The following is a 70,521-nucleotide window of genomic DNA, read 5'->3' as shown; positions in this document are numbered from 1 at the left end:
CCACCAGCCAGCAGACTGAAGCCTGCTCCCGCAGGAATGAGCCTCAGACAAAGAGCCCCCGAGGGCATTGATTCCTGCCAGCAGCAAACCTCCTCTGTCCATAAGCTACACACACACACACACACACACACAGACACATACACACCATAAATAACCACCAAGCTAGCCTTTCGTTTCGGTTATATGTCTCTGGCCACATTGCCTTAACAACAAGCCTAACAAAAAGACCAAAAGGGGGTGTTTTTAACGGCAAGCAAAACAAAAGCTGAGGGAGAAAATGATTAAAGAAGTCCAACACGTGGAGGCTAAATCAACGTCAGTGTAATGGTCCAGTAATTGGTCCTGCCTGCCACACTTTGGCCCTGGATTGAATAGGTGACATATTGTGAGAATTAACAGGCTGTTCAAATCTAACCTTCAAAGCAGAATTCTTTCCTAACCACCTCAAAGGTCAGGCTACAACTCTGATTGTTTTATAACACTATGTTCTTCTAGATCCAGTACTTTGATTGGACAGGCTCTCGATGTGAACGTCAGTTGAAAGGAGACGTTAACATTTACTTTTGTAATTGTAGTCTCTGCATAGTTGTTTCTTTAGCTACACTGATGTTTCTTTTTATTCTGATGACACCACTACAGCATGGCTATCTTACTGCATTTGATGTTTAGGCAGTTCAATAAGATCTACAATTGAACAAAACTGACTAATGTATTTTTTTTTCACTTCGCCATAGGAGCTTTATGTTGTTTTCTTCAGTGTCGTCAAGCCGATTGGTTCTTTACCCCCACACACCACCCTCCGTGACAGGAAAACCAAAGCTAAAGCCGAGCTACAGTCCACAGCTCTTCAGATAAAAGTCCTTTGCTGAGCTAAATTTTATGATCGTGGTCATGGTGGAGTAAATGCTCTGGGAGAGTGCTGGGCAGCGTTCAGCAGGAAAATGTTGTGGAACATTGCAGATAGAAATGTCATGAATAAATCTGACAATGTGATACCTTATTCTACATGTCAGAGAGGCATGTTTATTCTACATAATACATTTCTCTCTGAACATTCCACAAAGTTGTGCCCTGGCCCTACTGAATGCGGCCCTGGAGTGTATTCATTAAGTCTTGCAACGTAAACCGTTTACTGCTTATGAACCAAATGGAAGCGAACGGAACAAAACTGGGAGGGATCTACCTGAATTTGTCCGATAGAAACTCAAGTTTTAGTTGCAAAACTGTTTCCGTTTGGAGTTAACGGTTTCGTTGCTAAATGTTTTGCAACAGAATCGGCGTAATGAATACATCCCTGGTGTGAGGATGGGGACGTAGGGACTGGCTGGCTGGCTGAAGGGGCCTACTGCCTGCTGTGAGTGCGTCTGCAGACCTGAGGCCGAGTAGAGTGGAGAGAGCAGGGGAGAGGGGAACCCACCATTGCAGGTGCAGCCCCTTGGAAGTGCAGCAAGGCCCATGAATGGCAGCAATTCAGGGCCGGCCCCATTGGGCCTGTTCTCCAGGCCCCAGCGCTAATCCCAGGCCCTAATCGGATTATGTAAATTCCTACTCCACACAGAGAGACTTTTATGGAAGGCTGCGTCTTTGAAACAACACTTGAAGGGTGTAAAAAAGAACATTAACAATTGGTTAAACTAGACGTCGTTTTTAAAAATCTGAAACGGAGGTTGAAAGTGGGAGGCGGAGAGAGAGGGTGTAGGAGAGGTGGGCCGAGGAGGAGGGGTTGTAGAGAGATGGTTTGACTTGCGCTCATGCTTGTGGCTCAGGGAAGGACCAGCCTGCTCGCTCCCCATGCTCCCCCTGTAATTTATGTGTGGCCCCTGGAATGGCTCAACAAGATTACCATAGTCATAACAAAACACGCATTGTTAAACTGTCAATCTGGATATGGTATTTTTACCTTTTGTGGCCCAATCAGGGTGAATTCAGTGGTAGCAGGACTGGTGATATCAAAGTTTTACTGAATGGGTTACCCATGGTTGATGTTTGCGCATAGAAAGGAACAAATGTCCGGAATTGTAAGGGAAGGATCAGGAATGGAAACGTCTCAGTTTCAGCTCAATAGGAATTTATTTGTAAGCGTAATGTTAGCTTTTAAAAGTCACATCGTTGCGTATTAAAATTCATGAATCATTTAGTGAAATGACTCAACAAAAAGGAGTGGATGATACGAAAGTAAAAGTTTTCCAATGTTCTCTGAAATTGTTAAACGTATGATATTACATCAGTGTTCATATGTTTACCGCTAACCTATTGGTCATTTCTTTGTTTACAGACAGAATGGAACACCCAACGGGAAACACAGTGGTCTGCGGCTGGAAACATCACTCTTGAGTTGAACACCACAATGCAGCAGACTGGAGGAGAGGCTCAACGACCGCACACGTCACACAATAGGGGCTCGCCCAGCTATAAAAATGTGAGATGTATGCGCCAGCCTTCCCTCTCTCCATCCCTCCCTCTCACACACAGTCATCAGAGTATGAGAAGGCTGTGACTGACTGGACCTACTACACACAGGACTGGACTACTACATTGGGCTACTGCAGCAGCCAACACTGATGACCTGAGGTACACACTTCTGCTACCTGATACCTCTGTCTGCACGCTACAGCACTTACCAGGTGAGATCAGGGACAATAAAGTGGATTTTTTTTGTTTTTTTCCTCTGAGGTTTTCCTTTATTGAATTGCAGAATTGTTGGAGTAAAAAATTGTTGGAATGAAAATGTTAAGGAATCTCATGAAAGATGGAACACATTTTCCGCTTTTATTCTTTTGTGTACCATTCAGAAATAAATAGTTCAACACAACAGAAGTGTATTTATTTGTATGTACGCTAATCGTGACGAACACACTAGCATCCTCTGTATGCATTGACTGAAGGTCAGACCTTTTCCATAAACATGTATTTTCATGATGGTATTTCTCCTCTTCTGAAGGTGAAACTGAATTCCAATATCAAATGCATTACATTAGTCATACTTAAACTATATTTTACATCTATTTCTTACCATTACGGTGTTAATGCACCATATTTCAGTCATCGTGGAGATTTCGGTGCAATTCAAATGTTATGTGACACCACCATACTGCATTTCTGCCTGGGGTCTGCGCCAGAAATGGCACCCTATTCCCTATACAGTGCACTACTTCTGATTAGACAAAAGTTGTGCACTATAGTGCCGTTTCAGACTAAACTCCAGAGAAAAACATGTCACATAACATTCAAAGAACATTTACTTTTACCATGGGCTAAGTAGTGCACTATATAGGGAATAGGGTGTAATTCCAGTAGAACAACACCGTGGTAGTTTTGATTCTGTGTAGATTTCTCTCTAAAACACTTCCCTCTCCTCCCCCCTCCAGGAGAGCAGCACGATGACCAAGAAGGTGTTCACCAACACACGGGAGCGTTGGCGGCAGCACAACGTCAACACTGCCTTCACTGAGCTCCGCAAGCTCATCCCCACCCACCCGCCAGAGAAGAAGCTGAGCAAGAACGAGATCCTGCGGCTGGCCATGCGCTACATCAACTTCCTGGTGCAGTTGCTGGAGAGCCAGAGTGGTCAGCCGGCCTCGCACTCCCCAACCGCCCTGCTCACCTTCCTCAGGGGCAACGTGGAACGTCTCCACTCCTCCTCCAGGACCTGGGGCCTGGCCAGCGACACTGACGCCCCCTCCCCTGGATCAAGCTGTGACAGTACCGAGGCCTGGTAGTGTGCCTGCTGCAGTTTCCTCTGATGGGTGATCATCATCTACCACTCCCTGGGGTAAAACTGTCTGTCACCATACCCCCACCCATAAACTCCATTTTAGCTCTGCAACACTTGAGGGGGACAGTGTTGGTGGTGATGGCAAGCAGAGGATGTTTGTGTGGTGTTTGTGGGTGATGCTGTCCCTGCTGAAATAAAGAGATGGAGATGGATGTATTTAGCTACACTTGTATGTTTGAAATTATGACGGGATGATGGGAGCCTTGTGAAATGTAATCTGTTATCTGCATGGATGTACCGGTAGCTTGGATGTATTCCCATCTTCATGTCTGACATGTATGTTCATCCTGTCAGTGGTGAAAGATGTCTGCATCAAAAATGTTTCGTTTTGAAATGAGAAATAAGGATGCATTAAGGCCATGAAGGACAATTTAAAGGATTAAGAAATAGAAAATGTCAAGGATTTTTTTTTTTGGGGGGGGGGGGAGTAATTTCAGGAAAGATAAAGTGGGGGGGGGGGGAGTAATTTCAGGAAAGATAAAGTCTTGTCCAATTCACCAAGGACTGCAATCCAATTACAAAAGTCTATGGAGATTTGTTTTTTGTGTGCTGAATCTCTGATTCTGACCTTGCTTATTTGCAAAGCACTATTTATTATCAAATCCTGCAATATGACCACATTCCTTGAGTGACACATTGATCTTATATGTATTGATTACGTACAGAATTGATTGATTATTTATTTGGACGACAGGGAATGAGCTGAAGGATAACACAACTGACAATCCTCTTTGAAATATGTTTCAACTGTAGGACTGTTTTGTATGAACACATAACAGGAATAGTTTTTGTTGTCTGTCCATTCAAGTATTTATCCATCTTGCTCTTTTTGTACAATAGGCATGTCATGTAGCCAAAGATTTTTATTTTACCATCTTTTCTCAAGGCTATTGTGATTAATATGCTTTTTGTAAAATGTTGGTTAATATTGTTATGTTATTTATTGGAACTATTTATTTAATAAATTATTTGTAAATTAATAAAAAAATACTTTGTTTGAATTTATCAAAAGTAATTAAGTGCCGTCCTCTTATCGTTAAAAGAGGATTCCATTGACACCATGCAACCATTTTTACTGATGTAACAGAAAGTGCCGATCCAGTAAGTCAAGAGTACAGCTGCTCCCTGTGTGTTTGTACTGGTCCATTCTGGATCCCCTAGTCTAGTAAAGCCCTTGTTCCCTCTCAATGGGCCAGTAATGGCCATCCCTCTGATTGTCCACTACAAACACCCTGACCACCGTGTGGACACAGCAACCACCCCTGACCTCTGAACCCTTATCTAGTGTCCGAGGACAGAGGGAAGGGAAGAGTAAAAGGACAGCTTAACTTGTGCCCTGCAGTCACACAGGTCACCATGCAGTCAAACCCTGACCACTGACCCAACAAGCAGATGTAGTACTGCTCATCCTGAGGGTCTCCCATGGGCTCTTGGTGTGTTTTTCAAATCACAAATCTTTGTAAACAAAGTGAAACAGTGAAATGCTTACTTACGGCCCTTCCAAACAATGCAGAGAGAAAAATATATATAAATAACACGAGGAATAAATACACAATGAGTACCGAGTCGATATGCTGGGGTACGAGGTTATTGACGTAGATGCACTACATGACCAAAATTAATATGGAGTTGGTCCCCCCTTTGCTGCTATAATAGCCTCCACTCTTCTAGGAAGGCTTTCCACTAGATGTAGGAATATTGCTGCGGGAACAATGTTTCAGCATTGTCATGCTGAAACAGGAAAGGGCCTTCCCCAAACTGTTACCAAAGTTGGAAGCACAGAATTGTCTAGAATGTCATTGTATGCTGTAGCATTTAGATTTCCCTTCACTTGAGCTAAAGGTCCTAGCCCGAAATATGAAAACAGCCCAAGACTATTATTCCTCCTCCACCAAACTTTACAGTTGGCACTATGCATTTGGGCAGGTAGGATGCGGTCTCCTGGCATCTGTCACATGGTGATCTTAGGCTTGTGTGCTGCTGCTTGGCCATGGAAACCCCTTTCATGAATCTCCTGAAGAACAGTTTTTGTGCTGACATTGCTTCCAGAGGCAGTTTGAAACCTTGGGAGTGAGAATAGCAACCGAGGACAGACAATTCTTTACACGCTACGCACTTCAGAACTCCGCGATCCCGTTCTGTCAGCTTGTGTAGCTTACCACTTCAGTAAAGCCATTCTACTGACAATGTTTGTCTATGGAGATAGCATGGCTGTGTGCTCGATTTTATACACCTGTCAGCAACGGGTTTCGCTGAAATAGCCGAATCCACTAATTTGAAAGGGTGTCCACATACTTTTGTATATATTGTGTATGTACAGTGCCTTCAGAAAGTATTCACACCTCTTGACTTTTATTGTCCCCAACACAAGGTGCACCTGTGTAATGATCATGCTGTTTAATCAGCTTCTTAATATGCCACACATGTCAGGTGGATGGATTATCTTGGCAAAGGAGAAATGCTCAATAGCAAGGATGTAAACAAATTTGTGCACAAAATTGGAGAGAAATATGCTTTTTGTGTATATGGAACATTTCTGGGATTTTTTTTTGCTCATGAAACATGGGACCAACACTTTAAATGTTGCGTTTAGATTTTTGTTCAGTGTGGCTTGCTAATTCTCTGTACAGACAATGATTATGACAGCAATTCAGTTCTAACCATAAATTCATATTTTGTGGCACTGGCCTTAGACGATTGAAGTTCAATATGTAGCCTAGATGTAGGCCTTGTAGGCTCACGTTAACTAACTAGCTAACTTAGCTTGTTCATTGTTGCCCATGTTAGGAAGTTAGGCTAGCAAGCATTTTAGCTAGGTAGCCTATGACAACAAAAACTAAAAGTGTATTTACTGTATGACAGAGCCATAGACCGTTTAGCCAACATGAAAGAGAGGAGGATGACATTGGCATTCAACTAGTCTACAGGTAGGTCACATTGTTTTTTATTTTACTTGTGTGCACACACGCACGCACGCACGCACACACACACACACACACATACACACACAGATCAGTACCATGGACAGCAACATGATATTTAGCAGCATTGATTGATCTAAATCGTTTTTTGATATCTAAGTTTGTTTTCGGTGTATTAAACTAATGTATGTAGACTTGTTGATGTGTAAATGTTTAAGTTGAAATGTTGCTGGAAAGCGGAGGCAGTGCTCATGTTGTCAAAAATAAACTATTTAACTAACTATTTAGCAGTCTTATGGCTTTGTGTTAGAAGCTATTCTGGGTCCTGTTGGTTCCAGACTTGGTGCATTGGTACCACTTGCCTTGTGGCAGCAGACAGAACAGTCTATGACTTGGGTGGCTGGAGTCTTTGACAATTTTTAGGTCCTTCCTCTGACACTGCCTGGCATAGAGGTCCTGGATAGCAGGGAGCTTGGTTCCAGTGATGTAAGCACAACCCTCTGTAGTGCCTTGCAGTCGGAGGCCAAGCAGTTGCCATACTAAGCGGTGATGCAGCCAGTCAAGATGATCTCAATGGTGCAGCTGTTGAACTTTATGAGGATCTGAGGGCCCATGCAACATATTCTGAGGGGGAAGAGGCGTTGTCGTGCCCTCTTCACAATTGTGTTGGTGTGTGGACCATGATAATTCCTTAGTGATGTGGACACCGAGGAACTTGAAGCTCTCAACCCTCTCCACTACAGCCCCGTTGATATGGATGGGGCATGATCGGCCCTCTGTTTCCTGTAGTCCACGATCAGCTCCATTGCCTTGCTGACGTTGAGGGAGAGATTGTTGTCCTGGCACCTCACTGTCAGGTCAGTGACCTCCTCCCTATAGGCACTCTTATTGTCGTCTGTGATCAGGCCAACCACCATTGTGTCGTCACCAAACTTAATATTGGTGTTAGATTTGTGTGCGGCCGCACAGTCGTGGGTGAACAGGGATTACAGGAGGGGACTAAGCACTCACCCCTGAGGGGCTGGTCAGCGCATGCTCTAAGTACAAATCCTGATAATCTGTCTGTGAATGTTGACCTGTTTAAAGGTCTTACTCACATTGGCTACGGAGAGCGAGATCACACAGTCATCTGGAACAGCTGGTGCTCTCATGCATGGTTCAGTGTTGCTTTCCTTGAAGCGAGCGTAGAAGGAATTTACCTTGTCTGGTAGGCTCGTGTCACTTGGCAGCTCGCAGCTGGGTTTCCCTTTGTTGTCCGTGATAGTTTGCAAGCCCTGCCACGTCCGACGAGCATCAGAGCCGTCGTAGTAGGATTCGATCTTAGTCCTGGTTGACGTTTTCTCTATTCGATGACTCGTCGGAGGTCATAGTGGAATTTTCCGCTTACTGAGGCAAAATGTCACTGAAGTCAGATGCCAGTGTAGGTTACACAGGCTTTGCCATTTCTCTGTCCAATGGTATAATTTTGATATTTTCCCTTGATATAGATACGCACATCTTAGATTTAATAGACTTGAATTATTGAATTTCCCTGTAGGCTCTCCATCATGGATTACTATATAAGAACTGTGAAATTTGATTTAGAAAAATACATAAACTTACAGCAAAATAAATGTATTGAGAACAAAGGCCTATTTTGTCAAGTAAGTACCAAAAAGTACCCATTGTTACCCCCACTTAATAAGGGCTCCCGAGTGGCGCAGCAGTTTAAAGCACTGCATCTCAGTGCATGAGGCATCACTACAGTCCCTGGTTTGAATCCAGGCTTAATCACATCTGGCCATGATTGGTTCCATAGGGTGGTGCACAATTGGCCCAGCTTTGTCTGGGTTTGGCTGTCATTGTAAATAAGAATTTGAAATAAAAAGCTAGTTTAAAAAAATTTAATAATGTTCTATTAAATACAAAGAAAATACCAGTGGAAACAGTCATGTTAAATAAAGTTCTACTGATTGGTGAACAAACAGAAACAGAACAAACAGAAAGAAAAGTTTCCTTGGTCCACCATTGTGTTGGCCGAGACGTCATCAGCTAAGAAGACGATTACACCCCAAGGTCACAAGTCTACAGCTCTAATCACCTAGCCTGGTTAAACCAGCCTAAATGCGGAGCTCACCATTGTTAAACATTTAACCAGGCTACTAATCACCCATTGTCACTGTTTAAAATCTGCCCCGTGTCCTGACTGTGCCAACAGGCTGCAACTACTGAGCTGAAGAGTCAACTGTGAGTTGGTATAAGGCTTTAGGCCTTTTCTCCACCGCCATTAAACCTGCTAGTGGTGTGTAAACGGAGCAATGTGCAGCTGCTGGACGCAGGCATACAGCCTGTGGGAATGGACAGACGACTGCTCTTAATCCATTGATACACTAGACTAGAATCCTACTTCATTAGGATGACAGTACTACAGTGCCAACAGGTTTTCTATGCAGTTATACCCCCCTTAATCCATCCTCAGTTACAAAGCATTCCGGTTGTTTACAATGTATATGTATGTTACAATGTATATATGTCTGTGTCTTTTTGCTGTGCTAGTATTGATATATGGTAGAGAAATTGCACACATGATGCAGTACATGGATGTGTTGTTGCTCAGCAAACTATAGAACTCTTTTAAGGCCAAACAAATGTGACGTTTTCAACACAACACATAGGCCTTCAGTGTAATCATATTAAATCGAAGTATCATTTACTGTGTCATTTATGCACGTGATTCGCAGAAAACATCCAAACACTGTAGACGTTTCTCTGACATTTCTTTCTTCTTCAATGCTAACTCACTAGCTACTGAAAATCAAATCTGTATTCTGCTCATCTTATTCAAGTATATTTGCCTGATTGACTATTCTCTCCCAAGTACAGGGGTAATGGTCTATTGACAGCACATTTCCTTATCTGCGTCTAGCACACTGTCTGAATCTGTTATCACAATGGACCAGATCAGTGCAGGCAAGCCCTCTCACTCCCGGCTGAGGCGCCATGAAAAATAATTTCTGGAGCTGGGTGCCAACCGATAGGCCCTGAGCTCTTTATCCCCTTAAACCAATTCACACTCTGCATGTTTAAATATTTCAGCACCCCGCTTCTTCCCTATCCCCTCCTTTCCTCCCCCTCTTTTCTTCCTACCCATTGCTCTGGTCTTTCCCCAGCAGCGTCGGCAGGGAGAGGAGGGCAGCCCAATGAAGGATGGATGCAGGTGCAGGCTCATCGAGGGAAGGGGGACCCCATTGTTGGCTGGACAGCACCCTCTCCTCTGGAGCACTTTCTTACAGGGCCTGACACAGACAAACCCACATTCTAATCAGATTATGCAAATGTATACTTCAAAAAGCAACACGCTGTAACCCACACCCAGGCGCTGAGAGGGAGGGAGAGAGAGAGAGAGGTTGGTGGGAGGGAGAGAGAGAGGGGTGAGAGAGAGAGAGAGAGAGGTTGGTGGGAGAGAGAGAGAGAGAGAGAGAGAGAGAGAGAGGTGGGAGGGAGGGAGGGAGGGAGGGAGGGAGGGAGGGAGGGAGGGAGGGAGGGAGGGAGGGAGGGAGGGAGGGAGGGAGGGAGGGAGGGAGGGAGGGGAAAGAGGGGGGGGGGTGGTAGGGAGAGAGAGAGAGAGAGAGAGAGAGAGAGAGAGGTGGGTGGGTGGGTGGGTGGGTGGGTGGGTGGGTGGGAGGGACGGACGGACGGACGGACGGACGGAGAGAGAGAGAGGGAGGGGTGGTAGGGACAGAGAGAGAGAGAGCGATAGAGAGAGAGAGAGAGAGAGAGAGAGAGAGAGAGGGTTGGAAGGGAGAGAGAGAGAGGAGTGGGAGGGAGGGAGAGAGAGAGGAAGAGATTACTAAGGATGGTTAGAAAGAGGAAGGAGAGCAGAGGCAGCCGTTTAGAGAAGAACAACTTATAGTGTATACTGAACGCTCCACGCTAAAAGTTCACTAGACCTTATTAATATAATACCCACGTTCTTCATCATAAAAGTAGCATAGAACCATAAAAAGGAAGGCTGACTTTCTTACAGCCAGGCAAATTAACCATTCAAATCCTTATTGTTTTCACAGACACTCCTGGATCCAATGTCAATAGGAATCTACAATGATAATGTGGGAGGGGGGGGGGGGCAGAGTGCCGTGTAGGAGATGACATTATTTGCCAGAGAAAAACTGTCAGTTACAACACCACAGCTTCCTAAAGGACCCTGACCCTGGAAGGACTCGGTGGCCCCAGACTCAAACCAGCTGCCTCATTCACCTGATCACTATACTAGTGCTACATTTCACATTAAAAACAGAGATTAGGTCATCTACAATAAACTATACTATACTGAGTGAGAAAGTTGACTTAGTTTAGAAGTGTCTATTCCCAATTATAATAATTGTTTGTCACACACACATAATAGTAACACAAACATTTACAATGATGACTTCCATTCACCTTTACATTCGTTCTACTCTGTTGACTTCCTCTGTTGTTGTTTTTTAACCCTGTTCAGATTTACAATGTCGGCTTTTACTTTTCACCCCCAAAAGACCAGCTGTTGCCTCTTTAATCTGGTGACGTGCGATACACTGAGGGCAACTATGATTCAGAGTTAAAGTTGTTCTGTGGATGTTTGCTTCACTTGAACGACTAGTTTAAAAGGGATTGATTACAGCTGTTAATCATACAGTTATGTATTATAAGGCACATAGACTGTGGAAGCATATTAGTTTGGCCCACTGAAGCCAGTCACTGGATCAACTTCTAGCATCATATTGGACACTGATAGACAGAGGGCACAACGTTACCGTGCTGGTGCACGGTGCTTCTCTATACCTGGACCCCACGGAATGCTATTGTTTCAGCTACGAACCCTTTCATTTCTCGGTTTCTGTGGAATCCTTGGAGGATTTCCTTGAGTTCATACACTTCTCCGTGAACGAGATGGACTACCTGTACTACTAGCAGATCCACTTGAGACTTCATGAATTTATACAAAAATAAATTCAGTTTAACATGCAGATGTTTAACTTTTTGGACTGTTATGGGGAGACTGAAAGAGGTTAGCTGATTCATTTTGCCCGGCGGTGAGCTGATGGCTGAGATTCTGGCCATTCCTCTCATGTAGAACCTGTGTTTCTCTATCGCCCACACCTGGGAGAGGCTCTGTGAGCAGCTTCCCACCCCACCGTCCTGCGTCCCCGGTGCCATGGTGAAATGAAAGGGCAAAATAAGCTTCCTGTTCTGAATTGTCTGCTCTATGTGTCCCAGGACATGACAATACAGTCTGTGGCCATGATATGGATGACTACTACAGTGAGGCTATGGATGAGCTCATTTACAATATCATTAGATGAGGTCAATTTGATGATCACACCATAAAACAACCGAGTACAGTGTATTTAAAAAAAAAAGTTTAAATGGATGTTCCTAATGCAAATACTACTTATATTCTACCGATTTGTAGTAATTTGTCATGTCTAATTTGATTGGAGAAACTACTTTTTTACTAAGCCAGAGCATAGTGTAACAGGTAGGCAACTGCAGCTGCACTCAATGTGTGTATGGGGTGCATTCCAATACCCTAGCAATGATACCAATAGGTACTCAAGTGCTACGCCCACTGGTGGCGTGTATGTGTATTACGGTCAATAACACATTCCTCCCCTCTTAAATAAGTCCTTTGTTAGGACATACAACATAACACATTCCCTATGCTCTCCTATTGCATTAATGAACTCATTATGAAATGTGAAGTTCCTTTAACTGAAACATTCTTTAAAACGTGTTATGTACTCTACTGATCCAAACAAGTCAGTGTAAACAATAAACATGACATTTCACAATGTTCACAATAATTGAATTTTCTTTTCACATGCTTGGGTAACTGTTATGCATTTCATTCTTGAGTCTCATTTACTGTGAGGCTTTTAGTTGTCTTTTAAAAAACAATTTATATCAATGTACATCAGTTCTTGTTCAGAGTTAAAGGTTTTTTAAGTAGCTTGAAAGCTCTGCATGCCTCTGTGAACGATGAACACTAGGGGTAGTATTTATTCTCAACGGCGTAAAGGCCACCGAAAAGCCACAAATACTCTGAGCCAGGCTCAGAGTATTTGACTGAAACTGTGTTTCTCTCTTGGTGAACTGTTTTCCCTGTTACAGTCTCTGTCTGTGGCACGTGCACCACAGAAGCACTTGGATAGCTAGAGAACAGCCTGTCCTCTGCCACCACAACTGGTAACTCACTTGTTGTTCCTTCCATCTGGAAATAATCGGATCAACATGTCTGCAAACCACTTTACCATCTCCCAACATTCCCTTGTAAGAGACAGGACCCGTCACTGAGTCTATGAGGTATCAGGTATCCATTTTGACCTGACTGAAATTTATGGTAAGGACAGGGTCCCCCTCTCCAAAACTGCGGCCATTGGTGAATTTGTCATGGTTCTCTTTCTGTCTGTTTTGTTTGCGTTTCAACTTTCCTTTTCAGGTCTGGATAGACTAGGTCCAGTGTGGAGCGTAGTCGACAACCTGGTAACATCTCAGCAGGAGAACGTCCTGTTGTGGGTTGAGGTGTTAAGTCTGCAGCTGAATAGAACACGTGACACTTTGCTGCTACGCTCCCTTCTGCTCGTTACTTCCTCGCTTCTTTGAATGTCTGCACTGCGCATTCCGCTGGGCCATTTGAAGATGGGTGAAGTGGAGCAGATGGCACATGCACAATGCTGTTGTTTCTGGAGAACTCTTGTGTTTCTGTACTCATGAAACAGGTTGCACTGTCGCTCGCCACCCTCTCAAGTATCCCCTTTATTACTAAAACTCTGTCGCAGGCCATCGATAGTAGTGGTGGACGAAGCAAAACTAACAGGATACACATCCCATCCATTTTGAATGTGCATCGATGATTATCAGGAGCATGAATGGCCCTGCGTAATCTATATGCAATCTTCTCCAAGGTTTCTCTGGGAAGTCCCAAGGGTGGAGGGAAGCTGTTGCTTTCGCCTGTGTTCCTTACATGTCTTGACTAGATTCTCTATCTCCTTATCTAGTTGAGGCCACCATAAGTAACTCCTAGCCAACCCCAGGGCGACTCTGATGTAGCTGCTGTAGGATAGCCTGGCGTGCTGATAGTGGAATAATCACTCGTGCTCCCCACAAAACGCAACCATCCTGTACGCAAAACTCTGTTTTCCTGACTCTGAAATTCAATCCCTTCTGTTAGTTGTGGTAATCCCCTTACCATATATTGTCTAACTCTAGACCGTCCTGGATCTTTACCTGTCCAGGTTCTCACTTGCTCTGCAGTCACGAGTGCTGTGTCTGTCCGCAAACATCAGCACTCTGTCCTGTTGAGCTGTTATGCTGGCGTGTACGGCAGCGGAAGACGGCTCAAGGCATCTACATTCCCATGGTACTTTCCTGCCAGACTTTTTGCTAATTCTGTTACGTTGCAGCCTTATTCAAAAATGTATAAAAATGTTCCTCATCAATCTACACACAATACCCCATGATGACAAAGCAAAAACAGGCTTGTAGAAATTTTTTCAAATGTATTAAATATTTTTTTTAATGAAATATGACATTTACATAAGTATTCAGACTCTTCACTCAGTACTTTGTTGTAGCACCTTTGGCAGTGATTACAGCCTCGAGTCTTCTTGGGTATGACGCTACAAGTTTAGCACACCTGTATTTGGGGAGTTTCTCCCATTCTTCTCTGCAGATTCTCTCAAGCTCTGTCAGGTTAGAAGGGGAGCGTCGCTGCACAGCTATTTTCAGGTCTCTCCAGAGATGCTAGATCGGGTTCAAGTCCGGGCTCTGGCTGGGCCAATCAAGGACATTCAGAGACTTGTCCTGAAGTCACTCCTGAGCTGTCTTGGCTGTGTGCTTAGGGTCGTTGTCCTGTTGGAAGGTGAAACTTCGCCCCAGTCTGAGGTCCTGAGTGCTCTGGAGCAGGTTTTCATCAAGGATCTCTCAAGGATCTTTTCCCCAGTTTCTTTTGGTTCTAGTCCTCCTGGTTTCGACACTTGCCTGTCCTGACTCCGTACCCGCCTGCCTGACCACTCTGCCTGTTCTGTCTTCAAGTCTGCCTATCCCCTTGTACTGTTTGGACTCTGATCTGGTTACTGAACCCCTGCCTGGCCTGACCTCGAGACTGCCCTTCGTCTGGTACTGTTTGGACTCCGACCCGGTTTAGGAACTCTCGCCTGTCCCCGACCTACCTTTTGTCTACCCCTTGGATTAATAAATATTGGAGCTCAACCATCTGCTTCCTGTGTCTGCATTTGGGTCTCGCCTTGTGTCCTTATAGTCTGAATACTTTCCGAATGTACCCCAAACTGTACTGCTAACCCCTCTTTGTCTAGTTGGGAAAAGTTATTTTCTGCTGGTTTAAGAAGCCTCCTGCTCTTCCCCCTACTGCCACTTTGTCTCTTTACGCAGTAGTGTGTGAAGAGGTGCAAAAACCTGTTATAATAGTTTAGCAGTCCCAGGTAAACTCAGTCACATTTTTATGAGTAGGTGTGTTCTGGATTGCTTGTACCTTGTCATTGAGTGGATGGATACCCGTGGCGTCCAATCTGTGTCCTAGGAACACTGCCTCGTTCCCCATGAAGGTACACTTACTCCGCTTGAGACGTAAGGCCGCACTCTCCTCCCCATCACCAGCACGTCATCTCTCCCCCCCGTCACCAGCACGTCCTCTCTCCTCCCCGTCACCAGCACGTCATCTCTCCTCCCCGTCATCAGCACGTCATCTCTCCTCCCCGTCACCAGGACGTCATCTCTCCTCCCCGTCACCAGGACGTCATCTCTCCTCCCCGTCACTAGCACGTCATCTCTCCTCCCCGTCACCAGGACGTCATCTCTCCTCCCCGTCACCAGCACGTCATCTCTCCTCCCCGTCACCAGCATGTCATCTCTCCTCCCCGTCACCAGCACGTCATCTCTCCTCCCCGTCACCAGGACGTCATCTCTCCTCCCCGTCACTAGCACGTCATCTCTCCTCCCCGTCACCAGCACGTCATCTCTCCTCCCCGTCATCAGCACGTCATCTCTCCTCCCCGTCATCAGCACGTCATCTCTCCTCCCCGTCACCAGGACATCATCTCTCCTCCCCGTCACTAGCACGTCATCTCTCCTCCCCGTCACCAGCACGTCATCTCTCCTCCCCGTCACCAGGACGTCATCTCTCCTCCCCGTCACTAGCACGTCATCTCTCCTCCCCGTCACCAGGACGTCATCTCTCCTCCCCGTCACCAGGATGTCATCTCTCCTCCCCGTCACCAGGACATTCTCTGACACTGTTTGAGGTTTTATGTGTCCATTTTGATTATGTAACATCGCATATAACATCTGAATGTGTTGAGGATTAGTAAATAGCACACTGGGGAGGAGACTATGTATTGTTCAAATTCTTAGTTAATTTGATTTTGGAATTATTGACCCTAATCTCATCAATTGGAAATTGAAATAGTCTTCAGGTGTTCCTTCAATCAACACAGCCACCATCAACATTAACGAGTTATTTAATGTTAATAAAACCCCATAACAGATTTCTGTTACTTTCAATGTATTCTTATTTCCCAATGTTCAGAGTGCATCCCCAAATAATAATTACATTGACAAGAGAGACTGCGGAAGGAGCATAACATGGTAAAACAAAAAGGAATTCCACCAATTGACATAAAAATTATAATTTCAGTCCCTCTCCAAGCCTTACCCACACCATTCGAAGAAAAGACCCAACAAATAACACTTCACCTTTATACAAATAAGTGACATTTGAACATCAATATTTGTGATTTCATGAAAAACGTAGGTGGGCGATGACAGTTTTATTCAGGTCACCATCGTTTAGTTTTGCCATCTTTGACCTTCCACAACGTGAGAGGTCACGTCTACTCCCGCTCCTTCTCTCTGGCACTCGATGTCGCCAGTTTATTCATTATTACGCACACCTGTCACAATCGTTACGCGCACATGTGCCTCATGAGACTCGCCTGGACTCCGTCACCTTCCTGATTACCTCCCCTATATCTTTCACTCTCTTTGTTTTTCCCCCCAGGCATTATTGATTCTGTTTCTGTGTTTTATGTCTGTACGGTAGTCGTGTTTCTTGTTTTGTTCCATTTATTATTAAATTCACTCCCTGTACTAGCTTCCCGACTCCTAGCTACTCGTTACATGAGCAGGCAGCAGCTTCTGCAGAGTCATGGCCACCCACTGGAAGGGAGCAGAGCAATACCATACACACAGTTACTATAAACCTATAGCGCACATGCACACTATCTGAAAACCTTGGATTAGGAATGATTCTCAAATTAGTGAATACATGTTTAGGACTTTTGCCTACAACAAAACACAAAACATGATCATCTCTCAGATTGTCTCAACTGCTTTTACAAGTGTTCTAAGAACACATTTAACGGTAAGCAGTGAATGGACAGAGTTGGGATTGAGAGACACTTCATTAAAAGATTCATGCAACATCTTTCCCTGTTTACACCATGATCAGTTTGACTGTTTAGAAATGTAATGACACACAGGTGATGGGTATTATTCCCATTGCCAGAGACTTGTTTGTTTGACCCTCCACTCTCCTGGATGATCCTCCTCGGGTAGTCTGCTGTCAGGTTGCGGAGCGTAATCTTATTCAAGAGGCTGAGATTAGGCCTTGTCCTGGACTAAAAAAAATATGCTCAAAGACAATTCTCATTGGCAGTTGTAATGTTTTTTATTTCAATATTAATCTATACTGTATTGAGAGAAAAAAGCAACTGGTATTGATAGACTTTCCATATCAGTGCGTATTCACTAATACATAGTTACTATTAATAACTAATGCAGCTGAACTCACCTTAAGTGCACAGAGGTCAGTTTCTAAGCATTGGCCAATCAGTATAGTCTCTGCGCTTACAAAGCTCAGAAGGGTCTCCTGAACATCCCGTATGGACGAGCGTGTTCCTTTCACACGAACATCACTGGTGCCTGAAAACCTGAGCAGAAGAGAGCATTGGTGACTGCGATGCCATCTTTGTTTAAAATGCTGGATAAAATGAAGCAGTCTGTCGAGATTCTATATGAATTCTGGAGTGTTATGTGGCCCTTCCTGGTGTTGTAGTCAATTACTTCATTATCAGCTTTCACAAAAGGCGTCATAGGTTACCTGCAAACTGCAGTTGACAAAAGTCACTCTAGCCAGCTCCAGACCATGAGTGGTAAAGCACTGAAGGAAGAAAGACCAGGCAGCCCGTATCAGAGGCAGGTCTAGGAAGGGTACTGACAGAGGCATCTAGGCTAACTGTGTCATGGGACATGCGGCTCGGGGGGAGAAGTATGTGGGGGATACTATGTTTCCTGACATCTTTGAAAAGTCTTGCGGAAAATAGGTGCTATGCCCTTTTTGTCTTCTTATTACCTTGAAAACGTGGCATCCAGGAATGACACCCTCACAGCAGCTATGGCGTGTTTCCACTCCACCTGGAACTGTAGTAACAAGTTACTCAAACAGGATTACATTTCTACATTCAGAAATGTGGAACATAACATAATGTCCTCTCACCCTTCTTCTCAACTCCCTTCCCATTCTGGTAGTTCCTCCTTGCGAGTGTGCTTTCCCACTTGGTTCATAGAGTAAGTGGCCCCACACCGACAGAAAACCCTCTTTAAAGCTTCTTTACCCAGAAACAAAAACGCACAAGTTGCCAATTTGGAAGTAAAACAGGACTAGCCCTGAATGCAAATACATCATAAAGCTGAAGTATGCCCTATTCTGGCATAATGGGGAATGATGAACAGAGCACGAAGAACAGCCCCGTGTTGACTACAATACCCAAAGTAGGCCAGTCCTAGGGAAATGAATCATACCACAGCCTATAGGATATACTGCCTATGCCAAGCATGTAAAAGGCATGCTTATGACTAAATCTGTCACATTTCAAGAGGTGCATTTTTACATTTGGTCAGCCCTCAGCAATATACAACTGAACAATGCTTTGCTTCATACTGTACTCGCGGTCAGTGAACATCACTGAAGCCATTTTAGTCCACCTCTACATCTTTACGTTTGAACTCACCTTAACAGGGATGAAGGCCGTAGGCTGAGATTCTACAGGAACAGGGGAAATGGGTAAAACTGTGACTGGGTTTGGACAGGAGAACTAAATGAAGTGTTGGGCAGAGTATAGCTTCCCTCTGGGAGGATGAAGGCCGTAGGCTGAGGTTCTACAGGAACAGGGGAAATGGGTTAAACTGTGACTGGGTTTGGACAGGAGAACTAAATGAAGTGTTGGGCAGAGTATAGCTTCCCTCTGGGAGGATGAAGGCCGTAGGCTGAGGTTCTACAGGAACAGGGGAAATGGGTTAAACTGTGACTGGGTTTGGACAGGAGAACTAAATGAAGTGTTGGGCAGAGTATAGCTTCCCTCTGGGAGGATGAAGGCCGTAGGCTGAGGTTCTACAGGAACAGGGGAAATGGGTAAAACTGTGACTGGGTTTGGACAGGAGAACTAAATGAAGTGTTGGGCAGAGTATAGCTTCCCTCTGGGAGGATGAAGTGCAGGTTGTTGCCCACCTGGATGGTTGTTCCCACAGGTATGATGTTCACACAGGCTAGCAGGGGAAAAACACAAGCAATGACTTTGTACACACAATATCAACATGTTCCAATCTCCAACTGTCCAAGTACCCTGCCCAGTGTGTGAGAGTGTGGGAGTATCAGCCTGTTCTGTTGATCCCTCTTCAGCTTGTTGGCTTCCTCCAAGAAGATACGGTAGCATTCCTCCATTGCATCACTATCAGATAACTCAATACTCAAGCTCCTCAGAACTCAATAACTTCATTCACTTCGTCTATGGTAAGTGGTTCAAAAGGAGCAGATTCTAATTCTATTCCATTAGTTAGCCCATATAACAGCTGGCATTTTGTGATACCCGGGGTAGTGGCTGCTTGCTCTACAAAGTTTGTTGCCGGAACTGGACTAGGCAAGGCAAAATCATGCCCTGGAGTTTGGCCTGGTATTTTCTGAAGACATGGCACTGATGATACGCTTTGTACAAGTGACCAGAAGCTCTGTGTTGCTGGCTGCTTATCTCTCTGGGGTCTCAATGACGAGTTTATGGGGGGAGGAGATCGAGGGAGGGACTAAAACCTTGTGAGGTAGTGGAGATACATGTCCATATAAGACTTCACTGGGTGGAAGAGGGTTACTGTTCTCAACACAGTTGAAGGCAAGCTCACTTTCAAGCAATTCAGGCTCTGCCATCAGTAAGTCGACATCCGCATAACCAACTGGATCATTATGGTGAATGTAAAGTTGAAGCATCCCTTTTGGGACATTCAAGATCTGTCTCAGTTACTTTCCGCAGTGGCCTCAGCCTCTTGGTAACAAACTATTCTCTCACTTTCACTCCTCGGGTTTTCTAAGCATTTTGACAGGTCATCAAACATACTCAGCACTGGGTTTACCTTCAATTCCCTGACTAGCAGAAACACTAGATATGACAACACTTATAACCTTATCTTTCACAATCTCAGACACTGCAGGTGGGGATATGACTTTGACTACTTAAGGACTAGGACTGGACACGGGAAGTGGAATAGCAAGTGGAGCATCAGCCACAGCAGGAACAGCAACAGCAACAGGGTGGACTTCCTGTGGAAGGTTTGTGGTGGTCTTTCTGAGCTCAACTCTTCTTCCTGTCGCTCTCCAGAGGTGGAATATCAATGATGAGGACCCCTTCTTCATCAGGGTCATCAACTAGCTTGTTTCTACTAGCTTGTGAGGGAATGGGCTCTTGAGAAGGCGGCTTAGTTTGGTTCCCCTTACAAACATTCTCTCTCGTCCTGTTAACACCTTGCTCACTTATCCCTTTAGTTAAAACAACAACTAGATAACAAAGAAGCTGAGAAGTTGGACAAGGGCTATTATTCCAAATCAATCTTCTGTTTGGAGCTGTCAAACACGTACTTCCTCCTAGAAGGAGAATAGACTGTAGTGGGCTGCCTGTGTGAAGATTTGGCGCTATTTCCATTCAAATCTTCACCTGCCGTTTCAGATTTGGGAATCGTGACTTTCTTGGACTCGATGCTTTTACTGTTAATCTGCACAGTTTGGTAAAGGGATCATCTCCTCTGCTCCTTCTCTACCTCATTCACAGTCTCTATTTCCTTGTTAATCCTCTCCAACTCCAAAAGGCAAGGGTCTTTGTCCTCATTGACCTGTGGGGCTGTAACGATCTTCGTCTTCATCGGATGAGGAGTAGGAAGGATCGGGCCAAAATGCAGCGTGGTAAGTGTCCATGATTATATATTACACGAAAATACAAAATAACAAAGTGAATGTAAGAAATGAAAATCAAAACAGTCCTGAAAGGTGAAAACAGGAAACAACTACCCACAAACACCATGTGGGAAAAGGCTACCTAAGTATGGTATTCAATCAGACAACGATAGACAGCTGCCTCTGATTGGGAACCATACCAGGCCAAACACATAGAAATAGAAAACATAGAACACAAAACATAGAATGCCCACCCCAACTCACACCCAGACCAAACTAAAAAAGAGACATAAAAAAGGAACTAAGGTCAGGACGTGACAGCTACATCCGCAATAACATCTGCTAAATATGTGTATGCGACCAATAAAATATAAATATAAAAAATAAGATTTTATGGAATAACTCTCAGCTGTCTCTGTGTTTTCCCCCATTCAGAGTCGCTGATGTCATTCTGTCCATTTCGTAGAATGTCTGGGATATGTTAAGAATTTCATGGACATCACAGAGATGGTTGAGAGGAGGAAGGAACTGACTCCAGAGTCTGCTCGCTATTCATCATGACAGTGAGTAACCTGTCTAGCAGCATTCAGACTGGGTACTTACTGTTAATATGGTTCTAGGTATCCATTTGGCTTAATGAAACCAGGAAATGGGTTGTGAAACAACCTGTCAGGATATACATTTCGGAAAGGGTTTGGATTCTTAACCTTAGCCTTTAGTTCCTCAGTGAATATTTTCTTAACTCTATTTCTTGAACTGCATTGTTGGTTTAGGGCCTGTAAGTAAGCATTGTATTCTGCGCATGTGACAAATACAATTTGATTTGATTTGATTTTAGTTAGAAGAAATTAAATGTCTTCATACTAGCAATCGGTTTACGATGATGTGAAATGCAACCAAGGATTGTATATGTTATTGTTTTGTTTACTCAGCCTCAGATGCCAAAGTCATGGACCACCCTGGACTGGGTTGTGGTGGGCTCACACATCACAGCGGAACTGAGAACAGCCATCCAAAGCAAGCTGGGCCTCACTGGTGTCAGGCACCTTCAAGCCAAATCAACAAACCATACTTTTGCCAGAGAGTGTCAGAGAAATCATGGGTAGTCTAAGTGGTTTAGATAAAGTACCAGGTTTAGATATACGTTTTATATCTAACTTGACTCAATTTAATTAATCCAAATCACTACATGAAGTATTTGTATTTATTATGGATCCCCATTAGGGCTCTAGCAAAATGAAGGCAGTTTTACATTTGTAAAAACATTACAGTACATTCACAACAGATTTCACAACATATTAAGTGTGTAGAGTAAAGCTTATTGATGCTCAATGTAACCCATAGCAGTTATCGCCTCTGTAGCTGTTGTTAAGCCATTCAGGTCTTTACCTTAACCCATTCTGGCCGATTTTAGGAGTTAGTTTAGTATATTTGGATAGGAACAAGCACAAACACATTGAACAAACAATTGTCCTATGCATTGCCCTGTAGTGTTTCCTAACTCACGCTCATTTTCAACACCTATCCCTAGTTGGACTTGAATGGAAGCCAAAGCTAAGAAACAAGTGCATAATCAATGTTTAAAATAATAATCACATAAAAAAACATATCTGTACATTATCATAATTATATCACAAAGCAGATGTCAGTCAATTAGACGCACAAAGCAAATCTCATACATCCAGTATATACCCCTAATATTTACAACTTGGATGTACAGCGCTCTTAATGGAAACACTTCATACAGTTCATACATGATTGCAATATTGGAGCTGTAGCAACCAGCTGTTGTTGTTTCTTTTGAATGTATTGACATGTTCCAGCAGTTTATGTTCTTCTGATAAAGTGTTCCATGCATGTGTCTCCTCGGTAAGAGGACTGCCCTACAGAAGTTTTATATACAGGGACCTTGCAGTTTCCCTTGGTGCACCCCCTGGTGGACATTCCAGGCCATTGCAGCTTCTGCATGTGTTTGGTCAGGGATTCAGTGGCAATACCATTGAGACACTTAAACACAAGCTTCACATTTGCAAATCTGATTACGTTTTTAACAGCTCAGTACATTGTACTTTTTCAGGATGTAACAGTGATGGTACCCGTACATGTTTTTGTACCAATATTTTCAGCGCACACTTATAGAGTGACTCTTAGGGTCTCAGCACTGTCTGGCTGGCCTGGAACCAGGATGTTATACAGTGTGACATGTGAGAGAACCCCAATAAAGACAAGGTCTTTATTAGTCTGAAACAGTAGAAGCTTGCTTTGATAGTCCTACTGATCTTTTTAGCATGTTTGTCAAACTTCATATTTTACCTCTGTGTGTCACACCCTGACCATAGTTTGCTTTGTATGTTTGTATATTTTGGTTGGTTAGGGTGTGAGCTGAGTGGGCATTCTATGTTACATGTCTAGTTTGTCTAGTTCTATGTTTGGCCTGATATGGTTCTCAATCAGAGGCAGGTGTTCATCATTGTCTCTGATTGGGAACCATATTTAGGTAGCCTGTTTGGTGTTGGGTTTTGTGGGTGATTGTCCTTATGTCCTTGTTCTGGCTGTGTCACTTAGCATCAGTATTAGGCTGTTTTGTATTTGATTTGTGTTTACTTTGTTTTCATTAAACATGGATCGCAATAGCCACGCCGCATTTTGGTCTGACTCTCTTTCACCTAAAGAAAACCGTGACACTGTGACTTGTTTGTCTTTTCTTTGATGCGGACAGAGAGCGACTTTGTCACTGGCAGCTTCCTTGTTGAGAAACAGATTGAGACCGTTTACTTTACATTCAGTCAGACAGAGTTCAACCAGGTGGCCACTGAGTCCAGGTGTCTTGTCAAATGTTTATTGACATCAGCACAGGTTTTATCAGACACATAGACAACAGTGTCATCAGCGTACATTTGAAGGCTGGCACTTACTGGCTCTATGTCATCATACTGGCTCTATATCTCCTCTGTTATCATACTGGCTATATATCTCCTCTCTGTCATCATACTGGCTGTATATCTCTATTTCATTATACTGGCTGTATATATCCTATGTCATCATACTGGCTGTATATCTCCTCTCTGTCATCATACTGGCTGTATATCTCCTCTATTTCATCATACTGGCTGTATATCTCATATCTCATCATACTGGCTGTATATCTCCTCTATATACTTAGAGTTATCTTCCGTGGCTGGACTGCATTCTGGGCTCGGTGCTACCACGTTTCAGGAGAAGACCCAGATGCAGACAGCGTCAAAGTAACAAAAGTTTATTACTAGGGCAGGAAAAACGACAGGTCAAGGGCAGGCAGAGGTCAGTAATCCAGATCGGAGTCCATAAGGTACACAACGGCAGGCAGTCTCAGGGTCAGAACAAAACTTAACGAACAAAACGAACTGGCAACTAACAAAGAGAACACAGGTATAAATACACTGGGGATAATGGGGAAGATGGGTGACACCTGGAGGGGGGTGGAGACAAGCACAAGGACCGGTGAAACAGACCAGGGTGTGACAGGTGCAGGGTATTGTGCCAGGCCGTCTTGACACTGGCCATTGCCCTGTCCAGAGTAAAATATTTTGACCCAGTGTGGATCGATCTTTGCCGAGGCGGGGTATGGGCTTGCTTCAATGTAAACAAAGCAATCTCCATTGGAACAGTTAATTAGTTGGTTCTTGTATAGAATCGTGTGTTTCATCACTTTCCCCACAGTTTTGCAGCCTGCTTTAGTTAGAAACTAATTCAGCCAGCTCTTTGGTTGTCTTAGGTCTCTCTTAGGTCTCTCTTTATGTTGTGGTGTCTCTCTTGTCGTGATGTGTGTTTTGTACTATATTTAATTTTTAATTTTTAATCCCAGCACGTGTCCACGCAGGAGGCTTTTTGCCTTCTGGTAGGCCGTCATTGTAAATAAGAATTTGTTCTTAACTGACTTGCCTAGTTAAATAAATAAAGATAACTTGGACTGAGTTCTGATTGGCCATGCATGACTTCAGACTGAAAGGGTTGTTTTCCTTGAACACTACATGCTTTCCACAGACAGATATTCCTCTAATTGGAGATTTGCCCTTGCTTCCTTTTATGTAGATGGATACACCAGAGTGCTCTAGCTCTCTGTACAGGTGGCCTGGGTGGATTTCCTGGGTGAGGCTATGGTAGAGCTCTTCTTCTTTCAGAGGGTTAGCTATGGCCTCCTCCCTTGTAAGGATTTCTCTCTCCAAAATGAAGATAGGAAGAACAGTTTCCCTTGACGTGTTGCACCCGGCAAATGTACTCCAAGCCTCCTTTTCTTTACCATTTTCCTTGATGCTGCTTGATGTTTCAGCCTCCATGCACTCGGCCATGTTGACTGGATCTGATTTCCCTATATTATGTCAAAAATCACAACAAATGCTTTCTATCATCACAAAAATACTTATCTAAGATTGTCGGGAGTAATGGAGTGAATTTCATTCCCGCTGTATAAACATTGGATGGTTGATGTTGTACTATATATTCACTAGGCCACCAGACTGCTAAGAGATTTCAGGCCCTGGGATTGATTAGTGTGCAGGACTTGCAGCTCTTCCCATTGGCTGACCTGGTGAGGGAGTTCAGAGCCTCCAACGCTCATCGTCTCCAGAATCTAGCTTTGGACATAGATGACACTCCAGTCACCCTACTGAAAACTAAAAACTGATACATGAAAGGACCTTGTGATATGTCCTAGACAGGTTAAACCGTTTTCAGCTAACACTGATACAGTGCACATATTTATATGTCTTTCTGTCTTTTGTCTCCATATCTTCGTAATATCCCAGTCTTTTAGCGATGAAGACTCCCTTCATGGAAAAGTCCTCAACCAAAGATTTGTTGAGTAGCCTTCTACACAGTTATTCATAAGGTTTGAACTGCAAGGTGCAGAAACAGTTAAGTCTGTAAGTAGTGTTTCTGCATTAAGTTTAACTTCAGAATGCTGTCTTGGTTTTAGGATGCATAAAGATGGCAGGCAGGCTCTGACACTTCGACTCACCATCAGGCGCTACTCAGCAACCAACAAGTGGTTCAGCCGTGAGAGCAGGCAGTGACCATCCCCAACCACATTGAGCAGAAGATCAGCTCTGGTATTGGTAAATAATTCTCACACAAATAAGGAGTATATTTTGTCTGTACGTCATTATGATTTGAAAATGGACTACCAATGGCTTTGGCAAATATGCAGTAACTGTTGATTAGAACCTGCTGTAAATCTACATTTTAATAGTACATTCATTTCTAAGGCTGGATTTCACAGATCTTAAATGGTAGATCAGTTACTGTACATTTAGCAACTTATCCCACTTAAATCTGCTGTGTTGTTCATCAGGCGACAGTGATGCCTTGGCACAGCTGGTCACCATGGCCATGAAGCTCTTCCACAAGATGGTGGACATCAGCACAGGCTTCCACCTCACCCTCCTCAACATGTACTTCAGTAACATGCAGGCCAGGTGTGCTGCTGTCAGCAAGGCATGCATCTGTGCCTTCTTCACACACAGATCTCTTGAGAAAACCCAGGCCTCCTATGTGTCAGGTAAGACATCTGGATTTCACCCATAAGATATCAACTAATATCTCTGTCTCAGGCCTTACCCCTGCAATGTGCACTCCCTATGGGTCATTGTAAAAATGTGCATAATTTCTCTCTCTCTCCATCTGCTATAGGATGATCCGTCTCAAAGTGTGCTTGGTAACCTCACAGTGCAGGCTGGATCTGATGTTGAAGGTAGGACAGAGTGGTTGACTGGTCAGGATGCATCACAGGGGATACCAGACACACCTTCCAACCTTAGCATAGCCCTGAGGCCTCCCATCAGCAGCCAAGGTTGGGTGAGTGCTGTGTAGGTGGAACAGTAGATGATAAAAGGACCAACAGTCCTGGTTTGACAGATTTTCCTGGATTGCCCCCAAACATTGACCCTGAGGTGTTCAGACTCCTGCCTGGTGACATCCAGAAGGAATTGTTATCACCTGCCTACCCGAGACCTTCCAGGGCCACCTCAGCCGGAGCCAGCAGACAGCCCACTCATCTCACAACCATCTTACAGAACAGCCTGCCTCTCTCTCTCAGCCTGTTCCATGCAATCTTAATGACTCATTTCACAGCACTCCCAGAGACCATAAATAAACTGCCATGGGCTTTGACAGACAGCCCAATGCACCAACAAACACAAGGAACTCACAGTCACCTCCTTGCAGTCTTCACTCACAGACCGCTTGGAGGAAGGAAACTCCTCTACAGGCCTTGTGTCACAAAGGCAGTCGGCTGACTGTGGATTTCCAGGAAACGTGGATATTCATACAGATACACTATACAGTTCATTCGGGAACGTATTCAGACTCCTTGAATTTTTCCACATTTTGTTCATGTTCAGCCTTATTCTAAAATGGATTAAATAGTTTTTTACCCTCATCAATCTACACACAATACCCCATATCAACAAAGCAAATGTATAAAATAAAAAAAACTGAAATATCACATTTATATAAATTTTCAGACCCTTTACTCAATACTTTGTTGAAGCACCTTTGGCAGCAATCACAGCCATGAGTCTTCTTGGGTATGATACTACAAGCTTGGCTGTGTGCTTAGGGTCGTTGTCCTGTTGGAAAGTGAACCTTCGCCCCCAGTCTGAGGACCTGAGCGCTCTGGAGCAGGTTTTCCTCAAGGATCTCTCTGTACTTTGCTCCTTTCATCTTTCCATCCATCCTGACTAGTCTCCCATTCCCTGCCGCTGAAAAACATCCCCACAACATGATGCTGCCACGTCATAGGATGTCACCTTTCCAACTAGTCAGTTCGTCAAATGTTTGCCCTGCTAGAGCTGCCCCGGTAAACTGTAAGTGCTGTTATTGTGAAGTAGAAACATCTAGGAGCAACAACGGGTGGGCCGTGAAGTGGTAGGCCACACAAGCTCACAGAACAGGACCCCCGAGGGCTGAAGCATGTAAAAATCATCTGTCCTCGGTTGCAACACTCAGTTCCAAACTGCCTCTAGAAGCAACGTTAGCACAATAACTTTTCGTCAGGAGATTGATGGGTTTCCATGTCCGAGCAGCCACACACAAGCCTAAGATCACCATTCGCAATGCATCGGCTACGCATCGGCTAGAGTGATGTAAAGCTTGCCGCCATTGGACTCTGGAGCAGTGGAAACGCGTTCTTCCTGTCTCTCTGCCTTCAGACACTAGATAAGGGTTCAGAGGTCAGGGGTTGTCTCTGTGTCCACACGGTGGTCAGGGTGTTTGTAGTGGACAATCAGAGGGATGGCCATTACTGGCCCATTGAGAGGGAACAAGGGCTTTACTAGACTAGGGGATCCAGAATGGACCAGTACAAACACACAGGGAGCAGCTGTACTCTTGACTTACTGGATCGGCACTTTCTGTTACATCAGTAAAAATGGTTGCATGGTGTCAATGGAAACCTCTTTTAACGATAAGAGGACGGCACTTAATTACTTTTGATAAATTCAAACAAAGTATATATTTTTTAATTGACAAATCATTTATTAAATAAATAGTTGCTATAAATAACATATTAGCAACATAATATTAACCAACATTTTACAAAAAGCATATTAATCACAATTGCCTTGAGAAAAGATGGTAAAATAAAAATCTTTGGCTACATGACATGCCTATTGTACAAAAAGAGCAAGATGGATAAATACTTGAATGGACAGACAACAAAAACTATTCCTGTTATGTGTTCAGTCCTACAATTGAAACATATTTCAAAGAGAATTGTCAGTTGTGTTATCCTACAGCTCCTTCCCTGTCGTTCAATAAATAATCAATCAATATGGTACGTAATCAATACTTACAGTGGGGCAAAAAACTTATTTAGTCAGCCACCAATTGTGCAAGTTCTCCCACTTAAAAAGATGAGAGAGGCCTGTAATTTTCATCATAGGTACACTTCAACTATGACAGACAAAATGAGGAAAAAAAATCCAGAAAATCACGTAGGATTTTTAATGAATTTATTTGCAAATTATGGTGGAAAATAAGTATTTGGTCAATAACAAAAGTTTATCTCAATACTTTGTTATATACCCTTTGTTGGCAATGACAGAGGTCAAACGTTTTCTGTAAGTCTTCACAAGGTTTTCACACACTGTTACTGGTATTTTGGCCCATTCATCCATGTAGATCTCCTCTAGATAGTGATGTTTTGGGGCTGTTGCTGGGCAACACGGACTTTCAACTCCCTCCAAAGATTTTCTATGGGGTTGAGATCTGGAGACTGGCTAGGCCACTCCAGGACCTTGAAATGCTTCTTACGAAGCCACTCCTTCGTTGCCTGGGCGGTGTGTTTGGGATCATTGTCATGCTGAAAGACCCAACCACGTTTCATCTTCAATGCCCTTGCTGATGGAAGGAGGTTTTCACTCAAAATCTCACGATAAATGGCCCCATTCATTCTTTCCTTTACACGGATCAGTCATCCTGGTCCCTTTGCAGAAAAACAGCCCCAAAGCATGACGTTTCCACCCCCATGCTTCACAGTAGGTATGGTGTTCTTTGGATGCAACTCAGCATTCTTTGTCCTCCAAACACGACCAGTTCAGTTTTTACCAAAAAGTTATATTTTGGTTTCATCTGACCATATGACATTCTCCCAATCTTCTTCTGGCTCATCCAAATGCTCTCTAGCAAACTTCAGATGGGCCTGGACATGTACTGGCTTAAGCAGGGGGACACGTCTGGCACTGCAGGATTTGAGTCCCTGGCGGCGTAGTGTGTTACTGATGGTAGGCTTTGTTACTTTGGTCCCAGCTCTCTGCAGGTCATTCACTAGGTCCCCTCATGTGGTTCTGGGATTTTTGCTCACCGTTCTTGTGATCATTTTGACCCCACAGGGTGAGATCTTGCGTGGAGCCCCAGATCGAGGGCGATTATCAGTGATCTTATATGTCTTCCATTTCCTAATAATTGCTCCCACAGTTGATTTCTTCAAACCAAGCTGCTTACCTATTGCAGATTCAGTCTTCCCAGCCTGGTGCAGGTCTACAATTTTGTTTCTGGTGTCCTTTGACAGCTCTTTGGTCTTGGCCATAGTGGAGTTTGGAGTGTGACTGTTTGAGGTTGTGGACAGGTGTCTTTTATACTGATAACAAGTTCAAACAGGTGTCATTAATACAGGTAACGAGTGGAGGACAGATGAGTCTCTTAAAGAAGAAGTTACAGGTCTGTGAGAGCCAGAAATCTGGCTTGTTTGTCGGTGACCAAATACTTATTTTCCACCATAATTTGCTAATAAATTCATACGAAATCCTACAATGTCCTAGTTGAAGTGTACCTATGATGAAAATTACAGGCCTCTCATCTTTTTAAGTGGGAGAACTTGCACAATTGGTGGCTGACTAAATACTTTTTTTGCCCCACTGTATAAGATCAATGTGTCACTCAATGAATGTGGTCATATTGCAGGATTTGAAACGTGTTCTCTGGAGTGATGAATCACACTTCACCATCTGGCAGTCGGAAAACAAATCTGTGTTTGGTGGAGGGCAGGAGAACATTACCTGCCCGAATGTATAGTGCCAACTGTAAGGTTTGGTGGAGGATGAATAAAGGTCTGAGGCTGTTTTTCATGGTTCGGACTAGGCCACTTAGTTCCAGTGAAGAGAAATCTTAACGCTACAGCATACAATGACATTCTAGACAATTCTATACTTCCAAATTTGTGGCAACAGTTTGGGGAAGGCCCTTTCCTGTTTCAGCATGAAAATGACCCCGTGCACAAAGCGAGGTCCATACAGAAATGGTTTGTCGAGATCAGCATGGAAGAATTTAACTGGCCTGCACAGAGCCCTGACCTCAACCCCATCAAACACCTTTGGGATGAATTGGAACCCCGACTGCGGCCTCATCGCCCAACATCAGTGCCCGACCTCACTAATGCTCCAACATCTTGTGGCTGAATGGAAGGAAGTCCCCACAGAAATGCTCCAACATCTAGTGGAAAGCCTTCCCAAAAGAGTGGAGGCTGTCATAGCAGTAATGGGGGGACCAACTCCATATTAATGCCCATGATTTTGGAACGAGATGTTCAACGAGCAGGTGTCCACTGACTTTTGGTATGCAGTCTAGACCTGGTAAAAAAATAATGTAGAAACAGTGGGTGACACAATACAAGTTACCCCCACATGCCTCCCCACAAGTTGACCTCAAGATGATGTCCTAATGCATTAGAAAGGGAAAAACTCTGTTTAGAGTATTAGCCAACTTGTTGAGATTCCAGAGGAATAAGAGGGAGAAATGACTTTTAGGGGTGTTTACAAAGCTCCCAGTTTACTGAGTTCCATTGAAATCCACATAAGCACACATTATTTGTAGACAGGGCCGCAATCCAGTTATTAAAGAGCTTTTTTTCCCCCTGAGAAATACCAGAAAACACAAGGTCTGTGAACACCGCACTCTGTGGTTGTTTTTTTTTGCTGGAAACTCCTCCCTTATAGCATGTGAGAGGGGGAAAGGTTCAGGCAATAGCTATGTGTTTGCCAAGGACTGGTTGAGCTCCCTGAATGGAAGTTGGCAGTACCTCTGGCTAAATCGGTAAGATTGAATTTATTTATCGTTTTTCTCCAATCTTGGTAGAGTGAAGTTCATGCATTTTGTAGCAGCATCATTGAGTGGCATATTGGTTTACTCATCTCCAGGCATTTCATCAGGCATTGTATTGTCTGTCACACTGTATTGTTGGGGGCATTATAGTTGGCCTACATTTTCTGAAAACGCATTTTGAGACGTTCCTTATGTGCACAATGGCCATTTATCTTCAAGAGAATCTGCATACAGATTAGTTTGTTCTATTGATAACTTGCACATTCTCTGCATACAAAATAAATATTGTCCAATGTCTTAAATATTTCGGGCATCACAGACACATGCCATTGAAAGAATTTAATCAGGCCTACTTTTTTCTCATCTTTCAATAAAGACACCAGACAACTGAGCAGAAATATCATATTGATAATCCACACTGGAAATGAGTCAGCATTTCATATTGGCATCTCATTCCTTTTTCAGTGCCTAAGGAATCTGAGACAGGCCATTTCCAAGTATGATTGGAAATTAAAACATTTTAAATAAACTACAAGGTTGTGCTTTTAGACTGTTCCCAACACAATAATGGATCAATTGAAGTCCGTGCCGGTAATGATGTGAAAATGTCAACATCCCTTTTTGATATTTTCTTCCACTTGATCGTCATACACATACTACAAGATGCTTTGTTGTGCTATTACTCAAATAAAGAGTTACCGGTGTAACTGAATGAGCTACAGGAGCCCAAGGTCTTGCTGCCCTCTCTGTATTCTGTCTCTGTACTATTTGAGAGTGTACTGTATGGAGACAATGAATAGAAGCCACATGTTTAGAGCTTTTTCCTGCAGCTCACACAGAACAGCCACTTGACCGCTCATGTGAAAGCTGGGTCGAGTCATGTGCCTGCTCTGCTCTGATCGGCTTTTAATGACTCGAGTTGTGACGGAAGCCCCTGTGATCATGAACCCACTGACTGGGAATTTCAGCTGTGTGTTAGGCCAATATTTGCCTCTTTGTTCAATCCTTTTAGGGCACTTTGTAGTATACTGGCTATATTTACAGTACTTACAATGAAATTACAATAGCCTATATCTGTATGACAGTTTCAAAGTATATTAGTTAATGGCATGAATTAAGCCATTAATGTCTTCTGGGAGACCTGTATTCAATTCTCTGAAGTCCTGACAATGTAATAGTAATTCCGCTGTATTCATTGTTGCTGTATTAATTGTAAGTGTGGTGAATGTACCACCATTCACAGTAATGTCTGTAATGTCAGTTATGGCTAAATTTGCGAGTAAGATAAGACTATAATAGCCTACAGTACTTTGGTTTCATATTTTAGGGCAGGTTTGGCACGAGGCTGCACAATGACGACTGATTGGGATTACGACTACCTGATCAAGCTCTTGTCGTTAGGGGACTCTGGAGTGGGGAAGACCACTTTCCTCTACAGGTACACCGACAACAAGTTCAACCGCAAGTTCACCACCACAGTGGGAATAGACTTCAGGGAAAAGAGAGTGGTGAGTCGTGCTGCTTTACTTGTGTGCAGCCCATGACATTCCTTTCAAACACACCATTCATGTTCAGTCATCCTTGCTCCACACCAGTTTCCAATGATAATGTGGTTATGCAAATCCAAATGTTGAATGTTGGATGGAATAGTAGGGGATCAACTCACAATAAAAAGAACATTTGTTGAAAACATATTCCAGAGCTAAAGAGCATGCCTTTGGTCCCAGCTCTTGAGATGACACTTCTTCTACAACTGTCTTGTGTCTCCAGACGTATTTGGGGACAGGCTCTAATGGAACGACAGAGAAGACGTTTAAAGTGCATCTACAGCTCTGGGACACAGCAGGGCAAGAGAGGTAGGCCACAACAAGCAGGCAGTACATGTGATGTCTGAACTGTCCTGCTCTGCAAGTCTGTCACATTTCATGGTATTTGCTGTTTTTCTAGGAGTATACTGTATTTAGAAATTCAAAGGCAATTTTGTATCATTGTAAGATGAGCATTTTCAATGGTATAATCCATATCCATAACGTTACCAGTGTTCAAACATTGTTGTAATTGTGTAAATTCCAGGTTCAGAAGTCTCACTACAGCCTTCTTCAGAGATGCAATGGGCTTCCTTCTTATGTTTGATCTGACCAATCAGCAGAGTTTTCTGAATGTCAGGAACTGGATGAGTATGTCTCAGCACACGTATCTCCCAAAGCACTTAGATCAATGTCAGCCTATAGTCAGTTTGAATCATCCATTTAGTAGAGCATGTAAGTACAATACCACATTGATAGTGTATTTTACGTTGTATTTGGCATTATAGTAAATGATCTCAATCTAGCAGGGTCGGTTACTGTTTGTGATTCAAATACTAATTTACATATCCATCAATAACTGGAATTTGATTACCTCTTGTTGTGATTGTTCAGGTCAGCTACAGGCAAATGCCTATTGTGACAGTCCAGACATAGTCTTAGTTGGCACCAAAGCAGACCTCAAAGACCTGAGAGATGTACAAGGAAAACAAGCCAGGGACCTGGCGGACAGATATTGGTAAGTGAGATGGATACCTGCTTGCTCAGGACAAAGTTCTGCTACCTCTGCGAAATGTGGTCTGACCATTGGCACGGCTCTCTTCTCCAGCGAACCTCCATGAACTGAGGGTGTTTGAGTTCATAGTTTTAGCACAACTGTAAAGCATTCGTACCAATCTAGAGCGAATGCTCCAAACAGAAGGAGTACTATTGTACTCCTTCTGTTAATTCACCAGGAGGTGGAGGTAGCTACTACCATCCACTCTATAGAGCCTCTTCAGCATCTTTAAAGGCCCAGTGCAATCAAACATGTGATTTCCTGTGTTTTATATATATTTCCACACTGAGGTTAGAATAATACTGTGAAATTGTGAAAATTATTATAATGGCCTTTTAGTGTAAAAGCTGTTTGAAAATACTGGCTGAAATTTCAGCCTGTTTAGGTGGGATGGAGATTTGGTAAATGAGTTAATAGACCAATAAGAAAGAGAGTTCCAAACCTCTCTGCCAATAACGGCTAGTGAAATTTCCCCCCCTCCCCACTCATACAACTCCCAGACAGTCTGAGAAATTTCTCTTTGCTAAGAAGATATTTTTGCTTATTTCTGACCATTTAAATTAAAAACAATCACAGTAAGGTACTTAATTGTTACCCAGAATTGATTTGATATTAAGATTACAAATGGCTGCATTAGACCTTTAAAATAAGTATGACCCTATTAGAAATAAATCACAATTCACCTGAATGTTGTGGCCTTCAACCATTCATTAATAATCACTATAATCAGGATAGTGTTCAGTTTAATAAGTCCCTCCCTTTCTCCCTAGTGTACCCTATTTTGAGACGAGTAGTGCCACAGGGGATGAGGTAGACCAGGCAGTGACCACTCTGCTGGACCTGGTGATGAGGCGCATGGAGCAGAACACAGAGGGCCCTGTGTCAGAGGCTGCCAATGGGAGCGCAGTCATTAACGAAGTGGCCGAAACCTCCACCAGCAGGAAGTGTGCCTGTTAGGATGTCAGCCACATTTCATGGACATGTGGTTGGCTGCATTCAGAATGAAGGACCATTCATTCAAATGTGTAACTATTGCATCATAGGAGTTTTATTATATTGGAAAAGTTCAATTATCCCATACAGTATTTTAAGGATGTGTATTATCCTCTTATGTAATAATGTGTGTTTATTTTTGGACTGATAACTGCTGCACTGGCTATTTATTCCCAACCTGGTCAGTATTATCTTCAGTATGTACTTGTGATGTATGTTATTGACCAGAAACAAGCAACATAACACACAATCCAGTTTTATAACATTGTAAAATGATTAAAAAGTAAATGAAAGCACCATGTGTAGATCTCAAGCCAATATTTGTAATATGACTAGGCTTTGTGTGATTCTAAATGGTTAAATACTAATGAAAAGTGTTTGAAGAAGAGTCGTATGTAAAAAGTATGTTTCTTTTTTATTTGACACATTGAGGCATCGATGGAAGGAAAATGCAGGCACATACATTTATAATTGACAATATATAATCCAAAACTGATTATGCAACAACTCATTCACAGTCATGGTTACATTTCTTATATATGAATGAGAAAATCTATTATTGTGTTACAAACATAGATAACAAAGTGCATTACAGGATCCATGAGTTCTACTGTATACGACAAAGAGCACATTTGGTACTTAAGCTTGATTATTACTGGAACAAAATTGTCATGCACATTTAAGAAAGTATAGAAAATGTTTAGAGGTCATAAGTACTGACAGAAAAAAATATGAAATTGTATTAAAACCTAAGTCTTAAGAATAAATGCTGTCATTTTAAACACAATTAATGTCAGTTTTACCAATAATTGCCTTTTGACATGAAAATGGCTGGCTGCTTTGATGACTTATCAGTTTGTTCTTAGCAAATAAACACATGCAAGCACAAACTTGGGGTGATTTGCAATCCGGGATTCTGTTAGTACCTTTCCTTTTGAACACAAACGCGTCTGCACACACATTGGACATTTTGCTCTAAGGAAATGTGGGGGAGCAAACATTCTCTTCATTTATGTGAGTAGTACTGTAGTTTTCTTTGGAGATGATCAGTACATGGAAGCATTTAAAGGAGGACATTCATAGAGGCATTATAATTCAACAACAGAACCCATTAGACAAGACATAAAAGGCAAATATACCACACAACTACTCAAGTGTTTTCTATGTCAGGAAATCATTTGACAACACATCAAATAAAAAACATAAATTGAATGAAATATATTGTTGTACATTGGTTGCCATACTTAAGCCAACATTTTAAATCACATCACATTCAGATAAATGAGTATCTCTTGTTTAATGGGCTTTCTTTGGTGTATTTACTTTTAAGAAATAAACATTAGTGAAAATATAAATCTAATTTAATCTAAAATCGAATCTACGCGACCAGGGTATGGACTAAGAGTAAACTACTACCTAACAAATTAATGGCACATTCGTATCATATATTTGTGTCATAATAATGGCAGACAGTACTATGATGGGGGAAAAATGGTCTGTTCTAAAATACATGAGCATGACACCCATGGTCGATGTAATACTGACTAACTTGTCTTTTAAAAGTACCAATAATCTGGTTCATGAGCATAGTAAATCTGAACTCATAAGAAAAATGTTTTAAGGTAAATTCCAAAGATTTTCTACCCCTGCTCATAAGGGCAATCCCATATCTTGTGCATGACATGTACACTATGACGAAACCCTCTGTCTAATAAATACAGCCAACTTGTGGTGTTTTCACCAACCTCACCTCCTTCCCAATGTGAGCATGTGCTGTGAGTCATCATGTGGCTATCATATGGTACCGTTTGAGCAAAGTCAATGTACAGACATCAATGGTTAAATCCTGAAAGCTACAGTACCAATCCACACCCAATCCTCTAACATAGTGGAGCTTGACTTGATACAGTATATGTTTCATGTAACACTTTGTTGAGGAGAGTAAATATAATCTAGAGATATAAAAATAAAGTTACATTAGTTCTTTAATTGTCAGAAAGGTAAAACAAAGAATTTTGGTCCCAGTGGTTTGATAGGAATTTCTGCCTTAAAACAGCTTTCATACAATGTTTCTGGTGCTGTTTAAATTAGAATATCAGCACAAATAATTTGTTAGTTTCTTACATGCAGTGTCATTCAATAGTGTATCATGCTCTTTGTACAAGGTGCAACAATTATTCAACAAAACTTAATTTCTCTGGATTATGTCTCAAAAGTCAAAGTAATGTATACACCGAGTGTACAAAACATTATGAATACCTTCTCTTTCCATGACATAGACTGAACAGGTGAAAGCTATGATCCTTTATGGATTTCACTTGTTAAATCCACTTCAATCAGATCAGTGTAGAGGAAGGGGAGGAGACAGGTTAAAGAAAGATTTGTAAGCCTTGAGACAATATTAGGAAAGCGTTCTTAAAGTTTTGTACACACAGTGAATTGTGGTGGGAAGCAAAACCCTGTGTTGATACATGGGTCATAACATGAGTTCTGCGTTCAGTGTTTGACTAAAACAAAAAAATGCTGTTACGGTATGCACCCCACAACGTAAAGACTGGTTGGTGAAATTCCTTTTTCCTTTAGCACCATGGTGTTCAATGGTATTTTGAAAATAGATAAGAGTTGAAGTCGTATGAAACTAAAAACAGAATTCGGACACTTTTTCTGAATGTTTTGTTTCAATTCCTCAAGAACAATTCTTAAAGCGGGATGATAACAACAATATATATACTTTAAAGTGTACTGTAACTAAGCTCAGTCTATGGCTTGGTGTTGGAATGTAGATTATTCATTCGCAAATTTAAATATTACCAGAATCTCAGTAAAATAGTGGGACTGTGGCTATCACTACAGTATCTTTATCTAAATAGGGCAGCAATTATATACATTAGGGGGCATTGTAAACAAATCTCACTGCTACTGTAGTTAGCAGTGCAGTGTGCTGGCTGGGCCCAGTGGCTGTCTGCTGGCACCTGTGGTACTTCACTGTATGCTGAAAAGGGATGGAAAATAGACAGTGTGTCTGCTTGCACCTCATTGGGAGCTTTTGCATCTGATTAAAAAAAATAAAAACATTCCTTCTCTTAAATCCTTCCCTGAGACTAAGCAGTGATATCAAAAGAACAATCAAATCCCTTTGAAATAAGGCTATAGCCTAATAATAATTATGCCCCCCACCTCACCCCTACATTCTGGAAAAAACTTTCATTTGGAAATAGTGATTATTTTTCATAAAATGTATGTGTGTTGTATTGATCTATTTATCCCAATAATTATGATAGCAATGCAAATAATGTGATGTGAAATATTGTATGATAAGTACTATGATAGTGTGACATAATATATTCAGCATCATAATGACATCAACCAGTAATCACATTTGAAATACTGTGCCATGTTCCTCGCAACCTAAAGTGTGAATTACATACCCTATGACGAAGCTGAAAGGCAAGATGCAGTGGTGGTATGATGGTGTGTTTCTGGAGTGAAAGAGTAATACATCTTACTACTAAATCATGCATTGTCTGCTTCGAGTCGCAAAATATGTTACGTGAGCGCAAGGTCAGCTGCTGTGTTGGAGCTCCACCAAATGAATTTCTTGACGCACTGTCACCCAGGATGGAGTGTCTAAGAACAGTGTGAAAGGCTCAGCTTGGTCACACCTTCTCCATGCATCTTGTAAAGCAGCTTAAACTCACTGGGCAGCTGGTGGGTCTCCTGCCACTTGGTGGTGAACTTGGTTCCTTTCTTGTCGTAGTAGTGGTAGGGCAGCTCCTTGCCTGTGTTGGGATCCCAGCCGAAGGGCCAGAAGCCATACAGATGGATCTCCTCACACATGGCCGAGGCCAGAGTGTACATGAGGATACCAGTGCTGAGTCGCTTCGGAGACAGGTTCTTGGTCTTCCAATATCTATGGGGGAAAAGTAAACACTTTTTTGGACAATGAAGTGTTCGACAGATGGCAAAAAAAGACAGTCAGAAAAAATCATAAGGAATAAAGTTTTGATGTGTCTGTCCTATATCTAAGCGATATAAGAAAGCTTAGGAAATATTGTAGCTTTTTTTGGCACAAAACTACCTCCATACTTCCATTCGTGTTACCTTCAGACAATTCCCATGACACTTGTGTGTGTCATAGAGCAAAACAGAAAGTCCCCCCTTTCCATAGTGGGGTCCTATTAGTTTTGTAAGCCAAACTGTTTGGACGCTACAGATGTTTTCATGAAAAGATCGATCTTCGGTGTGTCTCATGGGCTGACAAACACAGCTGTAGCTCGGCCACTTTCCGGATATGTCTAGCTTAAACTGACAGATTTTGATGGAGTTTTCTATTATGTTACTTAGATAGACTTAGATAACCCAATTTGTTTTTTTGATTAACTCAGCACTGGGTACATATTGGACAGAACCCACGGTGGGTTATTTTGACCCAGCCAGTTGGTTTGCGTGAATAACTCAACATGTTGGGATGTTAGGATTACCCAAACATGGGTTAATTTAACCATCAGTTGGGTTTTATTCACTTTCATGATGGGTTGACCAAGAAACAGGTCTTTTTTTAATGTAATCCTTATTCTTTTCAGGAGGTATGGCTTATTAAGGGTGTAGCTTTCAGATAGTTATTTTTGGTCACCCATGAGAGTAAATGTCATGCCTGTTCATTTGTTCTGTTCTATTGTATCACATGTTAAGATTGTACAGTGTAATTTTAAATGTTCCTTAAATATTTTTGGATATTAACATTATTAATTACATATTGTAATAAAGTGGTAGCTATCTCAACAATGGAACTTACATAGGTTCTTCAAGATGGAATCCACAGTAGTGGGAAACAGCGCCAGTGGCCACCCCACCACCAATGTTTTTTTTATTAAAATTTTTAGATTGGAGGAGCAGCATGATAAAAAAAATCATATTGTGCTCTTCTATCTCGCATCCAATAAAAAAAACAACGTATTTGCTGTTGTAATATCGCAAACGAATGTGGCTGTTTCACCATTAAGGACTCCAGCTTTAAAGGTCCAATGCAGACATTTTTATCTCAATATCTAATCATTTCTAGGTGTCAGTTAAGTACCTTACTGTGATTGTTTTCAATAAAAAATTAAATACAAATAAAAGCTTCCTAGCAAAGGCTCTAGCAAGAATTGTGCTTGGACTGTCTGGGAGTGGTCTGAGTTGGGAGGGTAAAACACAAAACTAGAGGTCAACCGATTATGATTTTTCAACACCGATACCGATACCGATTATTGGAGGACCAAAAAAGCTGATACCGATTAATCAGACTATTTATTTATTTATTTGTAATAATGACAATTACAACAATACTGAATGACCACTTATTTTAACTTAATATAATACATCAATAAAATCAATTTAGCCTCAAGTAAATAATGAAACATGTTCAATTTGGTTTAAATAATGCAAAAACAAAGTGTTGGAGAAGAAAGTAAAAGTGCAATATGTGCTATGTAAGAAAGCTAACGTTTCAGTTCCTTCCTCAGAACATGAGAACATATGAAAGCTGGTGGTTCCTTTTAACATGAGTCCTCAATATTCCCAGGTAAGAAGTTTTAGGTTGTAGTTATTATAGGAATTATAGGACTATTGCCCTCTATACCATTTGTATTTCATTAAACTTTGACTATTGGATGTTCTTATAGGCACTTTAGTATTGCCAGTGTAACAGTATAGCTTCCGTCCCTCTCCTCGCTCCTCTCCGGGCTCGAACCAGCAACACAACGACAATTAGCGCGCGCTAACTAGCTAGCCATTTCACTTTGGTTACACGAGCCTCATCTCGGGAGTTGATAGGCTTGAAGTCATAAACAGCGCAATGCTTGACGCACAACGAAGAGCTGCTGGCAAAACGCACAAAAGTGCTGTCTGAATTATTGTTTATGGAGCCGATGTGAAATGGCTAGCTAGTTAGCGGTGGTGCGCGCCAGTGGCGTTTCAATCGGTGACGTCACTTGCTCTGAGACCTTGAAGTAGTGGTTCCCCTTGCTCTGCAAGGGATGCAGCTTTTGTGGAGTGATGGGTAACGATGCTTCGAGGGTGACTGTTGATGTGTGCAGAGCGTCCCTGGTTCGCGCCCAGGTCGGGGCGAGGGGACAGACGTAAAGTCTATACTGTGACATGTACGCAGCTGGTTCTGCCTACCACCGCTCAGTCAGATGATATGCAACGCAGGACATGCTAGATAATATCTAGTAATATCATCAACCATGTGTAGTTAACTAGTGATTATGATTGATTGTTTTTTTATAAGATAAGTTTAATGCTAGCTAGCAACTTACCTTGGCTTACTGCATTCGCGTAATAGGCAATCTCCTTGTGGAGTGCAATGAGAGAGAGGCATTATTGCGTTGGACTAGTTAACTGTAAGGTTGCAAGATTGGCTCCCCCGAGCTGACAAGGTGAAAATCTGTCGTTCTGCCTCTGAACAAGGCAGTTAACCCACCGTTCCTAGGCCGTCATTGAAAATAAGAATGTGTTCTTAACTGACTTGCCTAGTTAAATAAAGGTATATAAAAAAAAAGTACAAAAATGTAATACAAAAATCAGCAAATCGGCGCCCAAAAATACCGATTTCCGATTGTTATGAAAACTTGAAATCTGCCCTAATTAATCGGCCATTCCTATTAATCGGTCGACCTCTACACAAAACTAGCTGTTATTGGCCGTGACTCTCTTTCTTATTGGTCTATTAACTAATTTCCTGCCAGAACAGAACAGATTAACAGGAATGACATTTACTTTCACAGGTGGCTATCTGAAAAGCCACACCCCTACTAAGCCACGCCTGCAGTCTACTTCAATAACCCAGCATCAATAACCCTGCATTAAAACCCAACCTTGCTCTTTTAAAAGAAAACAACCTAAGTGACCCAATGCCTACAACCCAGCAGTTGGGTCATTTTTTTGTGTACAATATGTAGGAACAATGGTGTCTGAAAGTGAGAACAAAACCACCAATGACAGTTCTGATTCCCAGAACTCTGGCACAATAAACTCAGTCTCTCCATACTCACTTGTTGACATCCTGCATGATGTTTCCAGGCCAGGCCAGCTCGATTTTCAGCTGCCCCTTGTGCTCAACAAAGAAGTCCACCAGGGTCCGTGTGACGGTGGCCGAGGTGTGGAGGAAAAATGCAGGGATCCACAAAATGGCCCCCTCCAGCTTCTTCAGGTTGAGGAAGAAGTTGTTGCGGTCCTGGATGGTCAAAAGGTTGTTGTAGTACCTCTCCAGGATGCTGGGGTTAAAGGTGGTGAGGTTGGTCTTCCGGCCCACATCCTTGTAGTAGGAGTCGGTAGGGGCGAAGTTGCAGCGGAAGATAAAGTCGGCACTGTCGATCTCTGGCCCACAATGACTACCAGTCAGGATCCCACTGTTACCCACCACGGCACACACGTTGTAGTGCTTGTTCTGGATGGGTGAAGCATCAGGAAGCAGTGACTTCAGGTTGTTGCTTATAGAGAAGACATACTTGTGACTGGAGTAGTCGAAGTGCATCAGCTGGCCAACGCGCACACCGTTCTTGGTGAGGGAGAAGTTGTTGGCCACATCAATGTAATGGAAGATCTCTTTCCTGAAAAGTTGTAAACAGATCAAAATATCAGCTCACAGCTGCTGTTTCAACAAAAAGCAATGTTGCAATGTAGCCAACTGCAAACGACAAATAAACTGAAATGTTCTACTAAACACATAAACAGTATTCTGTTTAAACCGAATAATAATAATAATACCTTTGCTGATAAAAAGCTGTCCTATTGAATTTCCATTTGGAGGGTTTCCCTTGCAGCTCCTCATTCAGAGCATTGGTTAACGGGATGAAGGATGGGTCCAGGAAATTCATGGCAAACTGTGACCTGTGAAGAAAAGGGTTTTCCTTAGTAAAGAGCTATTCATATTGTCAGCATTGTTGTCAGCATGTCCAAGCCAACTCATAGCATGCATTCATGTGTGGGCTTGTAACAGTATAGGCACAATAACATCTAGCAGCACATTGGACTGTCAAGGGTGTGTATACTGGTGGCGAAGTCAGATGCAGGAGAGCAGAGTGTTGTGAACAGGCGCACACTTTATTCAGGCTGGAGTTAACAAACAGACGGACGCAAACTGCGTCAAAACCTCCTGCAAAAAGACCAAAGCTAATGTACCAAATGAACATACGTGCAAAAGCACGGAACATGGAAACATAGCCTGGCGCGTCACAATAACCACATAACAATAAACAATATATATATATATATATATATATATATATATATATATATATATATATATATAAATATATATAAATATATATATATATATATAAATATAAATATATATATAAATATATATATATATATATATATTTGGGGGGGGGGCAAAAACCTAATGTCGATGATTCTACAGTTGAAATGTCATTAAACATTTAATGTAAGGCTAATTAATTGAGGCAGGGGTTTGCATTAGAGTTAGGCTACTTCCGCTTGCAGAGGAATTATTATTTATTTTGATTATTTATTCAGGCCCTGATTCCTCTAATAAAGTTGGCCATATAATGCCATAGCCTACAGAACAATGTAGACATAATCAATCATAAAGATTACGTTGGAAAAAATTGTACCGCGTGCGCCTTGTCAGAATGAAATAAATCACATTATCGGACCATTTCAGGATTTTTACGTGCGTCATATCAAAATAAAAAATGATGAGCTTCCAAATCTTGATTTAGCTTACTCACCGAAATCCTGCGTGGAACATTATTCGTGGTCCTCCCATATTGTCATTTTTTGTGGAAGAGAAGATGCTGTCCTTTCTAATGGACACATAACTTATTAAGGATAAAATGAGTAGAGCAACCATCAATATGACCAGACCCAGAGCGTTTGCGATGCGGACCATCTTGGAGCGTTTTCATTCCTTGAAGAATAGCGATGGAAATGTGCCAGCCTTCATCACCTCGATTCTAGATGTTCATTTTGTCTATACATATTCGTATTATGACACAAAATAAACATGCTTTCCAATGTAAAATGGACGGCAAATATCCAATGTGGTTGAAATGGCAGTTAGCGATTTGTCTTCGTGCACTCACATCATCCCTGCTGCCTTGCCTTGCCTTCGCGCTGAACTGAATACTCTCCAGGCAGACAGATTAATACCATTAGGGCGATGCATCTGAAATTCACGTCAATGTATCAATCCAGCAAAATTCTCGCCGGTCTCGACTACGCAACCTCTCCCCATTAAATCATTTCACATATTCCGGTGCAAATGGAGAAGTGTTTGTTGAGCCCAGATGAAAATGCGACTAAAAGTGTCATGACTGTATTACACCTCCGTGGTTTAGAGATGGGAGCAATAAACTTAATGTGTTATGCATACCATCGAATATTACTTGCTGACTGTACAAAATACTGAATCACATAATATTTTGCAAATGTGGAAACCTGATCAGCATCTGAATAAGGGATGTCCCTACGAATACTAAAGTACATCTCATGAACAGTAGCATATCAGTTTAAAGGTCCAATGCAGCCGTTTTTTTTACGACAACAACTCATTTCTGGGTAAAAATTAAGTACTTTACTGTGATTGTTTTCAATTGAAATGGTCAAAAATAAACAAAAATAGCTTCTCAGCAAAGAGCAATTTCTCAAGCAATAATTTCCTACAAGCCAGATCCCGGACTAGAACCCAAGCTAACATCTCTGGAGGGACCTGAAAATAGCTGTGGAGCGACGCTCCCCATCCAACCTGACAGAGCATGAGAGGATCTGCCGAGAAGAATGGGAGAAACTCCCTAAATACAGGTGTGCCCAAGAAGACTCACAGCTGTAATCGCTGCAAAGGTGCTTCAACAAAGTACTAAGTAAAGGGTCTGAATACTTACGTAAATATGATATTCAAATTTTTTTATGTATAAATGTGCATAACAAAAAAAACTACGTTTTCTTTGTCATTATGGGGTATTGTGTCTAGATTGATAAGGGGGAAAAAACGACTCAATCCATTTTAGAATAAGGCTGTAACGTAACATAAGGTGGAAAAAGTCAAGGGGTCTGAATACTTTCCGAATGCACTGTATAAAGTACAGGAAAATCAATGACTGCACTGGGCCTTAACAATAATAGGGAAAACACAACAGGGTTTAAAAATTGTAATCCTTTTGTTTGCAGGGTTCTTTTTTCCAAGCAAACATGGTTTGTTTATAACAACATGTTGATATACAGTAACATAAAATGGCTTATTCACAAAGAATGATAACACATTCCCTTTTTTAAAATAATTTCTTATACAAGTTATGTAAATGTGTTATTCATTTACATATAAATATTTTGCACGTGTACTGAATCAACAATCACCATCATTCTCTAACAGAATCCCAAATGACATACTTCCATACAAGCCACCATTAATAGAATACAGTATCATCCTGCATATAATCTCACAAACACATTACAATAACATGGTGAATTGGCAACTACTACATTAATACTATTCTATAAAACAGGTAAAACTTGCACAATGTACCGATGTTGGGTATTTCCCATTGATTGAACAGTTAGTGTGCGGGACGGACATCCTAGGTAGAAAATAGTTTTGCCATTGTGCTTAAAGGGTAGTACACCCAAATTACATACTGTATTGGTTTCCTTACCCTGTCTATGGACAAGGTTTGACAGCAATCCATTATTTGGTTTAGCATCCCTAGCACATGCTAAAGTTTTAGCATTTGTGGAACAAATCTAATGTTGTATTTTTCATGCAAAATGTTCAAAACATTTAGAAGTGACTTTGTTGAGCTTCATAATAAATTTGAGATACTTTTGTATGATTTGGTGTAGATGTACAAAAACAGCTAATACCAATGACTTGAATGGGATTTGTGCCACAAATGCTAAAATGTTAGCATGTGGAAACAGTGCCAGGGAAACTAAACCAAAGCATGGATTGCTGTCATACCTTGTGCATAGACTGCTTATTACACGACAGGTAAGGAAACATATGTCTCATTTTAAATTTGGATGAACAATCCCTTTAATGACAACTGGAATGTGTCAAGTTTTGACATAGATTGACACCAGGAACATATTTAAAAAGGCATTTTAAGATCTTATTGCCAGTCAGCTGCCAAGATATTGCAATTTAAATTCCACTAAGATCTATCTAAAATCATAACAACATTTTTAAAACTGCACATGGATTAACACAGGCACTTGGTAGGTCCTGTCATTCAGTATTTCCAGAATACATACGTATGTAGCAGAGGTGGTTTGTTGAATACGCTCCCGTGATCAGTAAACTTACTTTGGACCGGAAGATTTGTTAGCTTCCACACCTAGGCTTTAGCTCAGAGGTCTAACAAGTCACGCAGGCAGCTTGAGTTAGATACCCATCTGCCATACATACTGTATAGTAATTAACATAAATGTTTTACGAACGACAAGGAAAGTTACATTTAGGGAAAAGTTACATTTAGCACCCTGGTTACACATACAATCCCTATCGAGAATTTAACCTCATCAAAAAGAGAGGAGTATCATTTTCTGCCCTGGTTGCAAAACTCTGAGGGGAAGAAGGCTCCCTCTGCATCACTGCCAGGAGAGCCGCACAGGCTGTCCTCTTCACAGCTCATATCCTCACAGGAATCCTCACTAAATATATGCAGGGGAGAACAGATGTAATCATTACCATCTTCAGATTAGTGCGTTAACTTTTCTTTCTTCCCTGAAACATCATAGAAATGTAGAAGTGATGTGGTGCATTGCGCTGCAGTACAACTCAATAATGAGCCTTTATGTTCACACACAGTAGCTCTAATGTAGTCAAAATGTTATTATATTATTAAACAGTGAAGTGCATTAAAAGGGGCTGTTTGTTTACCTCTCACTTTCATCCCAGCTGCCCTCTGGAATAGTCGGCAGTTCAGGGACACTGAAGTGATTAGCGTGCAAATTTTGGGCGGTTCGTCTGGACACGATCCACACCAGTTTTTTGTTGTCTGGTTTGCTACATTCACTTGAGCTGTACTCAGTCATGCATTTGGCCACGAGTCCCCTCCAGTAGAGTAACTCACTGTCAACAATCTGTGAAGGGAACAGGAAACATTTGAGAAGCTGGCAGAAGACATAAATATAATAAATAAATATAAATAAATAGAGTAGTCATCCAAGCCAGAAGGTGCTAGTTTCATGTAGCATGTTGTCAGATGACTTCACTTGTTCAGTGCCAGGGTAAAGTATAATGCCAGTGTCAGCCTCAGTGGGACTTTGTATTCTAACAATATAATAACTGTCATTGGTCACAACACCGTCATATCAAACTGAGGGCTATGTAAGTAAACTGTATAATACCTTTAAGTGCCTTTGGAGTTCTTGGACAATTTCCAACATGGCAAGAGACTGGAGGGCATCAAATTCCTGAGTAATGACAGACAGAGCCAGCACCGATGGCTGGAAGAAAAAAAAATAACGTATCAGTCCTACAACTCAAAGTTAACATTCTTGTCATTTAAAAGTGTATTGGCCTGAGAATAATTCTTACTTTTGCTTTAGAGAAAATAAGCTGGCATAAGCAGGCTTTTAGCTGGGCTTCCAGTCTTTCAATGCTTGGGATCTCCCCCCTTAAAATAAAGGAAACTCTCATGTGATCCTCATGTCAACTGATCATTAGGATATCAACTTTACAGCTTCTAACCATTGGAAAAATACATCACTGATGGCATAACGTGAAAAGTGATCAATTGAGAAACAAAGTGCTCACCTTTCTGATGTAAGTGATACAATGACAGCATGGTATAAGTGTAAAAAAGTTAAGGCTGTGATGGCTTTGAGCTCCAAGTTGAGTTTTTCAGAGATGATCTTCTCCATTCGGCTGAGGTCAGACACAGTGAACTTGCTTTGGCTGATGCGGATGAGTTCATGGGTGGGTGAGATGTTGCACTCGTCCTCAACCATTTTGGCAGCAATATGGAGACAGGAGACTCCAATGCAGGGCACGTGCTTAGGTTGGACCTGTGAACATGCCATTATAGTGATACACTAGTCAGCATTAATGGGCTACTTCTGCAGAGTTCGATTATAATTAAAAACGAAATAAAAAGCATGCAAATTTACACAACAAGACAGGTATCAAACAATAAACAAAATGTAATTATGTAGAATATTCAGTGTGACCACATCACAAAACAAATATCTTTAAAATACACACCTTCATAATGGCTAAGAACCTATCCAGTAGATTGACAGCTAGGACAAATGTCTGGGTGCTGAAACCAAAGAAACTGGCCAGGCTCCACAGGTCTTCAACTTTGGCATTTCTGCATTTTGCAGAGACTCCATTGTGATTCTGAAAAATTAATGTTAAACACCACAACAAAACATCAAAATAGCACATCAAAACACTACTGAAAGGTAAGTACAGTATATAGAACTGGGTCACTGGGATAGCAATACCTACCTCTGCTGCAGACTCCATTATATTGAGGCCAGTTTCCCTTGGTAAAAAGTCTGCTTCTTGAGCAATGTATGACTTTAGCTCTTTGACAAGCCAACATGTTTCATTGTCAAGGTCTTGAAGATCCTGCATCCTGAAAAAAACATGTTGTTTTATGTGATTAGATTCAAAACAAATAAACTGTAACATTTCCCTCAGAGAAAGGGGGACTGTTTTACCCCACCCACAGGGTGTCAAAATGTAAATGGTAGCCACCCATAATCATAGCTAGCTAGATTGCTAGCTATGTTTTACAATAGGCCCAATACAATTCTTGAAAACGAAAAGCATAGCATTATTGATAATTAAAACAGTGACAGGCAAAGGTTTCTCAGTTGTAAAAATAAAAACAACAGCTAAACACAAGAGAAAATAATTAGCAATAATATTTTGTTCAGATCAGATTTTGGATCCTTGATATAACACTTAAGCATGACCACCTGTCAACATGTGCCTTTGAAATGCTTGGAATTGGTCATTTCAGGTCAATGTGAAAATGCCATCATCTGAAAAGGTTCAGTTATCTGATTTAAGTCACAATTTCACACATCTCTGAGCTCACATGCTCGATATTGTACAGTTGAGAACACAATCAGAACTCAATTTCACGTTTTACATTTGATCCAGCTATTTCAGTCAGGACATCTTCTGTTGCTGTGATTTTAAAGTATTTTTCCCTTTTCACTTGCCCTGCACCATGAAGCTGTCGGCAGTAGGTCAGATTTATGCTGCAGAATAGAGCTCGCTAGTTTGTAGTCCTGAAAAACGGAAATTAAATCTCTGGTTCGTTCAGCCATTCCTATGGGGGAAATGTATGGGGAAAGACTGGGTTTTTGGGATAAACGCCAAAAATAAGGTCTGAGGTTAACACAGGCTTAGAAGATCTTATACGTTTTGTTCTATGAGATAGCATCAGTCAGTTAACATGACCTTTATGAATTATGAAGCATAATTTTGATTACATAAATGCTTCAAAATTCACAAAAAGTTACATTAGATGATGAAGATGATCACGTAGAACAAAACGTATAAGATCTCTGAAGCCTGTGTTTACCACAGACCTTATTTACCACAGCTTGTAGCCAACAAGCTAAAGTTAAGTCTGTTGCATGCTTCCCAGTCAAAACAGTTTTTTTCCGGGTGTTCGAGCACACACATGTTCTTATTGAGGCAAGTCGAAGTTCGGCAATAGTGTGCAACTGCCTACCAGTCGCCCCCGCCTCCCGCTAGCACAGCGGGCGAGTCTTGGACAGCACCGTGTGCTAGCTAACTTGCTAGTTAGCGACACCTGGGGCGGTTAGCGACACCTGGGGCGAAAGACGCCATCTGCCCGTGTGTACTAGCTATAGCTAGCTACCATTGTCGCCGCTCAGTAAACAATTGGACCTGATCGGACAGCTCAGAGCTTCTGCTCTTTTCTGTCCATAAGAAACACATGGATTGGTGGAATAGGCAGAGCAGGGCAGGAGCAAGGAAGGAAGGTGTGGTCAAGCAAGGCATCCCCTGAGGCTAGATGCCCTAACGTTTTTATAATTGTCGGCCGCGTCTCTTCTGTGGGTTTTATCAGCGGTCGGAATCCAACGTCATAGTGCATTACTGCCACCTACTGTGTTCCTGCCCCTCCCCGTCTATGTACAGGAGATGCAGGAATGTCCCAAATTGCGGGACGCAGTTGCACTCTTCTCATATTCTGTAGCCGAAGCCTACACCCCTTCTTCGGTGATTGGTCAACAGTACTACTCCTAGTAGGTGTGGGAACATGAAGAATTTGTTATCATTCGACGAGAGACGGCTAGTTTTCATGCACCAAACATTTTAGCTAGATGTAAAATTGCGTGACTAAGACCTCTTCGGCAAAAACTTCCAAATAAATGAGATTTCTTGATATATCTTAGATTAATTCTTATTATTTTGAGAAAGTGTTTCTGGCTATGTTGTTGCTAGGGTGGGTCAAGATGAACAGAAAATTATATTGATGCTTTTTCAAATATTTCAAGTGAAGCTCTTTAGGAATTATGCGAGCACAGACGGTTGCTGTTAACTAAAAATGACACAACGATTAGGTTCCAGTTTAACAACGTTTAATTCATCGTATTTCCACAGTACATAGTTGCCATTGCACTCAGGCCAGGCCCATCTCCAGTGAGACTCTTGCGCAGGTGTTGCCGATGTGAAATGGCTAGCTAGTTAGCGGTGGTGCGCGCTACTGGCGTTTCAGTCGGTGACGTCACTTGCGCTGAGACCTTGGAAGTAGTGGTTCCCCTTGTTCTGCAAGGACCGCGGCTTTTGTGGAGTGATGGCTAACGACGTTTCGAGGGTGACTGGTGACGTGTGCAGAGCGTCCCTGGTTCGCGCCCAGCTCGGGGAGAGGGGACGGACGTAAAGTCTATACTGTTACACAGGCGAACTAAAAACAGAGTGATAGCACCATAATGACAGAAATATAGGGATACTTAAAACATGAGCTTAACAGTTGCTTCGCCTTGCCGAGTTCTGATAGGAGCGAATGGAACCTATGTATGCGCACGCCTTAAGCCTCCGTTAGTGCCTACAAAAAGACGCCATTACGATTGCTCTCAATGTTTTTCATTTAACTAGCTAACCGTAATAAAATCACTTCAAACTTCACTGCTGTCTACAATTATCTTTATTTAGGAACAGTGCTACAGTGGTAAGAGTATTTGAGATTGAGAAAAAGATTTTCAAAGGAATTTTGCCAGGAGAAGTCACATGGATATCCTTGGTTAGCTAGTTTAGACACAATAGGGCTAGCTAATGTTTGCTAGATAACCGTTTGTTCAGAGTACATATATAATTATTTATTTTTCAGAGTACATTTAGCAGAAAGGGTCTAGCTATATGGTAATATTTGATCAGAAATACAATAGCTATATTATTTTCATGTTGTAGTTAGTCACGTTTTGGTGGTTAGCTAATGTTAGTTGGCTAGCTGACTGCAGTATTTAAAATGGCAGCCTCATCAAGTTGATAGGGAATTCACTGACTGGCTAACTAACAACTACATCATATCTCATTATCTGCATATGAGTGATCATTATTGACAAACGTTTATTCCCCACATATTCTCACGTCAGTATCATTAGTTTTAATTTCTGATCCAGAAAAGGACTCACAAATCTTAGCAGACTAAACTCAACTCCTCAATTTGAAATGGAGTTGAGCAGTGTCTAGGGTGGGTGGACTGGAGCACCAATGTCACATAAAATGTCATTTAAAAAACTACTTATTTCAGCAACCAAAGAATAGCACACAATTACACAGAACAATCTTGTGTGTAATTGTGGGCTATTCTTTGGGTGCTGAAATCAGTAGCTAGTTAAAAAAAAGGTGAAGTCGCCGCTCAACTCTATTGTAAATGCTGGAGTTAATCAGCTAACAAAAGCCAAATCCGTAACTTGTGTTGCTTGCAGTATTATTCTTTTCATTTTGACCTGAAATTATGTCAGCAAATGATGTTATGGACAGAAATGACATATTCACCAAAATGTAGAAATAACAGCCAAATGCAGTGATAGACAAAACTGCTGATAAGGCTTATTTAATGAAACCTAAATTAACATTATTATGTTTTATGGTTTACATGGAGACCTTTGCCTGCCATCTTTAACATTATTTCTTAAAAGGTATCCAACAAAATGTTATTGATAGTAGAATGGATGTATTGAAAAGCAAGCAGTCTCGTCTCATAGGCGGGGAACAATTGGCCCAGCGTCGTCTGGGTTAGGGTTTGGCCGGGGTAGGCCGTGATTGTAAATAAGAATTTGTTCTTAACAGACTTGCCTAGTTAAAAAAAGGTTAAATAAAAAACATTGAATGATTACTATATTATTTAGCTTGCTGCTAACGTTAGCTGAAAAAAAACGGTCGTATATAGGTCACGTATCAAGCTCATATTGGGACATTATTTTTGACGCAATTAATTAACGTTAATCATCTTTAATGAAAAACGATCACATGTATCTCAAAATTACATGCTAAGACTATACAGTATACCAGCTGCAAAGCAAAAAGGGTCAACAAGCTAGGCTAGCTAATGTGAGCTAAGTTAGCTAACAAGACAGAGTCATTTCGTACCTTGCCAAACGCTTGGAACAAGACGAATTTGTGCACATATCAAATCAGTATTCACATTTCCATTTCGATTATGTTTGCTATAACGTAAATTAACACTATGTTTACTAAATGGTAATCTAATGTAATGTTGGTGTTGATAATGTCCGTCTTGAAATAAATACAACAACGCTTGAACCATAGAACAATGAGAGTTATTTCGACGAATGTATAAATGTGAAGCTTCCGCTTGGCGTTTCCAATCACTACCAAATATGATAGTGAGAGGAAGCCCAGTGGCCGGTAGTGGGAGAAGATGGACCGAGATAGATTTTGTCCGACATTCTGCACATTTTCTCATCGATTACACATTTGATCTCAAAAACATTTTCTGTTCTTAAAACTATAATATGTTATGAGCAGAGTGGACTAAGTTTTGTAGACGTTACCCTTTGCCAAATAAAAATAAACCGCGTTGTTTAGAAGGAGTGCAAAGGCGTATGTCGGTATTGTACACGCGCACTGCACGGAGTAGGCGTTTCCGAACGAAACATGCAAATACTTGCTAGAACTTACCAATAGGATCTCGCTAGTTTTGGCTTGGCTCTGCCCACCTCCTTGCTTGTTCTGCCAACTATGACTCATTTGTCCCCATTGGAAACAATAGGCTGTGGTCTATCTTGGGTTAATTATAACATCTTTGCGGATTCAACGACTGTCGTTGTCTCGTAAACTACAACATCCATCGGGCACCGGTGGATGACAACAGGTTCTACTACCCTTTAATATTTTGTATTTAACAGTAAAGTAAAAATCTTTCTGTTCGTTCTTGAGATAATATCTATAAAGTCAGGAACAAGTTTGGGGAGTTAGCTAGCTAACGTTTCTAAAATCCACCAACTCTGAAGAAAGCACGAAATCAACGGTTTCCATGGCGAGCGATTAAGCTTCCCTAACGTTAGTAGTTACTTGTAGCTGCAAGCGCTTGTGGATTTGCACACGCTATCTCACAAGGCTAGATAGCTAACCAACTGAAAATGTCTTCTGTATCTCAAAATTCCATACCTAAAGATAGTGATTTATCTATCCATAAATCGTCTGAATTTTTTGATGATGGATTATTGCACGAGATTCCAACAACAACAAGTAAGTCAATTAACCTGACTAGCTAGTTATAACGTCGTTAGCTAGCAACGCTTATTTGTCATAGTGCTGGTCCCTGGCGCCATCCGCAGTGGCAGCACTGAGCCACCCTCTTTGGCTATCTAATTAAGATAACTACCCCTACCTTACAGGTACAAATGACACCAGTACTGTCCCTAAAAGGTACAAGAATCTGGATGAGTTGAGGTAATTTTTCCACTTTAAGTTTCTCTAGCTAGATAACACGTTACCTGTTAAACTGCCCTACCTCCTTTTTCAAAACACTGACGTTAGCTACCTACCTACCTGTATTTGAAAACAGTCTGCCTTTTGCACCATGAACCGTCATCCATTTGGAAGCGAATTTGTTAGGTTGGCTTTCTTTACAGTGAGGAGCTCAACAGACGAACCAAGGAGACCCAAATGCTGCAAGAAGAGGTGGAACATGCAACTAAAATTACCATGGATAAAATGGGACGCACATTTCCCAGCAGCTCACCCTCACAAATCAATTACTTTCCCATTTTTATGGGTGAGTATGAGGTTTTCTTGTGTCATTAATACAAATATAGCCATTGCAAAGCGTATAAGCTAGCTAGTACTAGCTCTATACAGTAACACGTCAAAATATGACACTACCCTATTTTGAATTCTGGAGCTACCTGTAGTACTTTGCTATGATACGTTTTCCCTATTGCCCCCTTTTTATTTTATTTTTTTACAGATGGTTCATCGGAGGAGAACTCAGAAGTACTGTCTCCATACCGACCGTCTTTGATCCAGCCTCTTACATATGACCGTGATGGCCTGGATCTGATGGTGGTCAGAAGTGGTGTAACCTTCCCCGGGAAAGATGTTTTGGAAAATGTAATAGAGGACTACTCTCAGCAGGTGTCGGAGCTCCAAAAGCAGCTGAGTGAGGTTAGTCTGAGATGGAGGGACTATTTATTTTCCTTTCCTGCTGAGAGTTGTTGATATAATCTGGTTGATGGAGGCCTCCTGAACTAAGTTATTCGATTCAAAAGCCATGCAATTCTGTGCCACAGAGTTGCCATTGATTGCAGCACATTTGCTAATACTTTTTCAGATGTGTGCTTTTCATGAACAGCAGAAGTTCAAATTGCGTCAGTCCATCATCAAGCTGCAGACAAAGTTGCACGAGGTCCAGACTGAGAAAGATGCCCTGACTGATCTAAGGTAATTCATGCTAAAACCCTTGCAATGTAGGCCATTTGTACTGTATACCTTTGGACAGATCTCATCTCATTTTAACTGTAAAAGTAAGGAAGTAAAGGATATAAGTTGCGTGAATGTTAATTGTTTTGTCCCTCAGAATGAAAGAGAGCAGAAAACAGGCAGATGTAATGGGGAAAATGCATGCAATAATCAGAGCGCTGCAAATCAATAAACAGACAGGGGACCAGAGGCTACTGGAGGCTGAGGAGGAAGCAAAGTCACAAAGCAGTAAAGCAGAGTCAATGGAGCATACACTACAGGAGGTTCACTCCACACTGTTGGCTTATGAGAAACGGTGTAGAAACTATTTGTACTCCAGCCATGACGCACTGGGAGTTGCGGTGCAGAAAGTATTACAGGACTTGGAGCATGAGAATCACAATCTGAGAGAAAGATTCTTGCTGGTAATACAGTCAGTCTTATGTTTTATGCCACTCGAAACACTTTTGTGAAAGGTTTGATGTGTTGTTCTTGATATTGTATCTTTCTATTCCAAACTCATTGTGCCAGGTGGAAGAGCAGATGGAGACTCAAGAACAGAAATGCCAAGATAAAGCAGAGATACAGTTGAAGGAGCAAAGGGAAAGGTACTTTTTCATTAACTTTTGACAATTCTTGCCTCAGTCACTTGGGTTACCTGGGATTAGTCATTCATTCACTTCTCTGATTTAAAAAAAACTAAGTGTTTACGACAAGTTCCTTGAGGCGACATGTCAAGTTGCCTTGCTTGGCTTGCTTTGCTCTCTTCCAGACTGGAGCAGCTTATTACCAGTCATGACCAGGAGGTGGCGATATTGACTGAGAAATTGAGCAGCTCCAGAAGCAGTGCCTCCAGTTTGTCTGTCCAGGTGGAATTGCTACAGTGAGAGACGTTAATTAACTCGCAATACAATATCTACACATTTCCTGAGTTGAAATAATTAATTTGCTTTAAATTTAAATCACCTATATTTTAATTTAGTTGTAAAACATCAGTCTTATCTTTCAGAAAGTGTCCAAAAACATGCATTATTTCCTTCTGACCAGAAAACAAGGTGAGAGTCAGGCTTCAGTGCACCAGTGTCAGGTCAAGGACTTGGAGTCAGCTTTCTCCATCCTGCGCTCCGATCTACTGGATGGCCAGCGGATCCATGAAGACAAGGTAATGGCTACATATCTCTATTGTGTTTTAAATTATTAGAATAATGATAGTGGCCTTGGCCTATTCAAACAGAAGTTTAGGGGGTAGACATTGTAACACAGGAGGTTGGTGGCACCTTAACTGGGGTGGAAGGGCTCGTGGTAATGGCTAGAGCGGAATAAGTGGAGTGGTATCAAACACATGGTTTCTATGTGTTTGATGCCATTCCATTAGTGGCGTTCCAGCCATTATTATGAGCTGTCCTCCCCTCTGCAGCCTCCACTGCATTGCAATATTCTATGTGAAGGTTCTGAAGGTTTGGGTTGTCATGATGTTGTGTGCCAGGTGAGTGCTCTGGAGAAGCAGTTGGCTGAGGCCCAGTCCCAGGTGGAGGAGGCCCAGAGAGGGAGAGACGGATCTCTCCAGCAGGCAGAGGAGCTGGACTCTCAGCTCTGCCAGCTCACGGTAAGACAGCCCAGCCTCAGACATAAACAGGGAGGATACAGCCATAGTGTGCTCCCTGCTGCTGTGGAAAAAGCACATAGCATTTCAGATTCCAGAAAGCCTACATCTATCAATGTATTTGATATATAAATGGTAAAGTGGCTTTGATAAAAAAAAAAAATTTGGGAATAAATCCAAATGTATGAACACAAACTGCGATGAGTAAGAGTGGGTACTGTGTTACGTGTGGGGTTAGTCAGAGCTCCGGCAGGTCCGTGAGGAGTTGGCCCTTGAGAAGGAGGAGACCAAACAGCTGCGGGAGCGGGACACGGGCCACAGTGTGACCAGCGACGGGCTGCGCAGGGAGCTGGAGGAGCGACGCCTGGGGGTGCAGCAGCTGGAGGTTCTGGTGGGATCTCTCAAAGACGACTGCCAGGCACAGATGGAGGCTCAGGTGAGAATTAAATGAAAAGCCTTGAGCTGTTTGTTTAAATGTTGTTGTTTTTTTTAAATGAAAAATTACACCAAGGCCTTAGTTGTCAAACACTTATGGTTTTGTATCTCCTCTGCCAGTTGTTGGGCGAGAAGCATCAATCGGAGCAGCAGGAGGAGCTGGCTGTGCTGCGAGGGGAGCTGAAACTGACCACAGACCAGCTAAACAGGGCCAGGGACGAGGAGCTGAGACTGCAGGCCCTACAGGGGGACCGGGACGAGGCGCTGAAGAGGGTCCAGGCGCTGCTGGAGGAGAGGGACAGGGAGCTGCAGCTGAGGCAACAGGAGGCGCAGCAGGGCCGGGCCAGGCTGGAGGAGGCCCAGGGCCACTGCCAGGCCCTCAGGGCAGAGACTGAGGTGCTGAGGCTCAAGCTGGAGGACCGGGAGAAGATGGTGAACCTGCTGCGGCTGCAGCTGGAGAGCACCACCCAGATGACCGTACAGCATGGACGTAGCATTGACTCCCTGCATGACGAGAAGAGCCGCCTCAGCAACCAGCTCAGTGAGCACAAGCTGGAGATCCAACAGCTAAGGGTTGGTTTGTTAGTTAGCTAGCTAGAGTTAGTTGACTACTTAGTTTTGATCATAGTTTATTTCATTATCCTACTTTAATTTCATGGTTGGTCGTTTCCTCCACCTCTGGGCCAGAGGTCAAGGGAATCCTCAGTTAACACCAAGAATTGTTCCTTGTCTTGGATTATAATACTCCAATGTTTTCTTTTTGGGTGTGTTTTCAAAGCTATCCTACCAATAATGTTCAAACCCTGCTGTGTCCCACCCTGTACAGACAGACTTGGAGCAGCGTGAGGAGTGTTTGGCAGTGCTGGAGAAGGAGAGGCGAGTGCAGCAGGCTGGCCTGTCCGAACAGAGCCACTGTGACAAGGAGCTAAAGCTGGAGAAACAGAAGCTCACCGCTGAGCTAGAGATACAACGCATGCAACTGGTCACCCTCACAGGTACACTAGCTGTCATTATAGATGGCTTTCATATGAGAATATTCCCCGTGCACAGATAAAATGACGCACCCACTCTGTCAGTTCTTTCATCAGCAGGATAATGTTGTGGTTATCCGTCTTGAGGCCGGCCTTCTAATCAACATAAACGATTGTGTTGACGTCGTGTCCTTGATTTAGCCAATTAAATGTTTTACTCCTGTGACCAAACCGTTATTTGTTAACGTTTCTCTATGAATTATGATCTTTATTAATTCTGTAATATTGAAGACCTTTCAATGATTAGATATAACGGCCTCCATTTCTCCAGTCTTTGGGGTAATACAGGTCTTTAGTGGCAAAAGGCAAGAATAATGATGAAGTTGCTACGCTGTGTTGGAAAAACACTTCAGCATGTACTGTATGTGTTTCATGTTCATCAAGCCTTCATTGTGCTTTGTGTGTGTCCATCTGTCTGTTGTCCAGAGGAGCATGAGGAGTTGAAGAGGCTCCACAGCAGTAAGAGTGAGGAGCAGGAGGGTGTGGTGGTGAGTCTCAAAGCCCAGCTGAAGACCACCCGGGCTGAGATGGACCAGGCCAGGAGGACCCTAGAGGGGGTGGACGGACACGGTCAGCACTGCACATCTGACAAACATCACGGAGAACATTTATAGTATAGTAGAGAATTTTGTGTTTGTATGATTATGGGAAATATACACTGTGTTTAGGCATGAGGTTTTTAGTTGAGAGAACTGACTATTGCAATGGATGAGTAAAGAGCTCTGGAAGAAATACATTTTTGTATTTTTTTTATCCCAACCAACATATTTCCAGACTAACCCATCTTTCCCAGTACACTACCATTTTACTATTTGATTTGCAATATATACATCTGTTTTACTGTGGTGTCTTAACGAAGGTCTAAACCTCTCTATTTGTACCATTTCTATCGAGATTGCCCCCCAAAATAAATTGTTTACCTAAGAGTATAATCATATTTTCCATTGTTTGATCGTGGTTCTTCAGATCTCCTAACAGTACTGTTTGTAGGTCCACACAGACATCGTGACTTAACAACCAGTCCTGTACCTGACACCAAAAGTGAGCCCCCGAAGGACAGAACCAAAAGAGATTATCTATTGGTTCTGTTTCCTTGTGGCAGAGTCTGTTCAATGCCCCAATATATTGGGCCTTATTTTTGTGGCAAGAATTTTATATAATAGTTTTAATTGAAAAGAATGTATTTTGATGTGTCAATTTGTTTTCTCTATCAGTTCATAAACCCGATGCCTTGATATAGTTGTCAAACCTCTCGACCTTAAGTAAAACTGATAAATTGTAAAATGTATACTAGTCATTTTAAGCCATGCATGGATTTTCAGGCCAACAAATTCATTCCTTTCTCTTTTGAGCAATTGCCTCTTCCATTTTTGTGGCAGAGCTGCGACGAGTTTGTTATACTTTTGTATTGGGCATACACCTTTTGTTAATAGCTTGTGTGACAATTTGGATGTAAATATAATTTCAGTATAATGTAGGCTTTAATTCATTCTCCCCCTCCATTGAGTAGACAGAAAGAGATGAGAGTAGATGAACCTTGATTGACTCGTCCTCTCTGCCCTGCATCCCCTTTTCTGTCCAGGCCTGAAGGTTGCCATGGGAATGCAGAAGCAGATAAAAACTAAGCGAGACCAGATCCACTCTCTCCAGGGCCGAATCCAACTACTGGAGGAAACCATGGACAAACTGAGCCAGGTAGGAACACCTGACAGTCTGCTTTAGGGCTCCATGATGCAAAACTCCAAATTCTGAGTTAATCCCCATTCTCTCACTATTACCCGTGCCCTGGCTTCCACACAGAAAAAAGGCCTGTGTCCTTAATTATGTAGGGGTTTTAAACAATAAGGGATTCTAGTGTTTACTTAAATAATCTGCCATTCAATATGGTCTCTCTCTTCCCAGGAAAAGCATTACCAGAGTCTGGAGAGTAAGCGTCAGGTCCAGGAGCTGGCCTCAGTCACAGAGGAGAAGAGACAGATGGCAACTGAGTTGGAGACCGTCCGTTCCCTGGAGAGATTGCTCAGGGAGAAAGTGGCCAAACTGGAGGCGACCCTACACAAGGTGGTGTGGCACTACCTTGTATGTAAATTAGTATATATATATATATATAGATATAGATATAGATATAGATATATATAGATATAGATATATAGATATATTCATACTAATTATATATATATATAGATGCTTTGACTGACCCCCTTTTTTTTTACACTTGCTATGTTCCTCAGATGTCTGGGAGTGTTATTGACTGTCAAGACTTCATCCAGTTGCAAGAGCAGGCGTTTGTACGGCTGAAGCTGCAGCATGCTCAGGTATAGTTCAGTAAGACGGGTGTCCATTTGCCTCTACAGAGGTCTAATGCATATGATGTCTTGTTGTTTCTGTCTCTACCTTTTCTACTGTGTGCTTTTTCAAGTGCTGTGTCTTTTCAGCAGGAGCTGCAGGGTCAAAACCTGCGAGACACAGGTAATGCTCAGCGTTCTTCCCCTACAAGCCCAACAGCCCGGAATGCACTAACCTCAACCCAGCACCGCTCTAACTGCCTGCTAGAGGTAAATCAATACAGAAATCTCCTACAAAATGGCTCCAATCCTCCCAGGGCCTGGCTTTATCGCTGTTTATTCAGCTGTGGAAAACAAAGATACAAGCTCAGCACATCTGACTAACCCAAAATTAAAAACACACCCTGATTGCATTCCTGTGGTAGCACGACAGACTCGCTCATCAACCGTTTGACTTGACTTGGCCGGATTTAAGCCAATTTATTCAAAGCATGGAGGGATTCCAGATAGTAAACAAAAGATGTATGTGTTGAATATACTGTAATCCTTATTGGTATTGGCCATAATGGTATTTTACACAGCACCTCTTCACCCCTCTTGCAGTTGAAGTCGCAGCGGCTGCTGGAAAGCCCCACTATGGAGCTGCGTTCTCTAGTCAAAGAGCTGCGACGTGTGATTTCTGAGAACCCCGGACCACACACCAGCATTATCAAAAGGACGTCTGCTCCAGAGAGAGTGCACAGGACCACCCTGTAAGTCTGTCCTCATCTATTAGAGATCATGTGACCATTAGAGGTCATGATGTTACTAGTTTTCACCCCACATTTTATAGTGAGCGCCAATCTGTTTATTTCACAACCACTAGTGACCTTTTACTCAAATGTTTACAAAGATTGTGTTCTATTTGGTTCTCAATCAACCCATTAACTAAAATAATGTGGAGCCTCTTATTCAAATGTAATACAATAAAATATTTATCTTACAGCAATGAAGTCACCAATTGTTTTACAAACAATGTCAAAACGACAAAGGGGACCTACAGCAGGTAAGAGCATGTATCCTTGAACCTCTTGTGTCTGACTGCCTGAGCATGGCAGTTGGCAACCGGCCCCTACCTGTGTCTTGGCTTTTCTACTCCCCAGGCCACATGCATGTGCAGTGTCTGTGGCATCATTCTAATGCATGTTTGTGTATGCAATATGTGTAGTGGTGTGCCTCACCTCCTTAGGACAACTGATCTGGATGAGCGGAATTTAAACAGCACCTTCTCAAGCGAGAGTGAGTTTGTCTTTGTTGGTACGACCAACCACTTATACACAGTTAACAAAGCATGTGCTTAATTTCCCTTATTTCACACGTTTCGAATCACTCTTCTAGTCTCCTTTATCATCCCTGTGGTCCCCTCAAACGTAATATGATTAAGGAACACACTATTTTGATCAGTTAATCTTTCCTCCACTTGAGACATCGTTTGCTATTTCTACAGGCCGGGACTTCTCTTTTGTTGCATCTCTGCCTTGCTACACATCGTCACCTCGAGCCATGGCACTGGGCCACACGTCCCCTGTACACTCACTCCTGACTACTGACCACAGCCCCACGCATCTACAACCGAGCAGGCCTCTGCCTCAGGCAGGAAGCCCTCTTGCAGACATGTGCACCTGTAAGTCCAACTGCCTTCAGTGTTATTACACCTCTGTTGTGTAACCAATGTGGGAGTTGACCGAGGCCTTCTTTGCACCAGTTAAATGGGCTTGAAGTTCCGCTGTTACTACAGTATGTCGTCATAATAATGTTTGAATTTCTGAACTCTAATCTGTTGACCTTTTTGAGTGAGTTACTTGTGGTTTCACTTTAAATGTTTGTCCAGTGGCCAATCCGCAGGCTGAGTTGACAGGACGCACATGCAAGCACTTGCAAGGAAAACTGGACAGCCTTCAAAACATGGTGGATGACTTGCAGATGAAGAACCAAGGTTTGTTGAGCCAAGACACTGTTTTTTGAGTTCATATGACTGTTGTGCAGTGATCGGTGACTGACATCCGTGCTAAAGAACTGAATCTGTATTTAGTGTTGAATTAGCCTAGATACCAATGTTGTCCACACTCTACAGTTGTGAGAATCCAGTCTTTTGTCTGTCCTTCCCTGCCTCGTGTAGCAGACATATTTAATAGGAATGTAATCAGAAAAAAGAGGATATTGGCTTGGGTAGGTCAATTTCATGATTGTATAAATAGATGGTTTAGCTGACAACGTCACAAACGATGCACACGCTTCAATGGGGCAGAAGTCCGTGACTTGTTTTGATTCTGGATGGCCAGATATCTACCAACAATGACAAGAAACTGCCATGTGGGGAATCACAATTGGCTTGTTTCATCTTATTCTTGATACCATGTTTTGACTGATTTTTCAATGCTGATGTCAATGCTAATATGGATAAAATTCACAAACTAGCTAACCAATGTATCAATGTATTTGTGAGACAATAAGTGCTCATTGTGCAAATGTATTTGTTTTTATTAAACATTGGAGACAAAATATAGTTTACATGTTAACAAGTCAACCTGTCTGTTTTGCCCCATTGTTGAGCATGCATAGCTTTTGTTGCTAAACAACCAACCCGTAAATTTAAAAAATAAAATAAATGTCAGGAAAAACATGAATTCCTGATTAATCCGGAGAAATTCAATTTGCTGTTTGTCCGATAAACTGGATTGTCCTAAAGGTGGAATTTGACATGAAAACTCACTTTCTGTGAGAAACTTTTTTTTTTTTTACAGACATGTCCTCTATGATAAAGGGTCAGGAGAGGAGGTTGATGTTCAAAGACAAGCAAGGCTCTGGGTGACTGTCTACATGTGTAACAAAAATAAACTTGTATTTAAATGAAGGCACTCTGATTATTGTGACTAGTCTTTTATTATTAATTGAAATTGCCAATGTCCATGGCATGTTACTTTCAACACAGCAAGATTGTTTATCCTTCTGTCATCATATTTAGTGCCAATCTCTTGTTGTTCATAAAAATATGTCATTTATTCAAGGTAACTGAGGATGATCTGTGATGTACATGCATTGACAGACAGTCAATGTTTTCTAAACATGATCTGGAAACGCGTGAGAAATTAAGATCCACTTTTTCTTTTTTACCAGCATAGTGTCTTATTCTTGTGTACTATTGTGAAACTGACCTACATAATGCCTATTGAAACATGCCTGAAGGACCAATTTCCCTTTCCGTGTTGAAGCAGGGCCTGCTGCATCTGGCCTTGATCAATTGTCTCGCTCCTCTTCTGCAAAGAGAAGACTCAGAAACCGAAAAATAGAAGAAAAGTCCCAAGTTAAAAAGTCAAGCAATCTGTATATAATATATTTTTAATCTAATAATAATCTGCCATTCAATATGGTCTCTATCTTCCCAGGAAAAGCATTACGCCTGTGCTGGGAAGCACTCACTACGTAAACGTGAAGCAATGTTGTCATACCCTACCCTCAGCCCCGTGCTGATGATGAACGCTTGAGTCCCATGCATCTAATATAATTTCAGATCATTTTAACTGAAACGTCAAGGGGGATTGATGGTCTCTCAAAATCAATTGTCTCATAAATACCCACAAAGAACAAGGACAAGTTATACCAAAGACCCACCATTTCACTTGGTTCTGGTGGAAACTCAATGTCCTCAGGGATGATTTTGGGGTCTCGTAATGGTTCATCAGCATCTCTTTACTTCCATGTTTTAGCATCTAGGAACCATGCTCCATATTTGGGGCTTTTAGTTCCTGGTTTGCTCTGTTGAACATGAGCATTATTTTATATATATATATATATATTTTTACATAGGCAGGAAACAAGAAAAAAAATACAGACTGCTATATTGGTCTGCTAATACAGGACTCGTAAAGGCCCAGGGCACTACTTCAGTGAAGAAAAATATATCTATTTTTCAGGGGGTGCTGCAACACCCTCAGAACCCCTACTTCCTGTGTTTATGTACGCAGTCCTCCTCACCTTCTTTATGGTCATGGAAGGTTTGTGTTCGCTGTGCTTAGCAATGAGGCGACCCAGTCACAGAAAAGCTTGACTTTCTTGATGTCCTCCTCTTGAGAATGTGGAACACAGTCGTTTGACATTGATTATCTGGTCTTCCTTGGCACTGATCTGTTTTGCTTGCAGCTCTTTGGGCAGGAATCGTCCATCCTTTAGTAAAAAAAAGAAAAGGGTTAACAGCACAGACTGTTGGCTCCATATCCTACATCAACAGTACTTATACCAGTAGATCAGGGCCGGCTCTAGCCTTTTGGGGACCTGTCATGCCAAATAGTGTCCCCCTCTGCGGGACATTATTTGGCATGACAAGCCCTAAGTGAGTTTTGGTTGAGGGGGCCCCCACCTCACGGCAAAACATTTTCATGGCCCCATTTTCCTGCAATTTTACACATTTTGCAATGACTTATGCCATGTTGATATGATATCTGAGTGAGAATGACTAACAAGTGACAATGACTAAAGGTCAGGGCACATGCCCTGCATGTCCGGTTGATATTCGGCAATGATTACTACACATTAAGATAGATGGCAAGACTAATCTTACTCTCAATAGTAAGTCGAGATCCCGACAGTTCTTTTTGGTCAGGGGCCTGTCATGCTAAATAATACCTGCCAAAGAGTGTCCCCCACTGCATCACAATGGGATTCCCACTGTGACGCAGGGGGGACACTTTGGCAGGTGGACACTATTTGGCATGACAGGTCCCCTTGTGGCCGGGCGCCCTAAGCAATCGCTTATGTCGCTTATGCCAGGAACCGGTCCTGCACTAGATGTACAGCTTATACCCTGGTAATGAAGAGTTTGCCCCAAAACAAACTTCTCTGGAAATGACATTGCAGTGACAGATGGTCCCTCTCTCACTTCCTCCTCTGACTCGGATTCCTGTACGATGGTTTCACACAGCTCAGTGCAGTCGTCTGGTGAAGTCACTGCAGAAGCTCTGTTCACACACACATCCGGCCCCAGGACACAACCTGATCAAACAACTATCGGATGAAGGACAAACTGTAAGTAGTACATTCAATTGTGTTGTTACAAGTAAGCAAAACAAAGTCATGCCGAAACAACAGCGTAAGAGTTGATTACTTTTATAATTCAGAATTGTGTGTGCGTGGACCATCTGATGTATATTTTAGGGTCTGGTTTCTCGGACACAGATTAAGCAGTCTGTTGGACTAAAACCCTTTCAATGTGTTTGGAAAGATGCCCTTTATGTCTTATTGCAAAAAGGAGGAGGCATCTTTTATCTTCAATGTGATGACATGGCTAATTAGTCTTGTTATCTACCTGCCACTCACCTCTGGGGGCATGCCATGCTCTTAATGTGGGTACAGAGCCAGAGGATGCTGTTGAGTTTGTGCTCCACTGCAGCCACATGCTCCCTGTGTGCCTGCTGCAGAGCATTCTGCTTAGAGAAGCAAGCCTGCTGAGAGAGATGTAGGACATCCCAACTACAGAACCATCCAATGATGGGATTTATAAATGAATTATCTGGGCTCACAAAATAACTGATCTCCTGAAATAACTTTTAGAATGCTCAAATTCTGAGCTAGCCATTAAAAAAGTATGGTCCGCAGATCTAACTAAATCTTTACAACCCTTTAACTGGAACAGAATATGGCATCCTGTAATCTGAACCATCAATTTATAACTTTTACATTTGTTCACAGACTGTATTTAATACCAAGGAAACGTTTTACGATGAAATTGGCTCCATCTCCCAACTGCTCACTGTGTCCCTACATCAGGTAGGCACATTCCTTCATATGTGGGAGTGCCCTGCAGTTAAACGCGTCAATACTTTGTATCTACTATGTTATTTAACGATGATAGCCCATTGAATATCTCAATACATTTTTCCTTGTCCCTGTGGGGTAAAAGCTAAACGGTGATTACTTTCACATTGCCCACATTTGGAAACTCCAGCGAGAGTGGGTTGTGGAAGGTCTTCAATTATTTGTCAATTAAACAATTTTTTATTTGCAACCTTCATTTACGGCCTACCCCGGTCAAACCCTCCCCTAACCCGTACAACGCTGGGCCAACTAAGTCAATTAAACACATGACAAAATATGTCAGCCAGATATTAAAGTATGACTGTAATCACTATAACAAATGCAACACAGTGCTGTCTATTAACGTTAGCTAGCTAAGGTGGGAGTGGCTAAGGACTTAACCGTAAACTTAGCCCAAAGGCCGGCAGCTGGAGATATTGAGTCAGATTGTCAGTCATATTGGTCAAATGAAACGACGCCATGTCGCCATCTGCCGGGCTATGGGCTACCGTTAACTCTAATGGTCGACCGTCAACATTTGGACCAACGTTGACCATTAAGTCCTGAGGTACTCCCACAATAGCTAGCGACAATCTTTAGCTAACGTTTGTGTGAGAGATGTAACGGGCAAGCTAGCAGCACATCCACATTACCAAGGGTAGGCAGGCAGCATCTTTCTGATCTCCATTGGTCCATTTAAAAAAAGGTTTTATCAGTCTTTACGTATCCTTGTTTTGTCAAATGTCCATGTATTGAACAGTAAAACGAGTCTTGCCCTTCGACCCTTTAATAATTCCAGTATCGAAAGTTTGTTCGTTATGTGGATACTAAGGTAACGGTGTTTTGGCGCTAAATCGGCAGTTCTTATGCGATGTCACAAATATAAATCTAGAGACCCTTAATTTGGTTATTTAGTTATATTTACATATGTACATTGTTTATTTAGCCCATATTTAAATATGGACTGTGTACTCCAATGTTGTACACCATGATTGACAATAAATTAAACCTTAACACATACAAAATAAGAGCAAAATCATCACATACAGCCTTACTGTTTTGACCACTAGATTGTGGTATTTATTTTTATTTTTTATTATTCTGACAAAAGAGTGCTTACTTACTGGGCACAGATGTCAATTCAACATTATTCCGTTGGTTCAACGTCATTTCATTGACATTATGTTGAAACAACGTTTGTACAACCACTGTGTGCCCAGTGGGGAAAGAAAGGATTGTTTAACATTGTAAGTTTGGCCTGTCGTGTACTTTGGGTCTTCAGAGTTTTCATTCCTTCTTGCGCCATTTACTCCTCCTGCTGTGTCACAGGACTGAGGTCAACACTGTTGAACAACATCACAGCCTCTTGAATGACAAATCCTCAGTGTCATCAGCATCCAATTCCATCAACAAGGCACCATTTGTTAGGCCAGTGAAATTCCACTTTATGGACTGTGGAAGACCCAGCCTTTAGTAAATGCCTCTGACAGCATTTTGACCTTGTCGGCCAACTGTGAAACAGCTTAGGCCTGTTGGAGCTGTCACAGAAAGGTTATAAACTTTGTTTCAGCCAGACTACCAGAACAGAGGGTGGTGCGGTCTGCACAACGCATCACCGGGGGCAAACTACCTGGCCTCCAGGATAGCCACAGAACATCAAGGACAACAACCACCCGAACCACTGTCTGTTCACCCCTCTACCATCCAGAAGGTGAGATCAGTACAGGTGCATCAAAGCTAGGACCGTGAGACTGAAAAACAGCTTCTATCTCAAGGCCATCAGACTGTTAAACAGCCATCACTAGCACAGAGGCTGCTTCCTATGTACAAACTTGAAATCATTGGCCACTTTAATAAATGGAACACCAGTCACTTTAATAATGTTTACATATCTTGCATTACTCATCTCATATGTATAGGTATTCTATACTATCTATTGCATTTTATCCTATACCGCTCTGACATTGCTCATCCATATATTTATATATTTTTATTCCATTCCTTTACTTAGATTTGTGTGTATTAGGTATTTGTTGTGGAATTGTTAGATATTACTTGTTAGATATTGCTGCACTGTCAGAACTAGGAGCACAAGCATTTCGCTGCACTCGCAATAACATTTGCTAACCGTGTGTATGTGACCAATACAATTTTATTTTATTTGACATATTTTAACTTCTTTGGCAAATATGTCCTCTTGGCTCCAGGACCATCTCACAAGGAGTTTTCCCTTTGACAAAGCCTGCCTACTTTCCTTGACATCTTTAGGTTATTGTACCATCTTCCATCATACCATCATGTTACTGTCCTCTGAGAAATGTGGTATGTGGTTCAGAACACTTGATAATAAATAGACCTTACCAAGACTGTACTGTATACAGTATATGAAAGGACTAGAAAAAGTATTAACGTATTCAAAATATGAAAATAAGTTTGAAACGGGCTTGTTTGAACCCTGAGGTTTGTTAACCGTCACTGTCAGTTTTGAAGAGGCGTAAAATAAATTCTCCCCATGTTGTAATCTCAAGCATTTCTAGTTGGGAAACGATTTCATCACTTGTGTCATGGATTTATATTGACTGAAATATGACACGTTTGGAAGTTGTGATCACCTGGATGATGCCTCCAAATAGTTGCGTTGACCATGGTCTGACTCTCCCTGGAGCCTTGCCATTTGGCAGATCCATAAGAGAAGTAAATATTTGGAATCGAAAAGGATCTCAGGATTATTTGTCCGACATACTCCCAAAAAACAAACACTATTTACACGTACAAACTTTGGCACTGTGACACGTGACATACTTGAACTTCAAAGTCGGATTGTAAAGGTGGAGTTGTCAGTGTACTTTAACATTAGTACTCCTTGCATGATGTAAACTTTGTAACTAACTTAAGTGGGTGTGTGTGGAAATATTATTCTATGGCTAATCATATTTTGTAATATATTCCATTGTATATCTTGTTCCATTTAATGTTGGGTGTTGACAATCGAGTGTGCATTTCCAAAAATGTCCCAACAACTTGGGAACCAAAGTAACAGGACAACATTCGTTTTTTTCTTTATAATCATCTGCATTTCATAGATTTCAGAAATCTGCAGAGAAGTAAAACAATTTAAAAAAAAAGGTGAGGTACTGTCAGGCTTTTCCTCAAATTGTGTGCAATAAGATGAAGATATAAGACATTTCTGTTTTGTATTTTATTTACATTTTTATAATCTGCAATTAGTGGATTTTCATTTCTGTTTACACTTCAAAAAGTTGCATTGCATCCTCTTAGTCTTGTTGCAAAGTTTCCACTCAAAGTTGGGAATACGAGGACCACATCTACAGTTGAAGTCAGAAGTTTACATACACCTTAGCCAAATATTTCAAAATAAATAAAATATGAAATAAATCATTCTCTCTACTATTATTCATTTCACATAGACATAGACATTTCACATTCTTAAAATAAAGTGGTGATCCTAACTGACCTAAGACAGGGAATTTTTACTCTGATTAAATGTCAGGAATTGTGAAAAACTGAGTTTAAATGTATTTGGCTACAGTGTATGTAAACTTCCGACTTCAACTGTAGAATTGCTGGGACATTATCATTCAATTGCATTTGACATCTCATGTATTGTCTGAGAAAAGCTTCACTGTTGTGCTACAGGTACTGCCTCCAAAGTGCAAACCAAGCGCTATGGGCACACTTTCTTGCTTCTAGGACAGGAACTTGTGAGAAAACAATGAATGATATGTGGGGAAAACAGATACCCAGACAGGTTAGATTAGAATAATTTATTCATTTACCTTCTAATTAAAAGTCTCCTTGTCCTGGTATGTATGAATGGTTGCCTTATTTGCACACTGGACCCTTTTAGAGTGCACAAAGGATATGTCCCTTGCACCTAAAAGTTTTTGTTCCCAATTTGATCAAATAGTGTTGTGTGTATGGGCCGTCAATTTTTATTTATTTAACTAGCCAAGTCAGTTAAGAACAAATTCTTATTTACAATTGACGGCCTACCCCGGCCAAACCTTATTCCAGATGACGCTGGGCCAATTGTGCGACTCCCAATCACGGCCAGTTGTGATACAGCCCGGAATCAAACCGAGGTGCAGTGCCTTAGACCACTGCGCTACTCGGGATCCCCTCTTAGGAGCCTCTACAAATAAAATCAGTTTTCGCTTCACTAACCAAACCGTTTTTCCCCCCCAGAAACAATGTTGCTGCATTACTTGCCTATTATCATTCTTCCCTGATGATTTGCTTCAGTACTTTTTCGCTTCTCTTGTTTGAACAGATGCCACCCCCCTCCAGCATGGCCCGATTGT

The 70,521-nt window shown here is 42.0% G+C and overlaps 5 protein-coding genes and 1 pseudogene across 18 annotated transcripts; 4 read left to right on the top strand and 2 right to left on the bottom strand.

Moving 5' to 3' along the window:
* Nucleotides 1-2,280: 2,280 nt before the first annotated feature.
* Nucleotides 2,281-4,216, top strand: LOC109895072 (T-cell acute lymphocytic leukemia protein 2-like). Of its 2 annotated transcripts, none has more exons than XM_020488721.2 (2): nt 2,281-2,624; nt 3,369-4,216. In XM_020488721.2, exon 2 carries the CDS (start codon nt 3,381-3,383, stop codon nt 3,717-3,719), a length of 339 nt encoding a protein of 112 aa, XP_020344310.1. In that variant the 5' UTR covers nt 2,281-2,624; nt 3,369-3,380; the 3' UTR covers nt 3,720-4,216. The 2 variants fall into 2 exon arrangements, with proteins under 2 accessions (XP_020344310.1, XP_031686143.1); XM_031830283.1 differs by having other exon boundaries at nt 2,339-2,571.
* Nucleotides 4,217-25,899: 21,683 nt separating this feature from the next.
* LOC109894874 (DNA polymerase iota-like) lies at nt 25,900-28,257 on the top strand (annotated as a pseudogene).
* Nucleotides 28,258-31,416: 3,159 nt separating this feature from the next.
* Nucleotides 31,417-35,396, top strand: LOC109895717 (ras-related protein Rab-27B-like). 2 transcript variants are annotated; one of them, XM_020489642.2, is made up of 6 exons: nt 31,417-31,510; nt 32,847-33,027; nt 33,290-33,375; nt 33,593-33,696; nt 33,940-34,063; nt 34,873-35,396. In XM_020489642.2, the coding sequence occupies exons 2-6, from the start codon at nt 32,872-32,874 to the stop codon at nt 35,057-35,059; spliced, it is 657 nt and encodes a 218-aa protein (XP_020345231.1). In that variant the 5' UTR covers nt 31,417-31,510; nt 32,847-32,871; the 3' UTR covers nt 35,060-35,396. The 2 variants fall into 2 exon arrangements, with proteins under 2 accessions (XP_020345231.1, XP_020345232.1); XM_020489643.2 differs by having other exon boundaries at nt 31,438-31,510; nt 32,826-33,027.
* Nucleotides 35,397-35,491: 95 nt separating this feature from the next.
* LOC109895718 (sia-alpha-2,3-Gal-beta-1,4-GlcNAc-R:alpha 2,8-sialyltransferase) lies at nt 35,492-44,532 on the bottom strand. Its single transcript, XM_020489644.2, has 4 exons — nt 43,831-44,532; nt 42,845-42,967; nt 42,130-42,687; nt 35,492-39,005 (listed from the first exon to the last, which is right to left on the bottom strand). The coding sequence occupies exons 1-4, from the start codon at nt 43,989-43,991 to the stop codon at nt 38,723-38,725; spliced, it is 1,125 nt and encodes a 374-aa protein (XP_020345233.1). The 5' UTR covers nt 43,992-44,532; the 3' UTR covers nt 35,492-38,722.
* A 707-nt stretch (nt 44,533-45,239) lies between these two features.
* On the bottom strand, nt 45,240-54,193 carry LOC109895721 (cyclin-G2-like). Of its 4 annotated transcripts, none has more exons than XM_020489651.2 (8): nt 54,108-54,193; nt 48,552-48,681; nt 48,303-48,440; nt 47,856-48,106; nt 47,637-47,715; nt 47,447-47,545; nt 46,977-47,179; nt 45,240-46,747 (listed from the first exon to the last, which is right to left on the bottom strand). In XM_020489651.2, exons 1-8 carry the CDS (start codon nt 54,152-54,154, stop codon nt 46,633-46,635), a joined length of 1,062 nt encoding a protein of 353 aa, XP_020345240.1. In that variant the 5' UTR covers nt 54,155-54,193; the 3' UTR covers nt 45,240-46,632. The 4 variants fall into 4 exon arrangements, with proteins under 4 accessions (XP_020345240.1, XP_020345241.1, XP_031686140.1 ...); XM_020489652.2 differs by lacking the exon at nt 54,108-54,193 and adding an exon at nt 52,683-52,924; XM_031830280.1 differs by lacking the exon at nt 54,108-54,193 and adding an exon at nt 49,795-50,407.
* Nucleotides 52,968-63,285, top strand: LOC109895719 (coiled-coil domain-containing protein 158). 9 transcript variants are annotated; one of them, XM_020489648.2, is made up of 24 exons: nt 52,968-53,804; nt 53,954-54,008; nt 54,191-54,333; nt 54,526-54,722; nt 54,889-54,998; nt 55,135-55,441; nt 55,548-55,624; nt 55,789-55,899; nt 56,064-56,178; nt 56,503-56,622; nt 56,858-57,055; nt 57,175-57,627; nt 57,881-58,049; nt 58,512-58,655; nt 59,668-59,780; nt 59,988-60,164; nt 60,317-60,400; nt 60,521-60,640; nt 60,974-61,122; nt 61,356-61,415; nt 61,599-61,648; nt 61,857-62,033; nt 62,241-62,345; nt 63,154-63,267. In XM_020489648.2, exons 1-24 carry the CDS (start codon nt 53,696-53,698, stop codon nt 63,219-63,221), a joined length of 3,411 nt encoding a protein of 1,136 aa, XP_020345237.1. In that variant the 5' UTR covers nt 52,968-53,695; the 3' UTR covers nt 63,222-63,267. The 9 variants fall into 9 exon arrangements, 7 of the variants coding, with proteins under 7 accessions (XP_020345237.1, XP_020345236.1, XP_020345235.1 ...); XM_020489647.2 differs by having other exon boundaries at nt 52,969-53,804; nt 59,988-60,146; nt 61,578-61,648; XM_020489646.2 differs by having other exon boundaries at nt 52,969-53,804; nt 60,524-60,640; nt 61,578-61,648.
* The last annotated feature ends 7,236 nt before the right edge of the window (nt 63,286-70,521 follow it).

The sequence above is a fragment of the Oncorhynchus kisutch genome, linkage group LG8, assembly GCF_002021735.2.
Source record: "Oncorhynchus kisutch isolate 150728-3 linkage group LG8, Okis_V2, whole genome shotgun sequence".
Taxonomy (NCBI): domain Eukaryota; kingdom Metazoa; phylum Chordata; class Actinopteri; order Salmoniformes; family Salmonidae; genus Oncorhynchus; species Oncorhynchus kisutch.
This window is presented reverse-complemented; position numbering and strand designations above follow the sequence as displayed.

Coding starts and splice junctions, on each gene's coding strand:
- LOC109895072 (XM_020488721.2), top strand. CDS start 3,381: ATGACCAAGAAGGTGTTCACCAACACACGGGAGCGTTGGCGGCAGCAC.
- LOC109895717 (XM_020489642.2), top strand. CDS start 32,872: ATGACGACTGATTGGGATTACGACTACCTGATCAAGCTCTTGTCGTTA. Junction 33,376..33,592: donor GACACAGCAGGGCAAGAGAG/GTAGGCCACAAC, acceptor TGTAAATTCCAG/GTTCAGAAGTCTCACTACAG. Junction 33,697..33,939: donor GAATGTCAGGAACTGGATGA/GTATGTCTCAGC, acceptor GTGATTGTTCAG/GTCAGCTACAGGCAAATGCC.
- LOC109895718 (XM_020489644.2), bottom strand. CDS start 43,991: ATGGTCCGCATCGCAAACGCTCTGGGTCTGGTCATATTGATGGTTGCT. Junction 42,968..43,830: donor ATGTTCCACGCAGGATTTCG/GTGAGTAAGCTA, acceptor TTTTCTTCACAG/GTCACAGTTTGCCATGAATT. Junction 42,688..42,844: donor ACAGCTTTTTATCAGCAAAG/GTATTATTATTA, acceptor ACAACTTTTCAG/GAAAGAGATCTTCCATTACA.
- LOC109895721 (XM_031830281.1), bottom strand. CDS start 52,720: ATGTGCACAAATTCGTCTTGTTCCAAGCGTTTGGCAAG. Junction 47,716..47,855: donor GTATCACTTACATCAGAAAG/GTGAGCACTTTG, acceptor CTTTATTTTAAG/GGGGGAGATCCCAAGCATTG. Junction 46,748..46,976: donor AGCTGGGATGAAAGTGAGAG/GTAAACAAACAG, acceptor GCATATATTTAG/TGAGGATTCCTGTGAGGATA.
- LOC109895719 (XM_020489645.2), top strand. CDS start 53,696: ATGTCTTCTGTATCTCAAAATTCCATACCTAAAGATAGTGATTTATCT. Junction 60,401..60,520: donor TGAAGCTGCAGCATGCTCAG/GTATAGTTCAGT, acceptor GTGTCTTTTCAG/CAGGAGCTGCAGGGTCAAAA. Junction 62,034..62,240: donor TCTTGCAGACATGTGCACCT/GTAAGTCCAACT, acceptor ATGTTTGTCCAG/TGGCCAATCCGCAGGCTGAG.